We start from the raw sequence: 71,744 nt of genomic DNA, 5'->3' as shown, positions 1-71,744 counted from the left end.
AAGTGGCGCTGGAGACCGGAGATGTCATGTGAATGATGCTCTCTTTATGCCCGAGGGGCCGGAGCCTCCTACTGGAAACGCTCTCAGGAGTCCAGGTTCGAGGACGTCTCTGGGGAGCCTCTTCTTAGGAACAAAACCAGGGTGGCACGATGATGGAGGCTGGGAGCCAGGGACAGGGGAAGCTCCCAGCCAGGCTGTGCATCGAGGATCCCATTTCTCCCCCAAGAGACCCACATGCCCCAAGGAGTAAGTGGCTCTTACCTCCATGAGAGAGCAGGGTCTCCCATCTAAGCCTCTCTGACCCCCAGCATTGCTTGCTTGGATGGGACGAGGTGACCGGTCCCCACTGCTCCCTGACGGGGCTCAGCTGCAGGCTGTGCCCGTCTGGGAGGCTGGGCCAGATCCCAGGGCCTGGCAGACAGCTGGGAATGAGGCTCCGATTCATTTCACACCCAGAGACCTCATAGAAGGGCCAAGGGGAGAATAAAGGGCAGGAGGTGAAGCTAGCCCTGAGCCTCTGTCCCACCCCCACCTCCTCAAAAGTGGAGCTTTCCGAGCTAGGTGTGGGGCCCTGACACAACGGCCTTTCTGCACCATATGGGGCAGGCAGAGCTCTGCCTGGGCGCAGGGGGAATGGGATGGGGGTAGATCAAGGAAGCGGGGAGGGGAATGGGTGTGAGGGAAAGAGCTCCTGTCCCAGATGAAGGAATTTGGGGGCAGAGGAAAGGACCCTGCTCCACAGAGAGGGAAGAGGGTTTCTGTGAGTGCCAGGGGGCTCCACTTCCCCTTCCACTAGCTCCCCATTTACAGAGAGCCAGAGCAGTACCTGCAGCAGGGAGCAGGAGTTGCTGGTGGCCTCAGAGGCACAGGCCCTGCAGCGCCTCGGGCACCTGGCGCAAGTGCCGCATGATACGGAGCTGGCGCATCACATTGGCCGTGACGTCCTCCTGCTGCAAGGGAACGAGAACCTGTCTGAGACTCAGACGTCTCCGAGGAATCAGGGGGGATTAACGGCCCCTGGAACCAGCAGCATTTCCACCCAGCCCCTGCCCACCTCTGAGGGATGGATTTCCCCTCCTGACCCCCAGGATGGAGTCTTGTTGTCCTTCCTAGTGACCTCCAGTGGCAACCCCCCTCCTTGTACGGGGAGCTCCTGCCACTTCCCCCTCAGTGCCCCTGACAGCTGTTCCACCTCCAATCCACAGCTCAAGTTCTCAGACCCCTCTCCTCCAGCCCCACCCAGGTTGGGTAGGGAGGGGACTGTAGCGGGGGGGCAGGAGGGATTCTGGCAGCAGTGAAGTGGGATGTGGGGAGGTTGAGACCTTTCCCCAAGTCACCCCAGCCACTAATGCTGAAGCCGCAGGATGGCAGCCCTGGTGAATGGGACGGATCGGCAGCCCCTGCTGACTGAATCCTCCTGTTCTCTCCAGCAGGGCCGGCTTTAGGAAGGGCGGGGCCCAATTCGAACATTTTGGGCGGGGCCCCGGCAGGGATGACTAACCAAAAAAAAAAAAAATGTAAAAAAAAGCCTTTCATTTCTTCCATGTATTATTTACTTTCTATAACTATATAAATAATAAAATTCTATATTCTGTACATTGCATCATATATGCTGTTGATCGGTTATTAATGAGCTCCGTTTCACGTGTGTGGGTCCCCGCCACTCCCTGGGGGTGTGCTAGGGTGACCAGATGTCCTGATTTTATAGGGACAGTCCCGATTTTGGGGTCTTTTTCTTATAGGATCCTATTATCCCCCACCCCCTGTCCCGATTTTTCACACTTGCTGTCTGGTCACCCTAGGCGGGCTCCAGAAGTGAAAGAGGCATCAGGCCGTCTTCGACAGGGGGCTGTCAGCCGGGGCCAGCTGGAGGGTAGAGGGAGGGCGTGATGTGCACCTGCAGCTGGAGCTCCTCTGGACCCTCGTGCTTTCAGCACGGATCAGGCCTGAGTGAAATGTGCTCTGGGCTAGAAGCCCCAAGGCAAGTGCATCTCACTCCAGGGAGCGGCTTGTGCTAATAACCTGAAAAGCCCTTTGTCTCTGGGACAAAACGACTCCAGGGGGAAAAAGGGAGAGAAACTCCCTCCCCTCCCCCCTCTCCCACTGTGGGCTGACGCATGAGGGATTGCTGGCTGCAGGGTGTACCACACTACTGCATCCTGTAATTGCGCGTGCTTGCTCGGCATTTTCCTGGCTGCCTGAGACAGAGGATAAAAGGGGACCCGGTGGCTGCTGGAGCTGGGCAGGTATTTCACTGCAGCGCTGAGCGAGATGGGGGAAGGTCACTGGTGTCACGAATTGGGCTAGGCTCAGCTCAGTGCCTGCCTGTTGCTAGGTAGGGACCCACCACCTCTCAGGCTTGTCTGATTGTTTCCTTGTGCTGTCCCCTTTGTCTCTTAGATTGTCAGCTCTTCGGGGCAAGGACTGACTCTTGGTTCTGTGTTTGGACAGCTCCTAGTGCCAGGGGGCCCTGGGCCAGGACTGGAGCTGCCAGGCTCTGCTGCCATACAACTAAATAACAATAATAATTAATGCCACTTACTCTTGGGTCCTAGTCAACCTATTCCACGGGGCTCAGAGCATTCAGCCTGGGAAACCCGCATTGCACTAGTTATACCCCAGGGAAACCTTCCTGAGACAGAGCCCCGTGTCCATAAGCCACAGGCCTTGGGGGTCGCACACCACCCTACGCCTTAGCTCCCGCCACATCCTGCTAGATGGCGTGGGAGTGCAGAATTGTCTATGGCTTGCGCAGCTCCACTGGGCTCTTATTGCTAAACTCAGTTGTTATTTTTCTGTAAAGTCACTTCGGGAATCCTGGCTGCTTTTCCCTCGAAACACGCCCACCTCCGAATATCCACTTGCTGTCAGAGAGGTTAGAGCTGAAGGCAGCTCTGCAGAGGAAGGGTGGTTCAGAGGCCTAGCGCTGTATTCAATTCTCAACCCAGCCCTGGACTCCTTGTGTCACCACCCCTCTCTGGGCCTGAGCTCCCCACCTGCAAAATGGGGATAATCCGTCCCCGCTTCTTAGGTATGCAGTGAGGATTAAATCCACAGATCATGCACCACATACTATGCTGCTGCAGAGGGCTGTATAATCAGAGAGAGAAGGTTTAATTAGATCACTTACATGGTAAATAAGCATCCAGCTGTGTTTTTAACCAGGATTGCCAAGTGCCAGCTCTCACAATTTCACCATGTGGCTTGCGATACTTGGTTAGTTTCCTGAGCCCCAGCTCCTGGAGTCCTGTGATTATGTGGGAATCTCAGCTTTCATTCAAAAAAGCTCTCCTGGTTGCAGAGAAAGGCTTGTGAATGTGAAGTCTAAAGGCAGGAAAAACACAGAAGGCCAATAAAAGAACCCCATAGTTGTTATTTTTTTTACAATCTCATGATTCTTAAGTAGATCTCCTGATTTGCGAGGCCTGAGCCATGATTTCTGAACACCCGGGCTTGGCCGCAGTTCATCAACACTGGTTATTGATTCAGATCCTTGGGGCTTGCTAGTGAGTTGCATTAGGAGCTCGTCGTTGTTCACCTAAGCAACCGCTAGCGCAAATTAGCAACTCTAGCAAATGCTCCAGGCAGCCAGGAACCCTCCCCGCTCGCCCCATCAGCCTGTGTTAACACCCAAGGAAGATGACAAGGCTTGCTATTGTTATAATTACTGAAAATTGCCACTGTGGGAGTTTCTTATTCAGCCATAAATCCCATTGAAATATTTAGACAGCTTAACTACAAACAGATCCCCAGCGGGTGTAAATCCATCGCAGTCAATGGAAAGACGTGGGTTTTATGCCAGCTGAGGATCCGGCCCAGTTTTTCGGTTGGGTTTGGTTGGTTTTTTGTTGTACACCTTCTGAAGGGATGGTGGCAACTTCCATTGGACAATGCAGCTGCCCAGGTGGCAGTAAGGGCAGAATTTGACCCAGGAATATCAAATCAAGCAGAGCTGGGATTAGGACTCAGGCGCTCCTAATCCCCTGGCCCATGCTCAGTCCACTGTGCGATAACACCTACCTCTTAGGTGGCACTTTCCATCAGTAGATCTCAAAGCACTTTCCAAAGGAGAGGTCAGTCTCATTATTCCTATTGTATGGATGGGGAAACTGAGGCACAGAGACGGTGAAATGATTTTCCCAAGGTCACCCAACAGGTCAGTGGCAGAGCTGGGAATAGAATCTAGGTCTTCTGAATCCCAGTCCACTGCTCTACCCACCGGGACACACTTCCTCCTGTGTGGATTAATATGCTGGCCATCAGGTAACCATATCACACTCTTAAAGGTGTTGGGCATGATAGCCTCCTTCCATTCAAGCTAAAAGAGAGAACAAATAAATGCCCCCTTTGTTTAGCGAAAGCTGCAATCATGGGGGAAAAACCACTGCCCAAGGACTGGCCCACATGCAAGCCTGGGCAGTTGCTGGGTCATGTGGTCCAAGGTATTTCCCGGGGGATCTAATAACAAACACGGGCAAGGGGTAGATTTGATTGCAGCTGTGTGAGAGAGACAGAGAAGCAACCGAAACACCGCAGTGGCAGAGAAAGCAGCAAGGAAGCCCCAGAGGCAGCACAGAAACGCTGAAAAAAAAGTCTAGAGAGCGAGCTTTTGGGCAGAGTGCTGGCTGAAAGAGGCTTGGAACCATGAGCAACAAAACTGCCTCCTGCTTGATTCCTCCTGTGTTCAGAGAAACGGGACTTTGGCCATTCTTTGTAAACAAACAGGACTGCACCAAAGACACCCGATTCTATCACCAATTTTTCCTCTCGATGGCAGCAACCCACGAGACCCTGAAAACTGGCTAACTGCTTGGGCCAAAAAGGGAGAGAGCGTGTATAAAACCCGCCGGGAGCTTTTCTGTGGCAACAACCGAGTGTCCCAGCTGGAAGCAGCACAGATGAGCCAAACCAAACCCACCAGGAACTAGTGAGACGTTCCAACCTCTCTGTGTCTGTATTTCGAAGATGATCTCCTCCTACTACCTACCACAAGGATGCAGAAGGCACCACTTGTTATCCTATTAGGGCCTGATCCGAAATCCACTGGAGACAAGTCAGTGGAAAGACCTGCCTTTAGCACGATGGCCTTTGACTCAGCCCCATAACAGCCGCAGACCCTGCTTGAGGTGGGCCTGAATCAACCCCCTTCCCCACCCGAACCCCATGGAACTGTGCGTCTGTTTGGCTCTGGGCCTGGATCGACGCCTTGCAGCTTGTTCCAGGAGTGTTCGGTCGCTGTATATATGTAAGTAAGGCACCCGGAGATGGTATTCAAGAATAGGCTGCATAGTTCTGGGGTTTTGTCAGATCCATAAGGCTAGTGAGTTGCCAGAGTAAATCGACACAGCAAACCCCGCACCCCAGCCCCCCATGGCAGCCAATCTCCGTGCCCGGGCATGCAGTCTTGGGCTCGTGCTGCCGTGCTAAACGTAGCCATGCGGATGGTCCGGCACAGGGTCTAAAACACACCCGCCCACCCTGGATGTCAGAGGCCAGCCTCCAGCCTGAGCTCGAGCGGCTACACGGCTGTTTTTAGCACCGTCGTGCAAACCCGAGTCTGCAGGCTGTTCCAGAACTTCACTCCTCTGATGGCTAGACACCTTCTCCTAATTTCAAGCCAAAACTTGTGGATGGCCGGTTCATCTCCATTTGTTCTTGGGTCCATATTGGCGTTAACTTAAATAACTCCCTTGCCTTGGGCATCAATCTGTGGGCGACCCTTGGTTGCAGGGTATGGGGTCCGGCCCTCCAGCTGTGCCTGTCAGCGAGTCCGACCCCTTCTGGGGTAACCTGAGTCCAAAGAAAACTACTTCCACAGCTCGGCAGAGGCTGAGTCCCCTGCAGCCACTGGCCGGGGAGGGGACAGTCTCCACCCCCCCGAATTGACTCGAGTCTCAGCTCCTTCCGAGGGCCTGCCCCAGACCTGGCAAGCCCCACAGGTGCAGAGGGTCGGGTAGATTGTGACCAGAGTTCTTTGATCGGTGGGGATGGGGGACATCAGCCCAGTAGTTGCTTACGTTCCTGCCGGTGGGAAGTCCTGATGCCACCCCCCAGCTAACGAGTTGCTTGGAGCCCTGGTGGGAAGCTCCAATGGGGTGTTCCCCTGCCCGGCTTGCCCTGTTCAATGGCCTGCCTCCCGGGGGGATAAATACACTCGAGGTGCTGAGACGCCCCGATACCCCAGGAATGGAGGCCGGATAAAGTGGGCCACAGAGATGGCCAAAGGGCCGAGGCCCATCACCAGTCCCTGCCCTGGACTCTTTGCCTTCACGCTGCCCTTAACTCAACATTCAGTCCATGGTGTGAGGGCCCCCCGCCCCTACACACCCTCCTGCCCCCTGAATGCAAGGCAGCCTGTTGCCTAGCAGCGTAGCACCTGCTTCCCTGCAACCTGGAGCAGCCAGGGCCCCAGGCAGGAAGGTGATTAATGAGTTCCAGGCCCGCTGACAGCCCCTTGTTCTGGGAGAGCCCAGGGGAAACGTGCCTCTCGCCAGCCTTTCTCTGGCTCCTGCCTCAAGCCTGTTTGCTTTATGGCTCTTTTAGCTCCCTGGATTCTCCCTTGTTCCTTCTCTAGGCTCTCTGGGCTCATTAACCCAGCTCTTAGCAAGTCCTCGGCTGCTTCCACCCGCAGTCAGGGATGCAAAAGTCCGGTCCCAGATTGCGAAAGGCAGCTTGCAAGGACTGAGCCCCCGTTCCTCCAGGCTGGCTGCACCAATTGCTTTATTCTCTCTTCTTGGGCACTGGCGAAAGCTCCCCTCTCAAGCCAGGCCTCGGTCCCGCGCTGGGAGCTCCATGCACCAGTTCTGCTCGTTTGAGAGTGTTACCCCATCTGGGTGGGGTTCGTCCTGGCCCGGCCTGACAAGCCCTGCAGGTGCAGAAGTTTGGGGCTGATTGTGACACCGGAGGGCTCAAAGGCAGAAAATATCTCCTGCTCATCCCCTTGTAGGTCAGTGGACGCAGAGCTGATGAAATGGGTCCCATTTCATAGTATCCCAGCGTTGGAAAGGACCTCAGGAGGTATCTAATCCAACCCCCTGCTCAAAGCAGGGCCAATCCCCAGACGGACTGTTGCCCCAGATCCCTAAATGGCCCCCTCAAGGATTGAACTCACAACCCTGGGTTTAGCAGGCCAAGGCTCAAACCACCAGCCAAGAGCCCATTTCAGGCCTTTGCAACTTCCCAACAGTTGCACATGACAACAGGTCATGAGAACACCGTGAACTGATACAACAACCCAGGACAGCTGCAAAAAGCAGGCTGCCCTAGGACGCCGGTAGCTCTCCAGACCGCTGGTAGCTGGGCTGAAGACAATCGCCTACGCTCAGGAGGGGGAAACGCTTTTCCTGGACCCCTCCCCTTTCCTTAGCTGTAGGGTGACCAGACAGCAAGTGTGAAAAATCAGGACAGGGGGTGGTGGTGGGGGGGGGGGTAATAGGATCCTATATAAGAAAAAGACCCAAAAATTGGGACTGTCCCTATAAAATCGGGACATCTGGTCACCCTACTTCACTGCTGCGCATTGGCAAAGCTTTCGGGATTGTTCATCTCCAGCAGAACAATGAGCAATAGGCCGGGAGCAGCTCTGATTAGCAGCGGGAGAGATGGATAGTGGGAGCTAACGGGGCTTTTCGATTGCTACAATGCTGTGGTCTTGCTTCTCATTCCCTTTCCGTTGTCAAGAGAGCAATTAAATCTGAGCGGCGGCGCTGTAGGAAGGCGAGCGAGAGAGATGGTTAGATGCGGATAGTGAGCAAGATCAGGAGTCTGCAAAGGAGTGCACACATCTGAGTCCCCTTTGCTTTCCATTGCCAGCAGAACGCTTGGCGGAGCCGGAGCAGGGAGTGAAGCTGGGAATTAGCGTGGGTGGAAGCCGAGAGGGTGAATTATTGAGACGCGAGCAGGGAATGTGCTTAAAAACACCAGCAAACCTCCGTGTCAGTAACCGGCCAGGCGTCTATCTCCCCCTGCTCGCTTCGTTGGCAGCTCGAACCCCAGCCTTTGTCTGGCTTTGAATTCACGACAGAGCAGGGAGTGTGTCGGGAATCCCCTCGTGTCCCACCATCTAAATAATGACCAATAATACCAGTGAACAATAACTGCACTGAAACCGAGCGCTGGGTCCAGGCGGCCGGCTCAGAGAACCGGCACGCGAAGGCAAAGCTCTTTAGCTCCGCTTTCCCCAGCTTGAATTCCACCCAAGCACCTAACAGCTGCTGAGCGTGGGGGTATTACAAGCACCTAAGCGCCCCACTTCCCCGAGAGCTGGTTCCATCGGATGCCCCTTTGGTGGTCCGTGTCCAGGCCTAGCAGACAGCTCTTGGACACCTCCCCGGCTGGAGTTTTTGTTGAGCGTCTGAAGAGGACCAGGTGGGCCAGAGATACAGAGCACCGGTGTCCCTGGCGGACAGAGGTCTCCATTCCCACTTCTGCATCAGCCTCATCCGCCGGCACCCGACTCCATAATCACCATAAGGACGACAGCGGGTTTCTGGGTCCTGTCTGATGGGGTGCAGCCAACAGTGGATGATACCAAGGCGAGCTCTAGATGTGCTCTCTCCTCGTGAGACAGACTCTTCAAATGCCACGCCTGCTGTTGAGCGGGGCAAAGAACGGGGGTCGCTCATTCGCATGCGCACGGTTTGGGGCTGTTTTGGCTTTTTTCTGAATGTGGCCTTTCGTCGGCACTTCCTGCATTTTGGGCCAGCCCAAAACGGCGAAACCCACTGACAACAATGTTGTCCCCCAGGTCTCCTCTTCGTTCAGCCGAAATGCTGACAACCGTGTCATTGAATGTTTGGAATTAAAAACTGTTGATGGGTTCTAATCTCCGGCAGTGGGGCGGGGGATAACCCATTGGTATGAAATCAGGACCCACCCCTAGGGATCACAGTGATGGGCCGAGAGAGAATATGACAAAGGAAGAAAGAAAAAATGAACAAACGTTGGGAATCCCAGGCAGGCTGGCACCCCCTGCTTAGAGAGGATGGATGTCCTTGTAACCGCTACCCGGGAGGTCTTTGTCAAGCCCCCAGGCTTCCTAGGGACCCTGGGCAGGTCCCAGTCTCTCTGCACCAGAGTTTCTCATCTGTAAAGTGGGGCTAAGAACCATTCCTTTGTAAGCGCTTTGGGACAGGGACTGTCTCTAGGTGTGTGTGCAGCACCTCGCCCGGATCTCAGCTGTCACCCTAGCACCCGAGTGCCTCACATTCCCCAATGTCTGTATCCTGGGAGGCAGGGTGGGGTTGCTATGCCCATTTTACAGGTGCGGAACTGAGGCCCAGAGAGACTCAGTAGCTTGCCCCAGGTCACGCAGGAAGCCTGTGGCCAGAGCAGGGACTTGCCCCCGGGTCTCCCAAGCCCCAGAAGGATCGCTGTAGGGCTCTCAGTCCTCTCCCTACAATACCCCAGCTAATCAGAGCAGAGCGGCCCCTCTGTCTGGCTTTCCATGGAGATTTGCTTCCCCACAGGCCCTGGGCTCCAGGGCGTGTTCCCTCTGTCCCCAGTCTCCTTCGCTGCAGGTTGCTGCCGTTGTGCTGCCCGCCCACTTCCTGCGCCTGCATCCTGGCGCCGGGCGACTCTCCCCAGAGGAAAGCCTGGGGGGGAGCGGGGTCACGCAGGGCTGCTTTCAGCCTGCTTCCCTGCTGAGCAGCGACGCTCCCAGGGACCAGAAGGCAGGCGGCGGGGCAGGCGAGGCTGGCAAAAGTGTCAGCTCCTTTCTCTCTCTGCCCCTTCCTCCTGCCTCCGTTCCCTGGCGGTCACGCTGATCTGTGCACTACAACCGGGCCAACCCGCCCGCTCCCCTCCATCCCTTTCGCAGACTGCACTGCAGTGCCTCGCCTGGCCGCCCCGGCAGTAATTACAGCCGAAGGGAGGAGAAATGTACCCAGCCCCTTGGCAATGCAGTGACCTTGCTTTTCCCTTCCCTGTGCTAATCAGGGAGCTCCAGGCAAGCAGAGACCTAGGCCTGCACCCAGCCCTGGAGAAGCAGAGCTCATTGCAGGACTAGATTTCCCCTGCCATCAGTACACATTAAGGGGGAAGAGGGGAAGGGTCTTTGTTCCCCAGAATCCTCTAGGAAAGGGAGTCAGGGTAAATGAGACAGGGCCGTGCGAGGTCACAACTGCACAGTGAGTGCAAAGTGCTACCGGTCCAACAGCTGCTCAGGACAGTGGGGAATCGGAGCTTGGATCTGACCGGTCTGACCGTTAATATGAGCACCGAGTAGTCACCTGTCCATGAACTGCCAGGCCCCCCGCCCACGAAGCCCGCCTGACGGGGGACACAGGGAGGGTGGCCGGGGGAGCAGCGGACAAGGATCGCAAAGGCATGAGCGCGAGGCTCAGTCAGTGGCTCTGCGCACGTCGGGGGCATTTGGATCAGCTGGGCTAGGAAAGGAACGGAGGTCAGGCCGGAGCTCAGCACGGCCCTTGAAAATCTGGCCCTGCAGAAATCCCTACCGTGGAGAGAGACTAGCACGCGGATTAGGCACAGAGCTGGAGCCGAGAGCGAGGGACCTGTGAGACAGATGGGGTTTGATTACTGCTGCACCCCAGAGGACGGTCAGAGAGCCCCCTTTAAAGAGCGTTTTCTTTCGGGCTTGGAAATGCACCACACTGCACATGTGTTTTCAAACCTTCCCCTGGGTCCCCCCATCCCCAGTGACCCGCCCCCCACGGGGGCTCTTTCTCCCCCAGCCTGTAAAATACTCCATGCTGCTCCGGCTATTGGAGATTCACACACGCACCCCTCCCTCCCCGTCCCCGGCAGCCTGCCTGCCCCAGCTGGTCTCGTTGGCAGTGCCCCTATGGCTCCGGTGCTGTTTTGTTCCCATTCACGCTGGGCAGCCGGCTCCCATCACGCTGGTGGGAATTAACGCCAGGGCCTCGGGGTAGACTCAGATCCGCTCCTTCCACTGGCCGTGTCCATTTACTCCCCTCTCCTCTCCTCTCCGAGCCAGCCCTCAGGGACCCCTTTTCTTTCCAAGCACTGAACACGTCCTCCCTCCTCTCGCTGCCTCTGCACTGCAGTGCCCGTCTGGAGCACGCTGCGCTGAACGAAGACGCTCTCGAGTCCCTGCCTCGTTTCGGAAGATCGGGGCCGCGTCGGGCTGTTTGACAGCAGGGCACAGCCCTGCAGCTTCGCTGGGCAATAGGTATCAATAGGTATCCACCGCAGCTGCCAGATCCCCATGGAGCAACCCCTCTGCCCCCAGGGCCAGATCCCCGCTGACCGCACCCCCAGCGGCTGCAGGGTCCCCGCAGAACCTGCCCCTGCTGCTGCAGTGGGGTGCAGGAATGGGGTTTCATTGCTTAGCAGGGCTTCTTGGACCTCTCTCCCAGCGGGGGGAGGTCCCTGGATCCGAGATCACTGCTGGGGGTGGGGGTTATGCCCCAATGGGTGCAAACTGTGGGAAATGGGGCTCCAGAAGCACAAAGAGGGTGGTCGACCCATCTCACCCGGAGCAGCTCCTAGGCCCGCAGAGAGAGACTCGGAATTTCGGGGTGATCTAAGTAGGGGCTGTGAGATTTGCACTATCCCCCGTTCTTACGGGGGGCTGGGGAAGTGTGTGTGAATGGTCTCCGGCCACAGCTGGTATGAACAGGCGCAGCTCCGCTGCAGTCCACAGCTGCCCGCCCGTTCCCATTGACCCCAGCGGAGGCTGTGGGCCCGAGCGTGCGCAGTTCTAGGCGGGCGTCTCGGTGCGGGGATTCGCCTCCGTATGCTTTGCTCTTTCCCCAGGGCTCAGAGACATGATTGGATTCAGTTAATTGGCAGAGGGATTCTTCAGACAGCTGCAGCTAACCTCCCCGCGGGCACTGGCAGCATGTGCTGCAGACTTGCTGGCTAAGGTTGTCATCACACCAGTGGATAAGAACCTAGTACTGCTGCCAGTTCAGGGAGCTGTCCCTTTAGCTCAAGCGGTAGAGGCCAGAGCTTAAGGGTCAGGGTTATATCCTTGGTGATGACCTGGAGTGAAGGGGAGTTTTACAAAGCAGCCACCCAGATGGAGAGTGGGGTTGAACTCCGGTAGGCCTCAGACCCTCGCGATGAGCTTCCCCTGCCCGAGGGAGGGTGTACCACACTGCATTCCCCTTCCAGTGGTGGGCCAACATAGGATAAGAACCTACTACTGCTACTGGTGATTGTAGTCAAATGGTAGAGGTCAAGGTCCCGGGTTCTCTCCAACCTAGAGCAGGGGTCATTACATGGAGCCCTGGGAACACGGGGTACAATGTACTTGCCATGTTCTACCACATCAGATGCGTTGTGCCTCGAGGTGCCCTGAGCAACCCACGGCAGCCAGGTGGATCAGTCAGACACACAAGGGGCCTGGTTCTCAGGTTCTCCGTCCCTGTGCTTGGGGCAGGGCTGGAGAAGTTAAGGTGGCTTTATCCTCAGCCCCGGTGCAAGATAGAGCAGCCTCAAGGCTATTCCCGCGGTGGGTCCTGAGAAGCACAGCGCAGTGCCTCGCAATGCTGGCAATCTGCCTGCTGCTCCGGGGCGTGGGAGCAAGGCTGGTGCTGAGACCTCGTGCCAGGCAGGGGGGATGCTCAGGGCAGCCGTTTCCACCCACTTCATGCCACGAGAGCACACAGGGTAGATCTACACTGTACTGTGGGCCCTGGGCTTGCAGACTCGTTTCCAAGCCTGCACTGTGAACCTGGGTCTGCAAATCACCCAGGCTTGGAGCAACCCATAACCTCTGACCACCAGACGCAGGGAGTGGACTCAGGGGCGGATGATCAATCACTGCCCTGTTCTGGGCGCTCCCCGGGAAGTTCTGGAATGGCCCACTGCCGGACACAGGCCCCTGGGCTAGACGGGCCATGGGCTGACCCAGTACGGCCGCTCTTATGGCCCCGGGTCTCAGAGCCGGGCTGTACTGCACGACGCAGATGTTCTGACTCAGGTCGGTGGCTTGAGCTGGGAACACTGGGAACAGCACAGCTGCCGGCTGGGCAGGGCAGACCAGAGGGCAAACACCAGGAGGGGGAAGGGGCAGCTCCGTACTGCAGTGTGACTCACTTCCCACCCCGACCTGCCGGAAGGCACCTAGGGCCTGTTCCCGCTGAAGTCAATAGCAAAACTCCTCTGACGTTAATGGCAGCAGGATGAAGACTTTCAATCGCCTTGACTCATGCAAGCATGACACACGCTGCGACGTGCTGCAGATCAGGGCACAGGTCCTGGGTAGCCCCCAGCTGAGACTAGGTCCGAAACCCAGGCTCCGGCACTGCAGACATCCAGGCAGAGAGGACAGACGCACAGGGCGGTGCTGCAACACGCAGCGAGTCCCGCCCCGAGAGACGCGCCATGGGCCGGATTTCCAAAGCAGGTCAGGGGACCCGGATCCCATTTGAAAACCAAGCCCATAGTGCCTGGCACCGCAGTAGCTGGGCGCTGTCTGTCGGGGTGGAGCGGGACTGCCCCAAAGGCAAGGGAATACCCCCTGCCCTCCCCGATGGCCCCATTCACCGGTGGGAGCGCCCCCCCTTAGAGCTCTTAGCTGGACCCTTTGCTGCAGGCGTTGCTGGGGGATGCTGAAATGGCGGGGGGGGGAATCCTGGCCCCATCCAAGTCAAGGGGAGTTTGGCCATTGACTTCAAAGGAAGCAGGATTTCACCCCGCCGTCCTGGGCACAAGCCGCTGTGCCAAGCTGCAGCACACTGGCAGTGGCACCTGTCACCCAGGCATTCGCCCACCCCCAGCTGGGCCAGCTAGCCTGGTTTGTGTGTGGCCAGGATAGGGGCCAGGGAAGGGCAACACAAGCCCACACGTATTATTCCGTCCCCTCCCCAAAAGACAGTTGATAAAGGCGCCGGTATAATTCAGGGGCAGATTCCCCAAGGGAAAATGGCCCAGCAGCTCCCAGGGTAACACTCACGGGCATGTTTGCCAAAGCGCTCACCGCCCGACATGCTCTTTTGAACATCTGGCCCCTAACTATGGGCCTGCCTGGGCCAGCCCTGCTGGGAATTCTCCTGGCCACCTGTCTTAGCCCCCCCATCCCTGAGGTACCTGAGCAGTTCAGAATCTCCTGTTTTCCTGGCCCTGCCCCGGGAGGTAGAGAAATGCTGCTCTCCTCCCTTTGCAGATGAGGAACCGAAACCCAGAGCGGCTAAGTGACTGGCCTAAGGCCTCATAGACAGTCAGTGGCAGAGCATATATTTGCCCCTAAGCGTCACGAGTCTAGGCCACCCTTCCTAGCTGCTCTAGCTTATCTCAGACCAGCCCCCTCTGCAATATGCATCTCCCTGCTAGGAGGTAGCATCCGTAGCAGGCTGGCAAGATCCCCCGGCCTGGCTATTCGCCCAGTGAAATGGGATGCATTTGTTCCAGACCATCCGGCCCATTCGGCATCAAGCAAAGTCGCTACGGAAGCTAAGTAATTGCAGTGCCGAGCAGACCAAGTCACAAGGTTCAAAAAATTAATGGAGATATCCCATCTCCTAGAACTGGAAGGGACCTTGAAAGGTCATTGAGTCCAGCCCCCTGCCTTCACTAGCAGGACCAAGTACTGATTTTGCCCCAGATCCCCAAGTGGCCCCCTCAAGGGCTGAACTCACAACCCTGGGTTTAGCAGGCCAATGCTCAAACCACTGAGCTATCCCTCCCCCCGTTAAACATGAGGGCGCCTCCCATCAAAAGAGGCTGGGAGAACGGGGGCCATGTATGTCCCCAGCGCCTTGTTTCAGCCCCTTCTACCAGAGCGCAGCAGTTCGGGTGGCCCTGGCAAACTCAGCAACTGAAGTGTGTCCGCGATGAGGCATGTGGCATTCCCCAAGGACGGGCCAGCGAAGAGAAAACGCAGGCGGCATCTGTGCGTCGGCAACGCACGGAGAGTCAGTTCGGAAGCTGAGTCTGGGACAGGTTCAGCCGAGTTACGCACGAGAGGCTCAGCTGATGGAGCCGCCCTCTCAGGCTTAGCCCTAGTCATGTTCAGGGCAGGCCTGGCTTGATCCTCACCTTGGCAGTTGGAGCAGTATTGACATCCACTATTTCTCAGATGGGGAAACTGAGGCACAGCGCAGTTCTGTGACTTGGCCAAGGCCCCGGAAGGATTCAGTGCCAAAGATGGGTTTAGACCTCAGGAACGCCTGGCTCCCAGGGCGGTGCGCAGACTCCAATTAGCCTGCGCCTCTCCTGTTTGATCACGCCTCTCAGATACACCCTGCACAGAGCAGAGCGGGTAAAAGGCGCGAGTCAGAGAGGACACTGGGGCAAGAGAATGGCCACCGGGGGTGGTCCTGGTGTGGAGCAGGAAGGCGAAGCCATCGGCACAGGGCTGAGAGGGACAGGCGGAAGTGAAATGGACGTGGGAGCAATTGAAAGGAAATCCAGAGGTTAGATGCAGAGGGGGTTATGGCTTTAGTGTGGGTCACAGCCGTCTGCGACTGGGGATGGGACCCACACACGCAGGCGATGGGAAATGGTATAACAGCAGCAGGGTGCTCCTGGGATCTCTGGGGGGAAGTGTGCCTGTTTCACCCGCTCCCCCACCTCCTGGCCCCCTTTCTCTGCTAATGCCTCCCCGTGTTCCCACAGGTCACTAAGGAACAATGTTAGTTCAGGTCCCGCCCATCCCTTCCACTCGCTTTGCAATCATTATTAGTTAACTAACCCTTCTGACACCCATGCGACATGGGGAAACTGAGGCACGGAGGCTAACGTTTTCAAAAGCCCCTAAATTCCATTTTCAGAGAGGACTTTAGGCATCTCAATACCTTTACCAACCTGGCCATTAGGCACTTGTAAGCCAAGGTGATTTAGTCATGTAAGCTGCTTAGGCCCCAGGTCTTTTGGGGATTTAATTCAATGCAGGTTAGGGGCCTAAATATCTTTGATGCTCTGGACCATAGATGCTTATGAAAACATCTGGATTAGCTATGCCACCCAATTCTGCACATGCAGACAAAGCCTAAGGGACTGGCCCAGGGACGTACAGGAAGCCAGTGACTAGAACACCAGGGTGCCATGATGGATGGATGCCGTGGCTGCTGGAGTCACCATCCCATTTAATATAGGCCATCCAGCTGCCATCAGCTGGGCACAGACAGGTATGAGGCCAGGCCCTGAAGTCCTTACTCAGGCATGATTCCCACTGGAGGCCATGGGACCAAGTAGAAACTAAGTGAGGCGTTCAGGGTTTGGCCTAGCAGCCCTTCCCCACTCTGTGCCTCAGTGTTCCCATCTGTACAATGGGGACAGTGATACTGACCTCCTTTGTAAACCATGTAGAAATCTACTGTTGAAAGTATTGGGGTGACTTTGTACCCCACGGCTTTTGGGTGCCAGTGGCATCCCTGGTGTACTGCGTCTCGGAGGCAAGCAGTGTAGGTGCTTGTAGGAGCTAGCCCTGGTGGGCCCCAGTTCCCTGCCCGGCTGCTCCCCCATAAGTCCTACACAGACCTGGCCATCACAGCCTGCTTCGCACGCAGCTTTAGCCACAATTCCTGGGGGTTCTCGCCAGCTCCCTGAAGCCACGGGGCTCGGTCCCATTCCCAAACTGAGCCCAGACCTTTCTCCTTCCCTGGCTGATGGGAAACGCCGTCCCTGCTCAGCCAGGACGGAGGGAGGAAGGGGATATGCAATGGAGCGGCGAGTCTTTGCAGATCCATCACGTCATTATAGTTATATCCTAAGTCCCAGGTTCGAATCTCGGGCTCCCAAAGCACGCTCTGATTTCAAGACAACGGGCAAACGTCTAGGGGCAAAGCTTTGCACTGGCCAGGCAGCTGTAGGGGCCTCAGGGCTGGTAGGAGAGGCCACCTGGGGCGGGACGGAGGAATCCCCCCTCTCCATCCCCACGGAGCTCCTCCAAACAGGGGGAGGACCCGCGGGGCTTCGCCTGGGCGAGGTAGCCACTCCTCACCATGGCGACCGCACGGAGCCCCCAGCTCTGGATTTCTATAGCAACCTCAGCAGATCTCAGCAGCCCCGGTGCCGGGCCCATCCCCCTCATTCCGCGAGCGAAAAAACAGGAGCGCCCTGTTGTCCGAAGCCTTTCGTATTACGACATGCAGAGACGCCCCAGCGTTCCTCATTCTCTTTCTGAAGGGTTTCCCCCGCTCGGAGTCACTTCCTACCCCTGCTTTGTGACCTCAGAGGCGTGATCGGCATCTCTCTGCCAGGGATGAGACCTCCCCCACGCCCCGCAAATCAATTTTCTCCGCCGAGGCTTCTGACGCAGGGGCTGATTAATGTCAGCTCTGATGGGGGCGGGGGACTATGGCCTGCTCTCTGCTAGGACCCGGGCTCGTTCTGTGCTTGCATGCTATGGGGATGGACGGCTAAGTGCACATACTCATCCGAGACGATGCTTTGGGTCTGCACAGAGACACGATCTCGGAGTTCGGGGCGGCCCAGAAGACGCCGCTTTAGTTTCATGCGTCAGGATAATAAACGTAACGGGATGACTCGGGGATGGGACCAGACGCATCCGGGGCGGGGGGAAGCAGAGATCCAGAAACGGCTGAGCTGGGAGATTTGTAGAACGTAGGTATTGACTGGGAAGGGCCGGCTGCTCGTCAGTCGCCGAAGGCCCCAGTGCATTAGACACTACGCAGATGTCAGAGCCGGGCAGGGCAGAGGTGGGTTGTTCCCCAGATAACGTCTTGTCTCCTGGTTGCTAAAACCCAGCCAGGACCTGACCCAGGTGTAAAACGCTGGGAGCTGCTGTTCGCAATATCATGCCACGAGGCTGCCTGGTGAACAGAACGGAGGCAAAGAGACATATTGACGATCCAGCCTTCTCAGAAAGAGACTTGTCCATAGCGGAAGTGGGGAGGGTGGGGGGGTTATGCTGGAAGAGCAGGGCCCAGCACTGACCCTGCTGTTGCTGAGCGGTTCCAAGTGACCATAGTACGCAGCCTCCCGGCCATCAGGAAGTCCCATGGGGCCAAGCGGTGGGGCTCCGTGACTGGGGGAGGCTCTGGCCTGCGTTACCCTGGCAGGAATTCCCCACTGTGCAGGGAAGGAAGGGACCGTGCTAAATCCAAAGAGACCCATTGAAACCGTCTCTGGGGTGAATCGACACCAGAGAAAAGGGCATCGCACCTCCAAAGCAGTTAATACAGGGGCGAGTTCCCTGCAAAGGAGGGAATGTCTGGCCCAAAGCATTTGGGGATGGCAGATGCAGGAGAGGCAAAGAATGAACTAGGGCGAGGGCGTGTCCTAGCGGCTCCCTGGCTTGTTACAGGGCAGCAGGTTAGAGCGTAGGGGGGAATGAATTGGGGGCGGTTTATTTACCCACCACCCTGAGGATGGCAGCACAGAAACGTTGCGGAGCGTTCGCTGGCAGGCGCTCCGGAGATGGGAAGTTTTGGGGGCCCAGGACCATCTTTTTGTTCCGGGTACCGTACAGCACCTGGTGCAATGGGTCCTGGCCCCTGGCTGGGGCACCTACTGCACTACGGTCATTGCCAACGTGCAGGGCAATCCGTCACTGCTCAGGTCGAGTGGCCGGGGCGGGGAGGGGAATTTCACTATTTAGTCACAGATCTGCCACCTCAGCACCGGGCACAGAAGGTACATGTGGGCTCCCCATGCTAGGCAAGGGGAAGTGGAAGACCCCAATCCAGTGCAGGGCTGCTGAGGGCCAGAGCCACCTTGGGCAATCCCACAATGCTTTGCCAGGCCCTTTAGTTCCCGGGCAGCTCTAGCAATGGCACAGGGGCTCCGTGGTTTCGGTCTCTGCTGCAGGACACCTTTGTTAGGCTTGCAGGGGAATAAATGCTGAGCCCCGCGGCTCCTGGGCATCCCAGTTGAGTTGCGCTACTCCAGCTGCGTAACGCAGCCCTGAGCCCGGCTTAACGAGCGGCTGCAGGAATCCTGTTGCCTAGCAGCTCCAATGCCACCCCCGCTTCCCAGTGCTGGCACGGGGGCACTCCCAGGGACATGCCCAAGGCATCCTCACCCCCTGCCAATTCCCAGCTACTGTTCTAGACAGAACCCCTGCAGCGCTGTCTGCCCCAGCCCTGCCATGGGGATTGCGAGGGAGACCCCCAAGGCAGCGCCTGCTCCGGGGAATCAGCACCTGGGTGGATAGGTGGTTTTTAGGATCCCTGGCCCTTTAACCCAGCACCCAGGGGTCAAAGCGGGAGGGAGGCTGTCCCCCGCATTCCCCTTCTCAGGGCTCTCCCCGCTGACAGCACCCGCTGTCTAGTCAGTCACCTCCGTGCACCCAGCTGTGCAACCTGCTTCAATTGCTGCCAATTCAAATAAGTGCGCCGGGGAGATGGAACACGACTAAGAGCCTGACGGAGATTATGACGTCACATACCGGGTCCAGGTCTCGTGTCCCGTCAGCAGCGCCACCGGCTGTTTCGTTAGCTAACAGCACTAAGTGGGGGAAAGAAAGGAGACAGGTTGGGAAGGTAACAGGTTCTTATTGTCACTTCGTCTCTCTGGGCTTTCGTTCACCATCTGGGACAAGGGGACACGGATTCTTTCTTTCGCCTACTTGCTGTCTTGTCTGTTTAGACTCTTTGGACAAGGAACTGTCCATTACTAGATGTATGTACAGTACCTAGCGCAATGGGGGCCCGATCTCAGCCAGGGCTTCCATGTCCTACAATCAGCACCGGCAGCGTTAAACGGTACAAACGTCGTGTGCAGAACAGGCCTCTGGACGCACGAGGGGAGTGCTTAGAAGCGTCAAGGTGCCACCCCCCAAAAACAAAAAGCAAAGCCTCGTGCACCACGGGACCAACGCACGGCCCGAGGAACCAGCAAGTCCCACCCGGAGTCAATAACGCTGACGAGTAACATCATACCGCCCCCTTCTCTCAGGCCTGCTCCGCAGGCAGGTTTTGTACGGCTCTAACTTGCTCAGGGGGTGATGTTCGGTTGACTTACCAGTGCAGTCCCTAGCGTGGGTACATTTACACTGGGATAAAAGTGTCGCTTATTCCCCTTCCCATCCTCGGAACCACTATCCCGCTACATGTACCTGGGCACTGGGATAACTCTGCCCACACTACACGGCCCAGTTCCCGGTAGCGACAAGGCCTGAGACAGAGATTGGAACTGCCCCGGTGGCTACCGGTGATGGCAGGGATTTGCCAGGGGGCCGGGGAGGGTGGCTGTAGGGTTTGTTTTACAGGCTCCCCACTTAGGGCGACCCCCTCGGTTGGGAGGAAATAAGCCCAGGCCGGGTGACAGATAAGGGCCACCACTTTGTTTGAAGGGAGACACCAATTCCCTTCATGGACAGTGGATTTTTCTCCCACGGGTACACTGCCATTATCACAGGCATCCATTTCACATGTAAAATGGTACTTCTGGGTCTGAATACATCACCCGGTGCGGGACGGGTGCTCCCCCTACGGGACAGAGCGATGGAAGAAGGGGCTTGTGGGAGGCCCGTCCCCACACGAGACGGCTGGGGAGCGTGAGCCCCGGTTTAATTTCCAGCCCCTCTCCGGGACCATCGCCCTTCTGCAGTGTTGGATGCCGCTGCAGGGCGGCTATGGGAAATGGGGTCGTTTTATTGGCGCTGGGAATCCCGCCCGAGCGAGGCGAAGGTGGCCAAGCTGGCACGCCGCGTATGGAGGGGGTGCCAGGGGCGGAGGGACGCCAGGCCCCCTGCCCAGCGAACGCCCTGGAACGGAGCTCTCCAGGCTGCACCCACGCAGAGCCAAGCCATGGCACAGACCTGGGGAGATGTGCAGGAAACTCGCCGCCCAAAGGCTGCTAGCAACAGACAGGGCAGCTGATGGCCAGCCGGCAGGGTTCGGCCACCAATGGCTGGCGGGGATTGGCGGTGGGAATCCTAGACCAGCCCGAGCCCCCAGGGGGCCGGGGAGGGAGGGTGAGTCAGGCAGCAGTGCTGGGAGGGAGGCCAGCTGGTTCCCGCAGGGGGTCCGTGGATGGGCATGCTGAAGAAGGTGAAGGGACTTGAAGAAAATGACCCTAGGGGGAACTGGCCCCTTTGAGACGATAACCCCAAAGTGTGCTGGTTCTGAATCATAGAAATGTCGGGCTGCCAGGGCCCTGGAGAGGTCATCGTGTCCAGCCCCCTGCGCTGAGACAGGACCACATCCTTCATGTACCGAGCAAAGCAGCAACATTGGCAGGAACTGAACCCAGCTCTCCGTGGAGTGCCCTATCCGCTAGGCTACACTGCCTCTGCTCTCCCCATTACACTTGTGGCGTTCACTCTCTGAGAGCTTCAATAGGGTTAAGTCAGTTGAGCTTTGAGTCTTTAGAGCTCCCAGGAGGGTTCCAGCACATGAATAGGGCCCTACCAAATTCACAGCCATAAAAAACACATCATGGACCGTGAAATCTGATCTCCCCCTGTGAAATCTGGTCGTTTGTGGGCTTTTCCCCTGTACTATACCAATTTCATGGGGGAGACCAGAGTTTCTCAAATTGGGGGTGCTGACCCAAAAGGAAGTTGCAGGGGGGTCACCAGGTATTTTAGGGGGGATCATGCCATGCCACCCTTACTTCTATGCTGCTGCCTGCAGAGCGGGGCGGCCGCACAGCGGCGGCTGCTGTCTGAGGGCCCCGCTCGGCAGGCAGCGGTGCAGAAGTAAGGGTGGCAATGCCGTACCACGCCATCCTTCTGCGCTGCTGCTGACGGCGGCGGCTCTGCCGTCAGAGCCGGGATCCCGGCCAGCCGCCGCTTCTCTCCAGGCACCCAGCTCTGAAGCCAGCGTTGCGGCCAGCAGCGGCGCAGAAGTAAGGGGAGCCGTACTGCAACCCCCCCACAATAACCTTGTGACCCCCACCACCTCTTTTTGGGTCAGGACCCCTACAATTGCAACACCGTGAAATTTCAGATTTCAATGGCTGAAATCATGACATTTACGACTTTTAAAATCCATCGACTGTGAAATTGACCAAAATGGACTGTGAATTCGGTAGGGCCCTATACATGAGCTTTGACCTGTCGTTTTTGGGAAGGGTCGGCTCAGGTGGGCCTTGAACGCGAGGAAGGGTCACAGCTGGTGAGCTTTGATCTCAAGATTTCACGGCTACCAGCTTCTGCAGATCAGCCACATGCCCCTGCCTTTACTCTTCCAGACTTTTTCTGGCATCCTCGCTCCTACCGCATAACACCTTACTCTGCAATCGCTGCACTGCCTTAGCCCCCGGGGACTTTCCTTTCCTGCTGGCGGGTATTTTGTATGGTGCTTTACTCTCACAGGTGCCCAGGGGCCCAACGCGCTGAGAAGGAACTGAACAGAATATTCAGCACAGGTAAGAGTGGCAAACTCAGCCCCTTCGCAGAGAGGTGAAGGAGAACACTGCAGGCACTTCCAGCACCTGGGTTTGTTTCTGACCCAAGCAACGTATCGAGCAGTTTGGAAACACGTTTTGACCGCCGTAGTTGAGGTGTCTTTTGTTTGAAGGGATCTGATAAACAGGCTGCTCCTTCGGCCATTGGCCCCTTGGTTTTGGCAGTGCCTAGAGTCTCCAGCCCCACGGTGCTGGGTGCGCGGCTCAGTCTACAATTCCCGCAGGGGTCGGTCCGTGCTCTAGCTTTGAATGAGTCAGCGCGCTAAAAACAGCAGGGTGGCCAGCACACGGGCGGCTTGCCCTGGTCACTGCAGCTACGCTATTTTTAGCCCGCTGGGTTGATCGCACGTAGCTCGGGTATATCGACCGGAGCTGGAAATTACACTGCCGGCTGCAGCATAGACACAGCCGTTAGGAGAGAGTCCCTGCCCCAAAGAGCTTACGGCCTAAATAGGCAAGACAGAGGGTGGGCGGGGAAATAGGGAATTGCCCTAGGTCGTAGGGAGAGCCAGGACTCGAACCCAGGACTCCTGGATCCCAGCACTTGGGCCCTAGCCGGTGGAGCATGCTAGGACATCTCCGCTTTGAATGGTGTCCCTATGGGGAACCAGCCCTGGGACTCACTCCAGAGCCAATGCAAGGTTCATGGTTAAAGCGCCCCCAGTCACGCTCCCCAGTGACATGTCCAGGGGGCTCAGAACCCCCACCATCCATCGTCCCATGCCAATGCTGCACCGAGGGCTCCAGCCCAGCGCCACGTGGCGTTCATTGGGGACAGGCCCAGTTATTTGCACCCGGGTAAAATGGGGATCCTGACACAGACGTCCTCTGTAAAGTGCTTTGAGATCTACTGCTGAACGAGCCTAGGCGCTTTTGTTGTTATTGTGATTTGGAGAGAACGGGCGCTGTGCAAAGCCCCAGATGTGATTAGCACATGCAGGATCGGGGGGGCAAGAACAGTTATTGCTCCAGCGTGCCCCCCCTCCAACCCACTCCACTGTGAAACAGATCAAAGAAAAGAGAGGGGATGAGAAAGAGATCATGAGAACCAAGCAGAGAGACACAGATTCACAGCACGAGAGAGAGAGACACGCAGAGAGAGACTCGGGAAGACAGATCCAGAGAGCAAGACGAGAAGAGAACAGCAGAGACAGACACAGGTGGGAGAAGAGAGAGAGACCAGAGATCAGAGCTGTTGCAGTGGATTCAATGTGCGGCAGGCAGATGCATGCAGGATCCCTTTCGATCCAGGTGTCTGTACACTGCCCCCACCCAAGGTGAAGTGATCGGGGGTCCGGCGCAGGATGACCAGGAAGTGCAAAGTGATGGCCTCTCCCCATCCCCAAGGGCTGAGGTAGATTTTTGCAGGGGACTGTGGGCAGAGAGAACCCACGCTGACTGCAGCAGGCCTGGCACAGATCTGGAGCCCTGCAGCCAACTTGCTGCCCTTGGTTCGCTGCTGGTCTGCCCCTGGCACGCTCATTTCCAGCTGGGCCCAGCGGGCGTGCGACGCAAGCAGATCAGGCCGGGAGCCTTTCGCACACACTCCGCAGAGACCTACACGATGCCAGCAGAGAACCAGCCCTCTCGGCCAGCTCTGCCTTCTCACTTCCCCCCCCACCGTCTGCTCCCCTGCCTGGCTGGAGAGGGCCGGGCTGCAGGGTTGGGAGCCCGCTGCACTGCGGGGGATTGCTCTGAAGATGGCAGCATTGCTGAGCAGACACTGGGCTGCCAGAGGCACATGGGCAGCAGCTCCAAAGGGGTGGGGCGGCTGCTGGATGCTTCCAGGACTCGAGCGTCACTGCTAGTCCCTCGCTGCCAGCTTGAATTGTGGCAGGGAGCCGGTGACCGCAGCTAGGGCTAGTCCCGAGAGAGCTGTGTTACAGCCACTTGCCTGAGGTTTCTCGCTGTCTGGTCAGGCTGTAACCTGCCCCCATCTTGCAGGCAAGTTCTTACCCCCAGGAGAGCGTCTGCAAGTGAGGGAGGATCACCCATTACCCTGCCACAGCACCAGAAACCTGAGGCTTGCCAAGGTGGAGTCGTGCCATTGTCCCCCTTTTATAGAAGGGGAAACCGAGGCACAGATTCACTCCGAGATTCTGAAGCTAGAAAGGACCCCTGCGATCATCTAGTCTGCCCCCAGCCCAGCGAACTGCCCCGAGATCATTCCTAGAGCAGAGCTGTTACCAAACCAGCCCCTCTCGCTCTAAAAACCGTCAGCGATGGAGAATCCACCTCAACCCTTGGTAAGTTGTTCCACTGGTTAATCACGTTCATCGTTAACAGCACTTTATTTCCAGTCTGATGTGTCTAGCTTCCACTTCCAGCCAGTGGCTGGTGTTAGACTTTTCTCTGCTAGACTGACGAGCCCATTATTCAGTATTTGTTCCCCACGGTGATAGCTACAGACTAAACAAGTCAGCCCGTGACTGGCTCTTGGGGGAGCTAAACAGACGAATTAAAAGGTTCGAAAACCTGCCTTGCAGTGAGAGACCCCAGGAGCTCATTCGTGGGCCTCTTCTCCAACTCCTCAGCAATTCATCAACCTCCCTCATGAATTGTGGGCACCAGATCTAGACACCGGATTCCAGCAGCATGGCCCCAGTGCCAAATCCCGGGTGAACTACCCTCTGCTCCTTCTCCACAGTCCCGGGGACGCAGCCCAGAATCACATTAGCCCTTTCGGCCACAGCGTCACCCTGGGAGCTGCTTTCAGCTGATTATCCACCACGACCCCCGCCCCTTTTTCAGGATTCCCAGGGTAGCACCCCCCGTCCTGTGGCCCACACCCTGCATGGCCAACACCCTTTGTTCCTACAGGTCGACATTTAGCCGTATTAAAAACACATCGCGTTTGCTTGCGTCCGGCTCAGCAAAATGAGCCAGTATCGGTGACCTGCCCTCTTCAATATTTACCAAAACGAGGATCTGAGTTAGCCAACCTCACGCCGGGAGTCAGTGGCAAGGCTAGGAACGCCGGCTACTGGATGCCACAGCGCCGCCCCCCCGGCTCTAACCACTAGCCCACATTGCCTTCCAGAGCGCTACAGCTGGCCTCACTCCTCTCCTGCTCTCCCCACTTGTCCACGCTGACTCCACTGAAGCCAGGGACGACGGAGGTTTGCTCCTCTTGTATTTGCATGGGGCTGGGCCATGACAGAGTGATCGGCCCTCCTGAGAGACACGGGCAAAGGCAGAAGCAACGGAGCCGGTGGTATCTCACGGACCTAACCTGACTCTTTTCCCCCTCTCCTCTTACTCCCCAACTTTGCACCACCCACGTTCTCAGCAGCTGGGGGGACTGACAGGGCAGCCACAGGCCCCCCCCGGTGTTGGTCACGAGAGGCCTAGCCCTGATCCCCTTCCCCCTTGTGGTCTGCCAGAGGTGCGGGCAGCCTGCAGCTGTGTACAATGGCCCTACACTGCTCTTCCACTGTAGGAATCCTCCCCCTGGCTTTCACGGCTCCATCCGCTGCCCGGGCAGCATGGGGGGACCAACATGGGCTCCGCAGCACGCCACAGGCTCTCCCTTGTGTGCGCTGATTGTCCAGGGCTCTCTCCAGCAGACGGCCATGGTGCCAGGCCAGCCCTGCTGGAACAAACGGCATTACTACCAGAGGCTGGGCCTGGGCCGGGGTGAGCGGTCAGTCTGGGGCAGGGGAGGGCTCCCTGGACCTGGCTTTTTGACCCACCACCTGGGAGATCCCTCGGAGAAAGCGCTGCTCCATGAAAGGCAAGAGGGTGCCCACTTCGGCAGCCATGGGCACCAGAGTGCCCAGGATGGGGAAGCACCTGTCAAAGCACAAGGGCTGCCCACCGAGCAGGAACATCGCCTGATCTCAGCTTCCCTCCCTCCGCCTGAATTCTTAGTGCAAACCGGCCTGATCACCAATGCCTGGCTCAACACCAAGTGCTTGATAAGTGCGCGTTCCCCACCGCCGTCAAGCCCGTCCCTCCCAGGGCAGGAGAGATCACACTTCTCGGAGCTCCACGCCTTCCCCCTTTGAACTGTTTCCAGCTGACAAGCTGACTCCCCCAGCCAATTCGTTAATCACTTAGGACTAAAGCCAGTACCGCCTCACTGCTTCCAAAGTGCCCAGAGTGGTGAATGGGCTCTCTCCCACCCCCCTCAGTCCATACAGACAGAGCGTGACCTGCCCAGAGGGCCCACGGCCTACCGGGGTAAGGGCAAAGCGCGGAGAGATCCTGCGAAGACGGGAGACAGGCTGAAAACAAGGCAAGGCAAGAGCTGCGCTAGGATGGACAGGGGGGCCAGGCTGCCACGCAGTGGCTAGCACACACTTCGAAGTGGCTTTGAGTGGACAACCGGAGGGGGCCTGGGTGGTCACCCCTGCCCCTGGCAAAGAAAGCTGCGGGCAGGTTATGCAGTGCAACATGAAAGTGGCATGGGGCGGGGAGGGCAGGCTTAGCAGGGACTGGTCACGAAAGCTGAGAGGCAAAATCTAATCTAGATTGTCCAGCCCCGTATGCGGCTGTCTAGGGTCTGCTCCAAAGCCCATGGGAGCTGACGGGGCTTTGGCCCAGGCCTACAGCTAGCCAGTTAGCCCGCCCAGTAGCCATCTCCCTCCTTTGGCCTCTCTCCAGCTGGACCTGGCTGTTCCACGGTCAGTAAGCGACTGCCCTCAGCCCTGTGTTCATTTAGCTCCAGCCGGCTGCAGTCCATGGTGCAGCCCCGCGGCTGGGATCACTGCCGAGCCTGGCGCCAGGCCGACGAGTCACAGCGCAGGCCCAACGGGCCGAGCTTCCCCGGCTGGGCGAAGGCTCTCGGCACAGCTCTGTTAACAGGAGCTAGCCGGAGTGCAGCAAATGCCTGGGAGGGCTGGGTGCAGGAGGGGAGGAAGGCAAATAGCACGGAGGTGACTCACCCCTTCCGCAGCTTGCCTGCGGCCAGCAAGGCCTGCTCTGTGCGCCTCGAGGAGCACTGGGAGGGGGGGAATTCCCAGCACTTCCTTTGCCTACCAGCAGCTGCAGCTCCCTTAACCAGCAGTCCAGGAACGTGGCCTGAGCCCTACGGAGCGCTCAGAGCTAATGGTCACATCTGGATTGCCTGACCGCAGTCACTTATCCGGTGCCTCAGTGGTCCAACGCTGGGGTGACCATCAGTAAAAACGGAGTGACCGTTTCCGTGGAAGTCGGGATTTTTCGGTAAAAAGCAGTCAAAGCTGAAACCGAAGGACGTAAGCCAGCCCCTGCTCCGTGCTCTTCCTCCCTTCCCCCGCCCGCAGAGGCCCTGCTTTACGGGTCCTTGTGCTCCAGGACAGGGCCCAGGGTGCATTTTTATCCTCACTTGGGCCGAGCCGTTCCTGTGGCAGCTTTTACAGCTGCAGGGATCAACAGCCCTACGGCCATGGCTTTCAGAAGGGCTCAGCCGAACTTCTTGGGTGCTGAGCTCGGTTTAACGCTAGTGGTGGCCCCACGGGATCATGGGTGGGTTCCTTGGGGCTCCCAAGCCCCCTGCAGCCCCTATTCAGCTGGAAGAGGAAGTTAGGCGAACCTTCTTTCCTATGAGCGGTTTTTCATGCCTGCAGAGGGGTGTTGAAAGCGCTGCTGGGCACACACAGTTCTGGGTTGTTTAAAGAAATTCTGGGAAGGAGGCGAGAAGCAGAGAATGCGGGGGCCGGAAGAGGAGTCAGACTCAGCATTTCAGCAAGATGGGAGGAATTCCTGCTTGCCGAGCTCTGTCACGGATTGCACAGTCAAGGGAAACCTTGAAACAGTCCATTCAGCTCTTGGTGCGGTTGGAATGGGGACTTCTTCAGACGACTGCCATCGTAAAAGCAAGCTGGGATCCTGCTAGGACAGCTGCTTTCAAAGAGTGTCCAGACTTAAGGCCATGCCACAGAGCAATTAAAAGCAAAGAAAGTCAGAGTTAAACCGACCTCTTCCCTTCTGTCTTGGACTAGAGGTTGAAGGAATCTCATACAGGAGCCTGTACTTCGCTGGGGCCCCAGCTTCTCCGTATTTGTTTGATGAAGATTGGGGCTTTTTATGGAACTGATAAGGGCCAGCGTTATCTTGAGTTGAGTAAAGAAGCTGCATGATTGATTAACTAGTAGATGAGACAAAGACTCTCCAGCCTTCGACACTGGCTTTGGAAGTCAAGATCGCAATTTCGTTATTTCTATCCCCTAAACGCTGGAGAAACATCAGTTCCAACTCTTTAACCGAACACCACGACAGGCAGATTTGACAGGATGCTATTCCTCTTGGATTCTTACCTGCCTCACGCTAATTTTCAAGTCTTCATCCTCATAATCAAAAGAATGAGCATCAAATAGCAACCATGGTCAGGAACAGAGACCAGTTTAGAGATGCTTAAGCTAATCAAAGTCTGCTTATAGGAATAATATAGTCTCTTATTTAGTGGGTCATTTAAAAATCGGTGTCTACATGAATGATTGATACAGCTGTGCTAAGAATGACCATTTTAATTATGATGATGATGTATTATTTGTGTCACAGCAGCACCTAGGAGCCCCCAGTGCCATGGACCAGGACCGAGTTGTGCTAGGTGCGGTACAAACCGAGAACAAGATGACATCCCCTGGCCGCTGGAATTACATTGGGGAAGTTCTGTGGTCTATGGTATACAGGAAGTCAGCCTAGATCACAACGGTTCCTTTGGGCCAGGAAATCAATGAATCATTTAAAGTTCTGCCAAAGCATGTTGATAACCAGGAAGACTTGAAAGGAAAGCCCAGTGTTATTTAACAAGTACTGAGATCCCCTGCTTGTCCTCAGTCAAAGAGCAAATGTGACTATTTGTCATGTCCCCGTGTGAAACGGGCCCTCAGAGCTGACCAGTGTTGATGTCACACAGAGCGGCACCTGGCTTGGCTTTTCTCGCTTCTTCCCGTTCTGGTGGCTGGTGAACGTGCAGCTCGGGGTGGGCGAGTGGGTGGGGGGAGGAGTACTCAGCAGTTCTCGGGATCTAGCACTTTCACAGAGGAAGTACCCAAGAATGTTGACACCACAAACATGTGGCATTCCGGGGCTGCTGGTCATTTATTTCGCAAGCCCCCGGTCTCGGAGGCTGGCGTGGGTGGCGTTTTGTCGGTTGCAGCCAAGCACCAGCCACCCAGCTTGTACCACACCGCCTGTGCTGCAATGGTCCAGTACAACACACAGAGGGGTAGGGGTACAGGAGCGGTCTAAGGTCTAAGGGTTGTGGCTGGGGGGTGGCTCTCGTTGGGTTACAACTGGTTCATGGTCAAGGCCCCGATTCAGCAAAGCACACGCTTCGGTCCCATTAACTCCAGTGGAAGGGAAGCGTGCATGTCAATGGTTTGCTAAGTCAGTGCAGGATGGAGCCCTAGAGCACCCAGACTGTGTCTCCAGGGATTGACTAGCCTACCTTGCAGACTGGTTACATCACCTCCTGATCCTGACCCCGGCAGAGATGGCCTGTTAACCAGAGAACCCATGAACAGATGCACAAGGTGGCACCAACTCCTTGTATAGCGATCGAGAGACCTCAGTTCATGGGCTAGGCTGTTATCCAGAAACTGTTAAAGGTGCCAGCAGCTTGGGAAAGATTTAGACACTTTGAGAGACGTTCATGCAGGTTCAACCAAACAGAGCTCTACAAACAGGGAGCCCCGACTGCATCTCCCGGCCACATCACACTTAACTATTTGTTGGAGGTCAGGTGGTTCTGCAGAGACCTTATTTGTTTTTGCTCTCCCAAAGCTGGAAAGACAGTTGTACAGACTGTACCCTCTACGGCATGGAGCTCATTTGTAGGGCGAATGAGTCAACCCAGGCACATTGTAGGTGTACAGTTTCAAGGGAAGGAGGGTTTTTTATATATTATATACACACTCACTGCAAGCCACTTAAAAAGCTGGGGCTGGGAGCCAACTCCTTGCTGTTTAATGCACGTCGCTATTTATTCAACAACTTCTGTTTTAGCACTAGAACTGTTCTTTCTCCACCCCCACTCCTCTGGGACCAGTATATTCCTGGAAGTCATGGTGAGTAAACCTGGAAAGGAAGATGCAGCTGTTTTCCCCTCACCCCCAAGAGCCTGTATAACAAGGCTTTTAACGTGAAAAAAACCCCACTGCGGCGCAGGATCATTAATGCTACAAGGTTCTTTCTTTCCCTTCTGAGCTCAAGCCCAAGAGCAAAGGCCATCTGACTTTTGACCTAAGCCAGGAGTTGAAAGGAGAATTTTAAGGGGAAAAACAACTATTAACCCACAGAACAGCCCCACAAATGAGCATGGTTACTTGGAGGAACAGTTACTTGAAATAAGACAAAGGCAGGGTATGTGTTTCACGTACAAGGTGGGTAGTTATTAAAACAGATCAAGTCAAAGAGCAGGAAATCTACACAGCAGGGTTAAGGATTCCCGCACCTCCCTTTTAGAGAAGGGTGAGCCAGCCGTCTTCTTTCTGAACTTAGATCAGGACACGCGCCTCCTTTTCTTAGAAGCGGGAGGGGCTTCCCAGCTGCTTGTGCTGTGACAAGCAAGTGGGAGGCAGCGTTTGCCTGAAGATAAAGCAGGCTGGCGCTGTCTGGAGGAAGCAGCAGCTGCTACCTGGGAAGCAGGCTGTGCGTGGGGGAAGTTAGGGTAGAAAGAACAGCTGTGCACTCATGACACTGTGGGGGGAGTGAACAGAAAACTAGCTAATCCCGATCAGCTGGCCTTACTGAGTGCTAGGTAGGGCCCCTCCTCCACACCTACTTCCTCATTCCTTTTGAGGAAGCAGGAAGGCTCTGTCCTTATTACTGAGGTGGGGCAGACCCCAGACCCGCGTCAGGAGAGCATCCTGAGACAAGCGCCAAAACACATTCCAGGCACCCACAAGTCCGTTGCTTTCTGCTACCAACCCCGTATCTGAGTGAGGATTGGAGGGACGGCTGCCAGATGTGCTTGGTAGTGTTGGTGCTTCTCCTACTGCCCATCCCTCCTCCCCTCCCCCCCCCCCCCCACTGCAGATTAGGAGCTGCTGATGGAGCAGTTTAGAGCCTCCCAGTTACTTCCTGGAAAAAAGGAGTCTAGAGTGAGTCTTACTAGCTACACTACATCACCCCCTCCCACCAGTGAGACCAAGATTGGAACTGCTCACGCACACGCATGCACCCTTTCACAGAGAGCGATTTCAATAGCAGCCACAATCGTAAAAGCCGTCTGCACGGAGAGACTTTAAGCAAAGCATTGTTCCATCAGAGGGCAGAATCCACCTTATGAGAGCAACTCTCCAGGCATTAAATTAATATTAATAGATTGAAAGGTGAACTGGTCAAGGTGCCTACACAGCACAAAGGATGCAGTAAAAGGCACAAAGCTGGTGGTTGGCTTTGGACAGTCATTGACAAAGAGGGAGAGTAACCAATCTACAGAAGACTCAAAGACTCAAGGCCTCTCCCCCCACACCCCCTTCCATTTTGGAAGGATCACTAGCTACGGTGGGACTTCACGGTGGCCACAGTGGCTAACAAACCTATGTCAGCATAGCCTTCTGGTGTAGATGCAGCCTATGCTGACAGAAGGAGATTTTCTGCTACCATAGTATCACCACCTCCCCGAATGAGGTTAACTAGGCCAGATGCTCTCTGCTGGTGGCTTAGTTGCATCTACACTGGAGGCTTTGCCAGTATAGCTATGGCACCTGGGTTGTGTGACTTTTTCCATACTCCTAGCCCACACAGCTGTCCCGGCAAAACGTGGACCAGACCTGGACACCTGAAACACCCACAACTTTCCCCAATCTCCCTACCCCTGCCAATTCTTGGATTGGGACCAGCACGCACAGATTGCCAGTGGGGCTAGACTCCTCGCACACTAGTAGTAGCTTTCAAACCCAATTCTTGAAACAATTCCTTCCCCCATGAATAACCCTACACCTTCAATCCTGGTCTTGTGTATGGTCAAACTCTGTGAAGCAGGGGGTTGGTGCTTACGTCACCATGGAAACAGATGGCTCTACACAAAAGCGTTCAAACAGTTGACCAGTACTTCGGCAGTCAGCTAAGACTCTGAAAACAGGCTAGCTCCTGGCACTTCGGCTCTAGCCTACATCTAAGTGACATGGCACGTCTCTACACTGAAGTTGTCAAATGAAGTGAACGTTCATAGGACGGGAAAGCCTGTTTAGAAACTCAAATTCCAAGGTGCGTACTCTTCCAAATGTATTCTGCCAAGCTCAGCTAGTACATTGAGTTGTATATTCTACAGCTGCCTTTTAAAAAAAATTATTCCCTTGCTTGCTGTTCGAGGCTACTCTTTACTTACAGACCTGGGCCTTACTATTTTAACGTTCATTTTACTGAGGACTAATTTGTGACATTCAGATGAAATAGGCTAAAAGTACAAATTGTTAGTCCACAAAGGTGTCCTGAGAAACTACTGTTTTGATAGAAACAAGTCATTACAACAGCAAATGTTTTACGATTTGTGGACATCTACATTTTAACATCCTGCTCTTCCCACACAGCACAGTGGTCACTATTAAAGTATTAGTTACCACAGCTGTAGCCAAGACACTTTAATCTTAAGTCTACAGATGTGTTTTGGTCTCATAGTAGTTTGAATTGTCTTATTCCTGCTGAACAGGTCTTTACCATCCATAGAAAAGCAAAAATCAAACTAAACACTCAACGTGATCTCTGGCCATCAGATCTTGTACCAAAACTGTCAGTTTTCAGAGACCCGATATCTTTCTGAAACCAGGGTTTCATGGGGACTGGTGTACCTGGCTCTGAATTTCAGTGAACAAAAAGATTTGCAAAAAGAACAGGAGTACTGGTGGCACCTTAGAGACTAACAAATTTATTAGAGCATAAGCTTTCGTGGACTGTGCCTCAGGTCTCAGAAGTCTTCAGTCATGTTGCGATATTCTCAAGGTGACCTAGTTAGATATCTTCTAAACAAAGACGCTGCTGGTCCCTAGGTGATGTTTGATAGAAAGTATAGTTTTGCCAGATTGCTTTCTTTGTGACGTTTCAGCTCACCTTCACACCAAGATTCAGATTATGTTCCCTGTTCTATTTATATGAACTGCTCATACTTGCCCAGAAATTGCAAGATGGCTATAGGCATTTTCTGTACTTGAAAGTCTGGGTAAGGCTCTCAGACTGTCAGATGCAACGTTTAGCTTTATTTAAGAGCCCATCACTGCACAGCAGCTTGTAAACCATTTGCTTTGCTGCTACTAAAGGTCAGAGTATCTCAGGCTACTCCACATCTCTGGTGATCGGCTGTAAGTGAAGTGTCCGAATTACTCAACTAACACCTTGCTACCCAATGTACCTAGACTTTCTTCCACCCACTTTTTCCTCTAATGTTCTGGGACCAAGACAGCTACAACACTGCAAACAAATTCCCCAGTACACAGTTTAAAAAGATCAACTGGGCAGTGAAGTTCCCATCCCAGCGGAGCCAAAGAACAAAATAAATTCAAACACATAATGCAATACAATTAAGTAGCACTGACATCAGATCTGTAAGTTTATTTGCTCAATGTACGACGGCTACATAATGACTCACATTCATGATATTCCATCACTGAGGAAAACTGCTAAGAATGGTCCGTGAGTGAAATTATTCCTTACAGAAACACGGAGTTGGAAAAATAATCACTGATTAGACCTTAAAAATAGTTCACTGCATAACATGACAAAAAGCACAAACAGAGGCTCATTCAAAGAACATAGTAATTCTTCTCCTACACTGTAATAGTTATAATTTCACCATGACATACACCAGACATTAAGATTAAGCTAACACTGGTGTTTCTTTTGCGTTTCCTTTTTTTAAAACAAAATCATATATCATTGCATGTCACTATAGCAACATCCATAACAGATCAGTTTGTTACGATAACTATTTGGTAGAGCAAACTTTACCCCCAAAAGAAAAAAAAATAAATTAAAAAACTTTAAAAAATTTTTGAAGACTAGTTTGTCATAGGAATACATAACATCTACAGTATAAGTTAATAAATTTCAAGCTACTGTATAGAAATACGACACTAGCATGCACAATATTGTATCAATAGAGTAATGGAGCAGTATTCATTTCACTGGAGAGACAGTATCATAGGCAAGTGCATTTCTTAAAAAAAATGAAAGAAACCATTCAAGCTGCTTAAAAATCAAGTCCCCGTCCCTATCCCCACTCCATTTTTTTAGCCCTCTTGTGCGATCTTTCCTGCATAATTTTCTAAAGCAGCAAGAGCAAAAGCGGAAATAAAAAATAGGTTTTGTAATTCCAGTAAATCACTTCCAAATTATACAGGTAGGGACAACACTGCTCACTGGACATGAAGTTAAATTAAGTTAAGAAGCCTAAATCAATCTTCCAGTCCATGGCATTTACTGTAGGTTTCTGTCAGTTACCTAAGCTGCAAGCCTCTTCCTAGTGACCTTTCCAGTAGGGATCATTAATCAGGCTATTTGAAGTTTACAGAGTTGGGCTTCATTTGAAGTCACTGTGTAAACTTTGTGATGTTGCATATAGTACATTCATTTAAAATATATGTGCACATGGTCATTTCTAGTGAGCATATCTTTGCATGATTTCCATTGTAAAGTCCATTAAAAAGCTTTGACAATGTAATTGCAAGGTCACTCTTGGTTATGAATTTTAGCTACATTTCGGTCATTCCTCTTAACGAGTCATCTTTAAGAAAGTGAGTTATCTTTGCTGTCACATCAAGGAAAAAAAGCTCTTTAAGTCCAATAGAGCCAGACTCTGTATCCAACCGTACAATAAAACTGATTGTACTGTATATGCAACACCAAGATGCTCTGTTTACAGACTGACTACTGAATGGGACAATGAAAGCCTGTTTTAATAGGACATTAATGAGTGCAGTTTCCTTCTACTGCGTAGTTTTAGTTAAAAATCTACGAAGTTCAGCAATCTGCAAAATCAGAAGGAAATGGCAGTGAACTTCCAACAATCGTGTAAAAAAAATCTTTACTCAGATGGGGGTAAATATTACCTGGTAAGCTTTATTTTCTCCCAGCCAAATCAAACAGACCTGGAAAACGGGTATTTTAGAAGAGAACTAATTTCCAGGGCTCCCAAGAGTTGATAGAAATGTTTATGATTGTAGCTCTTCCTTTGTGGATTTCTCTACCAAATGAGCTTCTAAACTCCTGAGGTTTCACTCATTATACCACAGGCTTCCCCAGGAGAATGAACACCGAGCTGCCATGAAGACAAAACAAGGAGTCTGGGTGCTACAGAGATCTGCTGACAAACCTCATGGTACAGTGGGAGAAAGTCAGAGGACAGTGAAATGGCAGCGTCATCCCTGAGGAAGGAGCTGTGGTACCTTAAATCAGGATGGTCTTTGAAATACCAAACAGTACATGACATACAGACCTGAATTCTTTTTATCTAGTGGTGTTTTCGTTTAACGTTTCCCCCGTTTCTAATTAAGTTCTTAATCCTTTTGCTGTGGACTCAGTTTAAACAGCCGCTTGCCAAGCATCTGTTAATTTGCTGATCAAAAACTAGAGCAGCTTTGATGTTCCTCAGGCAGTCTTCTGGCCTTGGGAGACAAAGGCCAGCCAAGCCAGTCCACAGGGGACTGGATAAGGATGGCGAGCCAAGAGAGTTAGCAAAAGAAAATGTACAGTCAATGGCTTGATGTCACATATGGCTGTAATGTAGAAATACTGTAAACTGTAATTTAGTGTTAATACTGTAAGCTACCCTAATAAACATCTTAACAAAAAGTTAAATGGCCTAAATCCTGGGGCTTTAGAAGCCCTGAAATGTAAGTCTGTTCAGTTTGGGACTGTAAGCTATGCCATGACAGGCACAGAGCACCCTGGGGATGCACTGCTACATGGTAAACATACGGCACTTGAACTGAGGAGACACATGCACAGAAACCTTACTGGAACCACAGAACTTCATTTTTTAAAGTGAGGGCCATTTCATTCAAGTTATTTCATCGTTAAACCCTTTTATTTCTAGCAATAAAGTTAAATTAAAGACAGCTCCACTTGTATTATTAATCTACAGAACAGTCCATATGCCAGTGTGAGGCTGCCATTCCATACCCAGCACAGCCAGCCTGACTTTCCACTAGTGGTGTTTTGGCAAAAATGTCAAAAGAGGCAATCAAGACAGGTCGTGGGGGCCTCCCTGGGAAGGTTACCCTTCCCTTCCCCTCCCCCACCCCTGACCCCCCCCCCACTTGTGGGAAAAAAATAAAGACTGCAGTAGTAGCATCAGCGTGCGGCTGCCAGTCCATCGGGGGGTCTAATTGTTGCCTTCTCCACCGTCGTCATCTTGCTGATCGCTTGTCCAGAGCGTTAGGTTGTCACGAAGGAGCTGCATGATGAGCGTGGAGTCTTTGTAGGAGTCCTCGTTGAGGGTGTCCAGCTCAGCAATGGCGTCGTCGAAAGCCGTCTTGGCCAGGTGGCAGGCCTGCTCCGGCGCATTCTGGATCTCGTAGTAGAAAACTGAGTAGTTAAGCGCCAGACCCAGCCTAATGGGATGCGTCGGTTGCATGTGCTCCTTGCTGATCTCATGGGCTTCGCTATAGGCTTTCTCCGAAGACTCCACCACAGTTGCCCTCTTCTCTCCTGTGGCCACCTCAGCCAGGTAACGATAATAGTCCCCTTTCATCTTCAGGTAAAAGACCTTACTCTCATACTGCGTCTCGCTGCAGTTCTTGATGAGATAGTTGTCTAGCAGGCTCAGCACATCTTGGCATACAGCTTCCAACTCCTTCTCTATTTTCTCACGGTAGGCCCGGACCATTTCTATCTTCTTCTCATTACCATCAGCAGATGTCTTCTGCTCAATGCTACTAATTACTCGCCAGGAAGAGCGCCGTGCCCCCACTACATTCTTATAGGCTACAGACAACAGGTTCCTTTCTTCATTGGACAGTGGCTCGTTCAGCTCTGTGACCTGCATTGAGAAGGGAGAGAGAGGAAAGAGGGTTGGATTAAATTATACTATCATTTCCCATTTCCCAACTCTACCTCATACATTCGGCTGTTCTCACCTGCTACCTCTAGAACAGTGACCTGAACAAGATGCTAGTTGATAAAATTCCAGTTCATTTTACTTCTGATATCAGAAGTTAAAGCCCTGCTCCGTCTGTGGGATGTAAGGGGAAAGGCATTGCAAATTGTGCCAGCTTTCAAAAAGAGCTGGGAAGCAATTTGTTATGTACCATCAACCTGGATGCTAGAGGCTGTGCTGCTTTACCCAAAACTTGTCAAAATTTAATCACTTTTCTAGCATCATTTTTCCAGTTATGAAAAGATGGCACCTAAGTTATGCCTTGATAGACACCAACTGGGTGGAGGTCAGGCCTCAATAAGAAGCAGAAGAGGTGAAAGTAAGAGCTATAGCAAAATGTGAAGAGATGCTTGTACTCCTAGGACAGTGAGTAAACTAGCTTAATGAATGTTTAGTTTTTCAGTTTTCTGAGAGGCTGGTTGTCTTCTTCTGAGATGTCCAGAGACTTCGGCAAACCGAGTTTAGACACATTTCGTCAAGACATCCATTACATCTTTGATCTCTGACCAATTAAAAGCTCACATGGTAGCAGTAGGCTCTTTTTTCCTACACAGGAGATATTCTCCACTGGTTGTAAGGAGAGTTTACGTGTACAACCCTCTCAACATCAGGATACATACACCACTAAGAGATTAATTGCCTTAGCAATGGGATGGCTATGGGGAATAGTAAAGAAATGTGGAACTATTTTGCTATAAGACTATATACAGCCAAGATTATACTCTTCAAATCATTAGCAAATCAATCTTATGGCTGGTAAGAGTCACATCTGAGCCTGACACCTCATTCCAGTGCCCACATCATCAAATCGATTGCACCATCACTAGTTACCACCCTTGAGAGTTTCAGCAGTGAGGAAAGTGCTTGAATGGTTACAGAAACTACCTCTTACTTACAGGCAACACATCCAGGTAAACACAAGGATGTTCATGTTGCAGTTGCCTGCGCTGTCTGTTCTGCTGGACAGTCTCCATGGCTGTAGGTATGGCACCTTTCACAAGTACGAACATTTACTAAGCTGCTTGGGTCGTCGTGGCCGTTAGGCTGATGCCGGTAGCAGTTCTCAGCACAGCTAGGCAATAAGCACCCATATTTCAATCTCTGTAGCTACTTGAAGCAGTTGCTGGCAGACGCGGAGAATGAACGTGATTTTACACCACTAAGTCAAGGTTACGTGTGCCCTGTCAACCCCACTTGGTCAAGGGAGATAGGATCTATTTCAGCAAACAAAATATGATGTTCATGCTTCCTGAATCAATACGCAGGGGAAAGCGATGTAAAAATGCCGGAAATATCAAAAATCCTATTAGTAAACCCAAACCACCTTCCTCCTGCTGCCCCCCCAAACCAAACATTTCATATAGAAATTCAAAGCATCCAAATAATGTCTGCCTTCAACAACACTCCAGAAAGTCAGACTGAGGCCACCTTAACACCCGAAGTTTCATTTCAGAGACCATAAACACCGCAAGTTATATAGCGATTGTACTAACTCCGGCCTTTCTAGCCACGAATGCCACAAAAATAACTTACAAATTATTACTGTAGCACTAGCAGCCCCAACCACAGACTAGGACCTCATTGTGCTAGGCACTGTACAAACACAAGAGACAATCCTTGCCCCAAACGTCTTTCAATCTAAGTGATTCCCAATTAGCCAAAATTAGTACATTAAGGGCAATCATTTCTATTCTGCATTAAGACTCACTTCTACTATAAGCTCAGAGCTCTGCAGTTGTATATGTCCCCATCTTCAAGCCTTTTACAATCCGGTAGTGTAGTTATAGCACTTAATATCCCCACACTAACGTTTGCCTTTTGCTTGTACCGGACACATACATTACAGTAGAGTATGTAACTGGCCTTCATGCATCTCTGATCACATATACTAACTTCTCCAAATGCAAGACAGCTGCAGACTTTCTAAAGCCCAGTCCTTGACCCAAATAAAATGCCATAGAGTAGGTTAGAAAGGAACAAGAATGGCATCTTTGTAGAGCAGAGTTAAGGTTGTTTGGATGCATTTCCCTACTCGCAGGTGCTTGTTTCTTCATTAGTTTGTAACTTCTCTGATTTTCTAGTTTGTATTTTATAACCAACGCGCTGTTAGATGGTTTATACACCTTTAAATGACAGATGTACTCTCAACCTTACCACTGCCTATTGCTTTAAGGGTCACATTGCTAGTGTGTTACAATAACTCATCAGAACGGAAAGTACTCCCAGGACTTCAAAAAAAAATTCTAGTAGGAAGTATTACCTGCCTGCACCATTAATGTTCACTTACAATCATGAAATACTGTATTTTTCTTTATTACAGAATTCTATGTGGTGTCAAGTGATGTGATCTTATAGGACATTTCATCTGTCACAGAACATTTAAACCCTGAAGAGTGAATACTAGAATTTTAAAATAAACTGCACCATTGCACTGCGAGCAGAGTGCTCAGAGAAATTCCCACATGAACTCTATATACAAGTTGCGACAGACATTTTAAAGGAAGGTTTTTAACTTCCCAGGTGGAATTAAGTTGTTAATATAGGTTGTCAGCATGTATTTACTATAACTAAATCTATAATGCCTGAACTCTGTTGCATTCACTTGTCACCCACCCTTTCATACTAAATAAACTTGTAATACTGATAACTGATTTTTTTTGATGAGAGAAGAGAAACTGGCAATTCTCAGGCTACCAGGACATTTCCATCTTTTATGGCTTGAAGCAGACAATTAATGATTTATTTTGTAGGCAGATGTAGCAAATTTATTATAATACTGGTTTTCCTTGGACCTGTGCTAATAAGATATCAGTCAAGATGAACTTCAATAGAACTCAAGGTCTGAACAATCAATTTTGCAAAGCACACAAAAACTGGGGGAATAGTAAATAATGAAGAGGACAGGTCACTGATTCAGAGCGATCTGGATCATTTGGTAAACTGGAGGCCAGCAAAGAGTGTGTTTTAATATGGCTAAATGTAAACATCTAGAAACAAAAGAATGTAGATCACACTTACAAAATGGGGGACGCTATCCTGGGAAGCAGTGACTCTGAAAAAGATATGGTGGCCCTAGTGGATAATCAGCTGAACATGAGCTCCCAAAATGACACTCTGGCCAAAAGAGCTAATGTGATCTTGGGAAGCGTGAACACTGGAATCTCAAGGAGGAGTAGGGGGGTTATTTTACTTCTGTATTTGGCACTAGTGTGACTGCTGCTGAAATTCTGCGTCCAGTTCTGGTGCCCACAATTCAAGGAGTATGTTCAAGAAGGGTTCAGCGAAGAGCCACACGAATGATTGAAGGATTAGAAAATATATCCTATAGGGACAGGCTCAAAGCATTCAACATATTTAGTTTAACAAAAAAAGGTTAAGGATTTACTTGATTACAGTATCTTAATGGAGAACAAATATTTAATAAAGGGCTCTTCAATCTAGCAGAGAAAGGTAGAACATGATCCAATGGCTGGAAATTGAAGCTAGATAAAGTCACACTGGAAATAAGAGCTTTTTTTTTTTTAAAACAGTGAGGGTAATTAACGAGTGGAACAATTTACCAAGGGTGGGGGTGGCCTGGATTCTCCATCACCGACAATTTTTAAATCAAGATTGATTTTTTTCCCCCCATAAGATCTGCTCTAGGAATTATTTTAGGGAAGTTCTTGGCCTGTGTTATAGAGGAAGTCAGACTAGCTCATCACCATGGTCTCTTCTGGCCTTGGAATCGATGAATAAGATTCAAGACACTTAATTTAGGGCTGGACAGAAAAGACATGTCTGGTGTTGCACTCCTTGTAATTTAATATGTCTCACTAGAGCAGGGTGAGGGCTGGCTAATCAATCACACAGATCATGTTCCAAATCCTTTTCCAAGAGATTGTCTTTTTTTTTTCCATGAATCAGAGTTCAGACAGTCTTAACACCCTCACCTAAACAACTGAAATCATGAAATCCCTGAGGGTACATCTACATGACAGTGAGGCATAGTTGGGGCTACGCCACTATAGTGTAGATGTTTCCTACACCGATGGAAGGGGATTTTCCATCAATGTAGGTAATCCACTTTCCAAGAGGCAGTGACTAACTCAATAGAAGAATCCTTCTGTTGACCTGGCCACGTCTACACCAGAGGTTACGTTGACCAAACTATGGTGCTCAGGGTGTAAAATTTTTCACGGTCTTGAGCAACGTAGCTTGGTCAATCTATGTTTTAGGAGTAGACCAGGTCTGAGAAGGAGGTGGCAATGACTAATCTGGGGAAGTTTATAAACAGCAGGATAATATTTATACATCAGATATGAAAACAATCTCTCCCCCATTTTCTAATGAAAGGGCCTTCAGCTGAAAGTTTATGCTATAGCCGTATGATCCAAAGGACGTGAATTTGAGTTGGCCCATTTTAAAAATACAGTGTTAACCAGGACTGTATTAGCACTGGCTTATAGGCATTTGGTCAGTATTCACATCTCACTGTCAAGGTTCATGACAAATCAATGCTTTCATGGTATGTGGAGATCTAATAAACGCGTGTCCAAGTTTTGCACAGTTAAAAATTATTTTGGACTCCAACAGAAGTTAATCACTATAAGCTTACCTGAGCTTCCACTGAAGTTAAAGAACCTTGTTACAATTTTAGCTTCCCTGATGGTTTTAGAAAGAGGTTTCAAGCACAGGACTAATTTTTCTTGGTCTCCTGCATTTTTGCTGTTACGCAACAAGACTGGCCCCCTTTGCTGCTCCTGTATATGGCATTTTCAGATCAAGTAAGGAATGAAACCGGGGATCAGGGCCTTGGGGTCAGGTAACAGAAATGCTACTGGTACCTAAGCTTATTCACAACATCCCCTCAATGGAAGATACAGAGCTAGAAATCAAACGAAGCAAAGTATTATATGTACTTGATGTGTGTATAAACCTGCAGTAAACAACAAATATCAAACCCTACACATGGCAAGTCAGACAGCAGAGATGCCAACTTCTGATCTGGAAGGGAAAAATGTACCCCTTTGCTCAAAGGGAGTTATTGAGATCAGTCATTCTATATAGAAAAAGGATTTTTCTCCTTACTCTTTCCTAGAAATTGAAAGCCTTTCATATGGGGCAAGAGGTCATCTGCAAGAAAAAAAGTGGGATTGTGCCCTTTTGCCTCTTCATTAGATCTGATGAGAATATGGAGATTGTGAAAATGTTTCTATTTATCAAGTTTTCCCACAATCCGCTGCATTCTTTGATACATAAAAGGCTGGATTTAGACGACGACTACACTAGAGACCTTACAGCAGCACAGCTATACTGAGGCAGCTGCGCCGCTCTAAGATCTCTCGTGTAGCCGCGCTATACTGACGGGAGAGAGCTCTCCCACAAACATACCGCTGTGCATGCTACCACTTCTATTGCTCAGGCAGGTGTTTTTTCACACCTCTGAGCAACGCAAGTTTTGCTGACATAAGTGGTCGTGTAGATACGGCTTTAGTTTCTGCTTTATGAAGTCATTCTACCCTGAAAACCAAGTCCTAAATTTCTACAGGCGTGTCTACAGATTTTCACCGCAGTAACTAGTTGAATTGTAATACCATAACAAAAGGGTTGTGTAAGTATAGGTGTAGACACCAATTTTAGTTTAAGAACGTCTTATATCAGTTAAACCTGAGTCTTTACCAGCTTCAGCTACATCAAAATAAGATATTCTTAAACTACAATTAGAATGTCCACACAGATCTACACCAGTTCTCCAAAAGATTAAGTCCTCCAAGAAGCCATCATATAAAGTATCAAGTAAACTACTTCTAAACCTTGTCCCATTTTGACACGGGGCCAGTCTGAGACTGGAAGTCATATGTAATTTTATTAGACTTTTTTGGCTCTGATCTCCCTTAACATTCACTGAATATCCTTCTCCTGGTCAGAGGGCTGCTGATATAAACCTTCTGAAGTGTTTGTTGTCTTGGGACTTGAGATTGGTCTCCTTACAAACTTCACTGTGTGGTCCTCCACTCAGTTTTACTTGCCTGTTCTATGGAATTCTAGGTTTAATGCTATTCCCACTCCTCTGCAACCTAAAATGCTCTTCCTGTAGTTCATAGCCAAGAATTACAGTCCCCCACTGATTTGTCGTTCCACCATGTTTCAGTAATGCTTATGTCAATGTTAGCTTCCATTAGAAGCAAAAAAGAACTGGAATGCTACGTAAACGTCTTGTCAATGAACAAGAAGTTAAGCTATTTCCAGTGTAAAGTGTTTTGGGTGAAAAAGCTGGAGCCAGCTTTCCACATGGACCAATAAGTGGCTTTGCAGTATACTTAAAAACTCATTTCCTCTGAGCAATAAGGTATCAGGAATACAGGCAAGATGCTAACGGGAGCCAGTGATCTGGAAAACCTAAATGGACCTTATAGGGGTTTTTTTCATGCTTATGAAGCAGCTTAATACATTCTTCCCTATGGTCATTGGTAATTAAAACCAATTTTTAACATCCCTGGGTCAAGCATCAAGTTCACAGTATTCTACTGGCCTTTTCTTCTAGGTCTCCCAGTAATTAAGGAAGATATATACAGTTGCCAGACAAAGCACTCTCACAAATTATGCTGATAAAAACTTGGGTTTCTTATTAACCCAGTTGTTCTCAACCAGGAGTACACATACCCCCCGGGACACGCAAAGGTCATCCAGGAGGTACTCAACTCATCTAAATCAGTGTTTCTCAACCTGGAGATGGCAACCCCCAGGAGGGCCATAGGACAGGTTTAGGGGGTCACAAATGAGGACTGGCATTAGGAGGTAGCAAGCATGGCAGTTGCTAGGGGGCCCATGCCAGAGGGCCCCGCAAAGTTACATGCTTCAGCCCAAGGCCCCACCGCTCAGGCTTCAGACAAGGCTCACAAGTGAAACAGATTCAAGTATCTCACTGAAATGCAAGTCCAATATTTATATTCCAATCTATTTATTTTATAATTCTATGGTAAAAACGAGAAAGGAGGCAATTTCTCCGTAACAGTGTGCTGTGACACTTTTGTCCTTATGTCTGATTTTATAAGCAAGTCGTTTTTAAGTGAGATGAAACTTGGGGTATGCAAGACAAAGTAGATTTCAGAAAGAGGTACAGTAGTCCAGAAAGGTTGAGAACCACTGTATTAACCCCTTAATGCCAAGTTCAGAATTCCCATCTTTAGCACTTGATGTGAAGTTAGATCAATTCTTATAACCTGGCATTTTACCTCTTAGTTTCAGAACTCTGGTCTGATGGAGTTTTTAAAGACATACACCAATTTGAAGTTTAGCCAGTTTCAAGGGACTTGTTAAAAGCATTTTCAGGTGCTGCATCTGCTCAAGCCCCATGCCAAGTTCTCTTTAAAAATGTTTCTTCCCTGTTGCTGTATGGGACCTCTACATAAACAAGGGAAACTGACCATAGAGAGCACTAGCAAATGGCCCAAAATAAACTTAAAACGCTGAAAGAACAGAATCTATTCTCCGTATGTTTATACTTTATGCATTTTTTTAGCCCTCTTGCTCCAGGTAACTATCCTGTTACCAAAAAACTTTTGTTATCTCATGCAATCAGATGTGGAGAGCTATTTGACTTGAAACATGACAAGCTGGACATCACAATACCAACAAACTGGAGGAATAGATGGTCTTTGCACATATACACCTCTACCTGGATAGAACGTGACCCAATATAACACGAATTCGGATATAATGCAGTAAAGCAGTGCTCGGGGGTGGGTGGGGGGGGGTGGGAGGGGGGAGAGAGAGAAAGAGCTGCTGCGCACTCCGGTGGATCAAAGCCAAGTTCGATATAATGCGGTTTCACCTATAATGCAGTAAGTTTTTTTGGCTCCTGAGGACAACGTTATATCGAGGTAGAGGTGTATATTTTAAATACATATACTGGGCAGATTTGTATTTTACCCTCCATCCCTTTCACAATCTTGTACCATGGAGTCTAAAAACCTTCCTTCAATAAGAACTTGCCAAGGTATTTAAACCTGCTGAATTTTTCACATGATCTAGATTTTTTGGTTCATAGATTCATAGAAGATTAGGGTTGGAAGAGACCTCAGGAGGTCATCTAGTCCAACCCACTGCTCAAAGCAGGACCAACCCCAACTAAATCATCCCTAACCAGGGCTTTGTCAAGCCAGGCCTGAAAAATCTCCAAGGATGGAGATTCCACCACCTCCCTAGGTAACCCATTCCAGTGCTTCACCACCCTCCTAGTGAAATAGTTTTTCCTAATATCCAACCTAGACCTCCCCCACTGCAACTTGAGACCATTGCTCCTTGTTCTGTCATCTGCCACCACTGGGAACAGCCTAGCTCCAACCTCTTTGGAACCGCCCCTCAGGTAGTTGAAGGCTGCTATCAAATCCCCCCTTGCTCTTCTCTTCTGCAGACTAAATAAGCCCAGTTCCCTCAGCCTCTCCTCTTAAGTCATGTGCCTCACCCCCCTAATCATTTTTGTTGCCCTCTGTTGGACTCTCTCCAATTTGTCCACATCCTTTCTGTAATGGGAGGCCCAAAACCGGATGCAATACTCCAGATGTAGCCTCACCAGTGCTGAATAAAGGGGAATAATCACTTCCCCTCAATCTGCTGGCAATGCTCCTACTAATGCAGTGCAATATGCCATTAGTCTTCTTAGCAACAAGGGCAAACTGTTGACTTATATGCAGCTTCTTGTCCACTGTAATCCCCAGGTCCTTTTCTGCAGTACTGCCACTTAGCCAGTCAGTCCCCAGCCTGTAGCAGTGCATGGGATTCTTCTGTCCTAAGTGCAAGACTCTGTACTTGTCCTTGCTGAACCTCAGATTTCTTTTGGCCCAATCCTCCAGTTTGTCTAGGTCACTCTGGACCCTATCCCGACCCTCCAGCATATTTACCTCTCCCCCCATCTTAGTGTCATCCACGAACTTGCTGAGGGTGCAATCCATCCCATCATCCAGATCATTAAATGAAGATGTTGAACAAAACTGGCCCCAGGACTGACCCTTGGGGCACTCCGCTTGATACCAGCTGCCAACTAGACATCGAACTGTTGATCACTACCCATTGAGCCCGATGATCATTCTAGCCAGTTTTCTATCCACCTTACAGTCTAGTCATCCAATCCATACTTTAACTTGCTGGCAAGAATACCGTGGAAGACTAACAAAAGCTTTGCTAAAGTCAAGATATATCATGTTCACTGCTTTCCTGATATCCACAGAGCCAGTTATCTCATCATAGAAGGCAATCAGGTTAGTCAGGCAATCAGGTTAGTCAGGTCTAGCGTCTTCCTGCCAGCTGATGGAGACAGAACTAAATCTAATCATATCATTCCCAGTATAGGAGTGACAAGCCCCAGTATATGAAAGGGGCTTGTCACTCAAGTCTCCACTAGCTGTCTACAGAAGGTGGATTATCTGCACACTTGTCCGCTAGCTGGAAAGGAAGAGAAGGGCTCACTTATTCATTCCCAGATATGGCTATCATGAAGCACACGCCTGCCTTGCATGTCTACACTCTACGCAACAGCAGCTCTAGAGCACGTCTTCACTGGCAATGTTAAATCACTGCCGCTGCAGCGCTTTAACATGGGTTGTGTAGTCGCGGCATAGATTGGAAGAGAGCTCTCCAAGCACTCTAAAAAACCCCACCTTCATGAGGGGCACGGCTCCCAGCACTGGTGCACTGTCTACATCGGCACTGCAACTTTCTCGCTCAGAGGTATGAAAAAACACCCCTGAGCACTGCAAGTTTCAGCGCTGTAAAGTGCCAGTGTAGACAAGCCCTTAGTCTCATTACAAGCTAGTCAGTGCTTATTTTGTGCCACCTCTAGGCTTGCTGCATCAGTTATGCATGTCAAAAAGTTGCTTGAACCCCAGCACATAATTGCTTGAGCACTTGCACCTCCTTCATTACAAATTAAGCACTGAAGCCAACCCATCCTTGCACCTGAGCCTAGGTACAGGAGGGAACTATCCCGCACTGGCAGGAAACAGACCAGATCTACAGCTTTTTTTTAAATCATTAGTTTCTATGAACACGTAGAAGTCTAATGCTGATGGGAAAGAGAATACCACATTATGATTTCACTGCAGTATCACCAAGAAGCCGAGCTTAAAAGGAAAGTGTTCTCATTTAAAAGGAAACCAGTATTCTTCTCAATTCTGATGAAGTGGGTTTTAGAGAGGGTTCTCTTCCTTTTTTGTCCTAGTATAAAGGATTCCCTTTAATTGGGCTCAAATCCAAGTCCAGAGACAGACTTTAATGTCCTAAAGTTTGTGGCAGCTCACAGCACAGGGATCTATTGAGTTGCGAGCAGCAGCATTGGGATTTGATTAGAACTATTTCTTCCTCATCATAAAAGTAGGTGGGAACTGACTAACGTCCTGAAACACAACAAAGTAGGATACAAAGCAAGATCCTAATTACTGTATTTTTTGGAGTAATTGGTGTAAAATGTGCTGTTAAATGTAATACCAAAAAGAAATCTGGCCTCTTGACCACTTAAAAATGACAGAATTAGGACAACCCAGATACAAGCAGGACACAGCAGATGTAAGAACATGGAAGTTTGGCTATTTAAATCTATTGCACTATTCTGACGTTAATTTTAAGAGTTAAGAAAAAACTTACCTCAATTTTGAAAGTCTTGCTCCAGGGTAGAATGATTTAAATCAACAATTCTAATCATGATTTAAATCATCAAGCAGGAAACCTTGGTTTAAAACAGGGGTTCTCAAACTGGGGCTCGGGACCCCTCAGGGGGTCACAAGGTTATTACATGGGGGGGGTCACAAGCTGTCAGTCTCCCCCCCCAAACCCTGCTTTGCCTACAGCATATATAACGGTGTTAAGTATATTAAAAGGGGGGTTTAATTTATAAAGTGGGTCGCACTCAGAGGCTTGCTATGTGAAGAGTCACCAGAAGAAAAGTTTGAGAATCACGGATTTAAATAATCAATTTTAATCAAGTTTTGCATTTGCACTTGTTATTTTCCCAAAAGAAGTGGATTCTCATTGGTTGATAGACACTAAAACCACAAGTGGCAGCTAAATATAGCTTCTATCCTAAATTCAGTGCTTTTTGCTACCCAGTATACACTACAACACATTTATTTAAGCAATTCTAGAGTTTGACATCCATTTTCTAACATAATAAAATGTTTAATGCATTTCTTAATTAATAGATATACTTGTGATGTGGATGAAATTTGAAGAGTATTAATAGAAGCTGTAAATTGTTTTTATGCATTTTTAGTTAAAGACAAATGTGCTGGATATATACAGAAGATTATCAGCATGTTTGGCGTTTAACACTAACTGATTTATTAAACAAAGGAAGTATCTGTAGTTACTTTAACTGATGTTTGTAGTCATCATGTCTTTCCAATTTTAAAACAAGTATCTCTATTCTCACATTTGTTTTTTTATCCATAGATTGGAAGATGAAAACAAGCTTTCCTGCGTTTTCAACCACCGATTTCTTACCTTTGAATTCAATTATTGACTTGAATTAGTTAAATAAACTGAAATAAAGAAAATATTCTCTACATCTGCAGAAGCTACTGCTGTCAAAAGCTGGTTAGCACTTCAACAAACTCCGGTTCCAGGTGCTTAGCCAATGACTTCCATCAGTCAGTGGCCTGACTCTCTTTTAAAAAAAAGTTTGGCAAACATGTATTGCTTGATTTTTTTGAATTTAAGTTACATGCTTTTAATATATTGTGATAGCCTATGTTAAAGCCTGAAGTTACTACTGTATATCTTTAAAAAAAAAAAGTTTTTATCCACCTTGTCTAGCATTAAGATATTAGCACTTTCCCAGTCTACCCTCATGCCCAATTCTAACATCTGTAAAATGGTATCTTCCATCAGACCATTAACAGTCCTTAAAAGATTAATGAACAGTAGCACTCTCCCCTAGAGCTTGAAAAGTTTAGGCATCTACTACGGCCTCGTCTACACAACATGGACTATAGCAACAGAGTTGCAGCACAACTACACTGGCATAATCCTGTGGAAACAGCCTACAGCGACAGAAGGGGTTTTCTGTTGCTGTAGAAACACTGCCTCCCCAGGCAACAATAGCTAGGTCAATGGAAGCATGGAGGATAGCAAAGATGGTCAAGGACACAATCCCATTCTCTGGGTGTCCCTAAACCTGGGACTGTCTGACAAGTGATGAATCACTCTATCAACTGCCCTTCCTATTCACTCCCTCCGGAGCACCTGGCACCAGCCACAGTCTGAAGACAGGATGCTGATCTAGATGGACCATTGATCTGGCCCATATGGTTGTTCTCTCATTGACCTAGCTAAGTTTGCATCGGGGTTTAGGTCAGCATAGTTATGGTACTCAAATGTGGATTTTACACACTACAACTATGTTGACCTAAGTTTTCAGTGTAGACCAGGCCTAAACTGGAGGCAAGTGTGACCGTTTACCCCAGTAGAGTGCAAGGACAGCAACCTGGTGATAAGCCCAACACATGAATCCTGATCATCCACCTGCCTCTTTCTGTTTCAGAACTTTACTTCCGGCTCATAGGTGCCAGGTAAATTTGAAGCTGCTTTGGTTTACTGGGGCTATTTCCATCTCCCATTTCCCTCCTGCCCACTCTGCTCATCTTCTTTCTCCATTCCCGGCATTTGACACTTTTTCTGCTTTGTTACTGGGGTATCTACAACATCCCCCACTTTGCCACAGTGGGATGGAACACAGGCAACTCCTGTAAGTTTGCCTCGGTTGTGCTTGCTTGGGAAAACCAGTGCTGTTCCTGCAATTGACATGGGACTGCTGCAGCATGAAATGGGAGAAATCTCCCCCAGGCACATAGCAGCTCCCTGCAGCGACATATTACTCTCAACTATGCTTCATTCTTACACCCAGGCCTTGTCCGGCAGCTTCCCCACAGGCAGATCAAGCCAGGGCTTTGAAGGGTAGTTTAAAATGTAAGTTAAACTATTAATTGTTTCCATAAAAACTGAGGTGTTTGTTCAACATATGAACTATGAGTAGCTTTACAAACGTGAACAAAAGTGAAAATATTTTACTAGGTTAACTAATAGGTTCTTTAAGAAGCTAATTTCTGGGAGGGGGGGGGGGGGGGGAGGGGGAGAGAAGAGCAGGTTCCCAGCTCCTATGAAACAGGAGTTTGTCTCTACGGTTCCGAGTACTAGATGTACTTTATTCTATTACAACTACTACAGCGAAATGTGCAAAACACATGCTGAAAAGGAAGATTTACTGCAGCCCTTGGGGAGAGGGATAGCTCAGTGGTTTGAGCATTGGCCTGCTAAACCCAGGGTTGTGAGTTCAATCCTTGAGGGGGCCATTTAGAGATCTGGGGCAAAATCAGTACTTGGTCCTACTAGTGAAGGCAGGGGGCTGGACTCGATGACCTTTCAAGGTCCCTTCCAGTTCTAGGAGATAGGTATATCTCCATATATTTCTGTACTGCAACCACCAGACATTATCAAGACAAAACAGACGACAATTTCAAGTTTGAAACATGTTCGGGATCGTCTGACTTAAATACAGGTATGATTGGAAGTTTATTAAGTTTAAACTAGATCCTGAAGATCCAGAAGAGATAGTCTTGTGTTGCCATTGTTTTAATGCTTGAGACCAAGTATTAAATCGAATTCTTAACACTTCAGGACAGTAGTACAGAGGAAATCAAGGTGAAATAACCCTGCTTAAGTGCAGTTGTGCTCTATAGATGTGTAAAGAAAATCTGATAAATTTTAGTAGACTGAATATGGCACTAGAGCAGTGGTTTTCAGTTTTTTTCTACTGCGTACCCCCATGTGAGGTCATAATATACCTATGATTAGATTGCCAAGTCTTACTAAATAAAATGCGTTGTCCGCTACTACAGGATTTTTCTTGCATACTCCCTGCCGAGAGCTCGGGTACCTGTTTGAAAACCACTGTACGAGAGCAATTCTTGCTCCCATACAGACCTGTTACTGATTTACTGCCGGACTTGGGCAAGTCACTTGGCTTTTTAATCTTAGCTGAACACCTATGAGGTGTTCTCCTTCACAGGAGAACACAAGTATTCATTCAGCACTTTAAACACAGCAGAATATACATACGGCACTTAACACATTTGACAATCCCTATTCATTAGCAACTAGATTCTTGTCCTCTGGTCTATTGAGCACGACAAGTCCATGCACTGTCATCACGACTTGCAAGGATGCCAGACAGCGGAGACCAGCAACATTTAAGGCACCAATTGTATCCGGTATTAGCTGAAAGTGAGTGCTAGTCTGGTTCCTCCCACCTTCCAAGGAAGGGGATTTACGGTTTAAGGCATTCAGATTAAAAGTTTTAGAGGTGGGTTAGTTTTTGGCTCAGATTAGGACAGGCCCCCTTTTAAACCCAGCCTTTACTGATCTGTTTCATTATCGCGATTCTTGCTCTTACACACACATACACCCACCCACCCAGACTCGTCTGGCACAAAATAGTTGCAAAAATCCACTCCATACGCCAGTAGGCACAAATTGTAACTAGGAGCTGTTTTGTAATTTGCACTTTGAGCACCTTAGAAACAATGTATGCTTCACCTACCACCTACTTCATATTGTGCTCCTGCACAGTGGTGTTTTTGTGGTTGTGGCTGCAGCCGCATGCAATCCGATAGGACTGAATGAGGATTTTACTCAAACCCTGCTGCTGTAGTCCTCAGAACCCCCACTCCCAATTCTTCACTGCCTTACACCTAGTGTATTCATTTAGGTCTGTGTAGAGTGGTTGTAAAATGTTATTGTGACGCATGAGTAGAAAGGGTTAAGTGTTCTGCAGGATGAATGACTCAAATTCAACCCTTAAAAATATATGGGAAGATTATGTTAAAAACACATTTATATTGGTAAAGCTCAATGATGTAGTCAAACAGTCCCTGTATGCTGTATCCTGTTAATTCAGAGATCAAAAAAAAAAAAAAAAATCTTAGCATTTAAATGAACTGTAAACATAGGAAATCACTGCATTCATCTCTCTGAAGTGTATAGCAAATCACCTGCAAATGGTGGAAAAACAGGCAATTGCCTTATGTTAATATAATGTGTGAGAAGAATTACCAGGTGATGCTTAGGAAGTGAGGGCTTATTGTTCACTGAGGGACTCCAACCCGTCAAAGAAGGCCTGAATTGTATAAAAGATGTTTAGGTCCCAACCCTTTTTATCTCTGATCTGCTTAAGCTTCATCAGGGGAAGTTTGAGTTGCAAGATTGAGATCCCAGTTAAATTGGAACACCTTGAATAAGATATTGGTCATTGGACTATAACATATGGCCTAAATTCTAAAAACTCTTTGCAACTACAAAGCTCATCATCTGGGCTATGAACCTGAACTTCAAGAATTGAATCACTCTTATGTCTGTATGTATATTGATCTTTTAAACATCCTCTCTTCTTTTTTAATAAATGTTAGTTTAGTTAATAATAATTGGCTGTAAGCATGTATTTGGGCAAGATCTGGAATATTCATTAACCTGGGAAGTAATGTGTCTGATACTTTGGGATTGGTAGAACCTTTTCTTTTATATGATGAAAAGGATTTTCAGTAATCTTCATTGTTCTTGACTTGGGTATCTGGGTGAAGGCCTGTGGCTGGGTTACTTTAAGGAAATTGTGTTGTTGGCTTCTGGGCAACCAGTGAGGTAATAAAGAAGCTGTTTTGTGGTGGCTTGGTAAATCTAAGTATTGGAATATCTACCAGCTTTGGGGCTTGTCTGCCCCATTCTTTGCAGTTCACCCTAATTGAGTGACCTCAGCTGGCTCCCCTGGGACCCCAGTCACAGCTATCAAATCAGAATGGCACAAACCTGCTTAGCACAGGTCCAAACAGATTACACATTATGCTCAATGTCTTAGAAATGCTTAAGTGGAATTCATTTACTCTTGAAGTCAATCCTCTGATCTATGCCCACTACTTGGCACAGGATTGTACACTCTCCCAGTGGTCATTTTATCAGCACCTACATGTGGAGAGTCTTGCATAACCATTCTTCTAGATATCATACCTGTATTCATTTACATCTGCATTTTTTCCCTGCAAGTTAGCCTTATTTTACACAAAGAGGAATAGATGAACTTTTGCTTCCAAGTAAGATCTTTCTCGTGTTTCTGTACTGCTTAAAAGAATGGGCCTGGACAACAGAGTCCTTGGGTCCCTTGTTCAAATCAAGTTACTTCTGACCAAGTTCATCAATTCAGCACCAAGGACACTAAGGTCTCAGTATACAATGCCACAGTCCTCCTTAAGTTACATACATGCAGAGCTCTGTGCAGCTGAAAAGCTTGTCTTTCACCAACAGAAGTTGGTCCAATATAAGATATTACTTCACCCACCTTGTGTGTCTGTAATACAGTACATCTAAGGCAACAGACTTCGGTTAAACACTGAGCTAGCATGCGGTTCAGAATCTATATCCACATCACCAGGGCCATGCTTGTCACATATTTTGTCACCATTGGTATCCTGGGTTGCTTGTGTGCATTGGGGGGGGGGGGGGGGGCAATGAAAGATGTAGTGTGAAACTGAGACCTTTCATCCTGTGCACTTAGTTTAGTGAGGTAGTTAACTTAACCTGCATAACATCCAACATTTCTGGTGTCTACACTAAGTTTGCCTGTTTAAATTGGGCACAAAAAGGAACTTCATTTAGAAATAACCAAAAAGAGCATTCCAGTAATTTAGATTGACATTTTATTGTAGTAGGCAAATAAGAATTGAGTTTTAACTTGTAGACTTGTGCTGCAGATGCATAGATGCTTTCAAACTCTAATAGAGCAATGGCATAAATGCTGTGAACAGATGTTGCCAGAAGTTTACTTTGTCTGCATTTTTAGTTCTAACTATTAGTTCTTGAGTTGATCCTTCTGGCTTAAACAAAAAGCCAAGTTAGCTAAACCTTCATTGATGTAGCCACTTAATTGTATCCTAAAGATTTTTTTTACTCCAAAGAGATCATTCCTCAAAGATCTGATACTCTCTGCTCATCACCAACATGACAGACCCTTTAAACCTGGCTCCACTAAAGTCAGGGAGTTTTGCAATTGACTTCCACAGGGTGAAATCCTGGCTCCACCGAAATCTATAGAAGTTTTGCCACTGACTTCAATGGAGCCAGGGTTTCACATTATGGATCAGATTCCAGCTGACAAATGGACAATTACTTCAGCAGCTTATGCTACTTTACTCCAGTTGAGAATCTGGCCCTGAATTTTCAGCCACTACTGAGAGCTAAGTGTTAGCCCAGTCTAGTGGTGTGGTCTACTTAAAAAAGTTTCCATGCCCATGTTCAAACATACAGCACTATTGTAGCTGTTCCAAAATTACCCATCAACTACTGATAGTTCATAAAAGCACTTCCAGGTACTCCAGAACCACTATTCTCCAAATGGTGAAGCATCTACCAGTGAGATTAACCACTGACAACTAACCAAGTAGTTTGGATTTCTAGAGACTTGCTGTGGCCTACTAACAGCCAAATCAAAGAAATACTTCCATGCAAAATGGCTGTGTGTCAGGTGCTTTGGTGAAGTTCAGTCATGATACACAACCATGAAGGCAAAAGAAATTAGTGTGGGGTTACAGGCAAGTAGAGGATTTTTGTACTACTAAAGTTCTGCATTCAAAATACATAGCAGATAAACACCTGAGGGAGGAGAGAACGTAACACAAGCTTCTGTTTTTTGGGGTTTCTTAACTGGTTTATTTTTTTAGTAATTGAGTTTTATGTAGAGGTCCAAAAAAACCCCAAAAACAAAAAACAAAAAAAAAAGGGTTTGAGACTCTCGGTTCAAACAGCACTGCATTAAAGCATACAAGGGAACCATTAGTGTGCAGGAGCAGGTCTACACAGGCCAATTAATACATGTGTTAGCGTGCTTTAGATATCACATCCCAGTCCACATTACTGCTCCATGTAGACAAGCCCCTTAAATACAAGCAAACATTACTGGGGTTTATTGGATAAATACCAATTTCATTTTTTTTTTTAATATCATGGCGTTCTATTGGTTAAAACTAAAATCAGAAGTCCTAAACATAACCCACGAGGCACTCACATTAAAGCAACTGTATTTACTTCATGTCTCCTTAACACGAGTTTCTCTTATAGCCAGGCACTGTAGCTGCCATTCTTAAGTGACTTACAATGAGAAATTGTACAACCACTACACTATTAATAAATACTTTGGTTTAATACTTTCCCAGGTCTCACTACATAGAGAGAATATTTAAAACACTCTTGTTTTTGGCAAACAACTGGCTGCGCACATTTACGGATCCAGAAGTAAGTGTGGCATAACACCTGGAAGTTTAACCACATCCCTGCTTGCTGTCTCTGCCTCCTCACTCTGGCAATTTTCTTCTGTATCACTGCAGCTGCCCCTGCAGTCAGCTGTTCAACAGAGTAGTTTCTCTTTAGCCATGTTGTCAATACCACCATGCCTTCAGCTGCATAATGTCATTGTCATATTTCCAGCCTTGAAGCAGTCTTGCACCACTTGTGACAGCAGGTTGTAGCTTACCCAGTAGCGAGTTTAGAGAGCCAGTATATGCTAATTGGACATACAAGCTGCATGTTCTCACTGTTCAGAAGTCAAGAGTTGGGTTCTCTGGTTAATGAGACATTGTGAGTTGCAATTCATATGAGATAGTTTTAATATGTAGTGAACTGTAAGCCTCAGAAGGATTAACAGCTGAATAGCTAAAAGTTGGCAGGGATTTTTTTTTTTTTTTAAACAGTCTGAAGGATTCAGAAAAAGTGAATAAAATATAAGATTAGTCTCAGGATTGGATGCTTTGCTATTCACATGAAACATCCTTGTATGTACTGGCAACTGAATCAAAAATATCTAGTGATCCTCTCACGCAAAGAGCACAAGGAATCTTAGAAGTGGTACCCCGTTAAGCTTCCATACTTGTAGCCATCGGGGCATAGGCCCGAATACTACAGCTACTAAAAGGCAACGCTTCCACATACATTAAGGCAACTCCACCATACCATCCAGTAAAAGACAGTGGTACTTAAGTGTTCTGGGAGGTTGCAAAGACAAGTGAAACATCATGAAAAGAACGGCACAGTCTACATTTTTAAAAGCCTCAAAGAGCCACAGAACATTGACAAACCAACTTACTTTCTGCCTCAACTCCACCCCAACACAGACTTCCCATTCAAGCACTTCAGTGAAGACATCGGCTCAGTCCAAGTACATGCAATGACTCAGTATGCAGTTGTGGGGTAGTAGTAACCCTGGAGACATTCAGTGAAATCCCTACTTGTGGATAGTTCTCCAGTTTCTCCCCCCCCCAAAAAAAACCTTTTTACCTTTAAGACTTTTTACCAACGTCAAGCAGCAGTTGAGACTGCCACGTTAAGACCACTCTTGTTGCTTCTACACATTTACACTGAGTTATTGTTTAAGAAGTCATTTGATACAATTAACAATTCTGCATACCATTGAGTACACTTACCATCCAGGAAGGGAATACAGAAACCGTGAGGGAGGTGAATGCTAATTAGTGTAATAAAGTTCGTTTTGGACTGGAAAGAAGTTGAGACTGAATTTCTTCAGCAAGAATAAGCCAGTACGTTGTGGGGAAGGCACTCCCTGATAAGTGAATATGCAATTAACTGTTTTTCAGCTGGCTTGTGTCCCAAACGCAGATTTGTGAAATTCATCCATCCCACACTCTGGGCATTCATTCACTGTTCAGAGCACGGAGAGGAGGTCATACACATGCTCTTCCCCAGGCTTTAACATAGCAGTCAATATGAACAGCAGCAAAGTGGAAGCTGAAAAGGTGGCAGAGGCATGTGTGTGCAGACAGGAAGGGGAATGGGGTGGACCAGAGATTCTGTAGTAGTGTTCTTCAGGCCACCCAACTCTCCCTTGAAAAAGGACCAAAAATTTTATTTAAGCAAAACGTAAAAATCTTATTTAAAGAGTCTCCTCAGAACCCTGGCTTATCCAAACAAGCCAAAGTAAATGGATAGTGTTTTTTGGATATGTGAGTAGCCACTGAGGACAGTTCTTGGAGACAAAGGTGACCAGCTTCCGTCTCTTTCAAGACAAGAGAGAAAGGGTGTCCATTAAAAAAAATTTTTTTTTTTTTTTTACAAAACTGAATGCTAAGATTCTGGCAAAGAGACGGGCCAAAGCCTGGTGACCACAGAACAGATGACCTAAAGGTCCACACCTATGTTAAGATTGACTCTGGAAAGATGTGACCATTAGGTTCAAAACACCCTGAAACCATAACAAAAAGCAGAGGTAAAGCAGAAATGCCATTCTTAATTTCAATGGTCTTTAAGCATCACATCAAGTTATGCATTACACACAGGAGTTTGTCCCCTCTAATGTTAACAAGTCTTACAATGGGTTACTTCCCTTTTTGGCAAGATGGCCATCAGCTAAAAGCAATGTAGCTCAGTTAGGGACCCTGGCTGCCACAAGAGATGTAAAACTTGTGCTCACCAGAATCAAGCAAGAAATTAAACACTTAGTCAACAACCTCACATTGGTTTAAAGGTGTTTTGTTTGGAATCTCTAAAACAAAATATTTTACGTTAGGTTTCCAATACACTGTCTGGTACGAAAGCTTTCACAACCTTCTCGGGAGGGGGAGGGGGAAAGAGACGAGAGAAGAGGGAGTCAGGGAGAGAACCTAAGTGTCAAAGGAAATAACATTTCATATTGACTGGAATGAAATACTTGGAACAACATTAAGATCCAAAGAACAGGCCATCTCAAGTTCGTGTGAGCCACAAAGTATGGTATAATTGCTGAACCCTTGAAACTTTCTGAAAGCACCAAGGGTACACTAACTACCCAAAATGTCAAACCAAGAAACTCAAGCACGCTCACGCTAACACCACAATACTTTTTTTAAATAGTGTTTGAGACAGAATAACTAAGGAAATTTAGTATGTCAGCTGCTCTTCAATGACCCATTCAGAGGTGAATGAGATCTAAGACTTGTTATTACGGCACATGGGAAAAAGTCTGACTAGTATTATCATACTAATCAGTTTTAGCGACAGAGGAAGAATCATGGCACATTTTAATTAGTACGATGCTGCTTGTAAAAGGAACTGAACATGCTTAAAGTAGTATAAATTAAAAACCCTTGTAACTCCACTGCCTACAGCAAGCCTAATTCGTCAATATTCGCAGAGGCTTGCTCAGCTGGCCTTCTTCTGAAGAGATCTGCATGTAGAAAAAGGTAGCTTTCTTTGTTCTGAACTCTTGACCACAACCAATAGCCTTACTTCGGATGAAGTGACAGCCCAGGGAGCCTCATTCCACCTGCTGAAGCCCAGTTGTACACATGCCTTTAAATGTTAATCCCTGACACTTATTAAAGCTAAAGACTAGAAATTAAGAGCACAACCATATGATGAGATGACCAAAACAGGAAGCTAACAGTAACTAACAGATACAAAGATTAAGAGGAAGTAGGTCCTCAGTGTGAAAATCTGAGTACTTTACACTTGAGAATACTACCTGTTCTATCCAAACCCCAAGTAAACTCAACAAGGAATGCTGCCTGATTTAGGTAAGCAGAGAATCATTAAGATACCAAGTTTAAAAACCAAACTGATAGTTTTAGGCATTTCCCCATAATCTTTACAGAAGTATATTCCTTGTTTGGAGCCAACATCAGCACTTATTGAAAGGTGAGACAGCAGTGATGAGGTGTCTCACTATATCAGACCTTGATTTAAGAACCACAAATGAAAATCAGAATGCTAGCTTCTGGCTACCAGTAGCCGACTGGGTTTATGACCAAGCTGGAGAAAGTTCTCGTTTGTTTGAAATTTTGCACTGCATTTTCTCAGATATTGGTTTACATTGATTGCCGCCAACTCCTTCCTGTGCCTGTTCACTCTCTGAAGTGGTTGTATTGCCTTGAGAGAATTTGTTTGTGCTTTATGAAGCACATCAAGTCCTTGGATAAAGTGGCACAATAAAATATCAGATCTTGAAAACCTTTTGTCCATAGCAAGTAACAGACCTCCGGCGCATGAGTTGGAGAGCAGCAGCAGCTTGAAACAAGCATGACCTTGGTCAGTTTCACGGCTTCCCAACAAAACAGCCCTAAAGTTGAGCCATCTAATTCATTTCACTCTACTGCTCCTAGATTTTTTTCTTGAAGTGACAGAGTAAGGAGTCTCTCCACTCTTCTATCCAGTGCACCAAACAGCAGCAGAATGCGTTTTTTTTTTACGTATTCTGAGGGGATAAATTGTGAGAATTACAAATGACTAAACAGAAGACCCCCGCAATATTGCTTTTTTTTTTTTTTTTTCCAAAAATGCTGTTAGTCTGCATTAACAGCAGTGGTGACACTGACCAGAATTGAACCATTTTCACTCTTCTGCATCTAGGAAAGTTCTGAGTGGCAGTAGAGAGTAGGGATCTGAAGACCTCCAAAAAAATGCATGGGTAGGGAGGAAGAGACGTGAAAATCCAGGTAAAGGAGTATTCTGAAGAGAAGCAAAGCAGAAAGACAGGGAAAGCTGAGAGATTCCCCCTAGTGTGACCTAGTATGAAAAATGCAAATGTTTGTGTATTATTGTCATTGTATACAACATCTCTAGGGGGAGACATGATTAAATGTTAAATTCTGGGACCCAATGTGCCAGATAAGAATGAACATTTGAGTGGGTTTCCTAGGACATACTTGGAGGAGGTAAATGCAAATTCCCACCTCCAGAGCCAACCTTTTGAAGCTATGCTTGAGGAGAAATCCATTGTGTGCTGATTACATGTTCCCAGGGACCCAAGGTTGAAGGCCCAAACTGTATAAAGGAGGGGCTGATTCACAATGGGTTTCTGTTCTGAGCGAAAGGTGTTATGAACTTGTAACAAGAGGAAAATCCCCTATGTGGGGTTGAAGGACTGACTCCTACCAGAGCCCTTGTGGGACTTAGGGCATGATTTCCGATAAGCTCATTAGCACACATGTAAGTTCTTTATTGTTTTACTAGGTTCTCTCTGTAATGCTTTCACCTGAAGAATAAATATGCTTGCTTAGAAAGAGCTGTGTGGTACCTTATAGCTATGGGAATTTATGCTGTTTATCGCCTCTGAGGTGAAAGCAAAGCACATCTGCTTACAGTCTGACTTGCTAGGGTACTCACAGTGCAGGAGGGCAACTTTGCAGCATGGAAAACCCCCAGCCAGCAGCAGGAGAGACACGTGTCTTCGCCAAAGAGAGGCAACAACTGGGGAGCCAGAAGCCTAAGAGAAAAAATCCTAGTCCCAGCAGCTGAGCCCAAGATAAACTGGATGCTTTCCCTTATCCCGCCGGACACCACCTAAGCCCTACCACAAGCAGGGTCCACAGACAATAACATGCTAGCAACCTTCCTGCACTGAGAGTGGTGTACATTAGGTCTCTCAGCAGGATACTGGACTTTAACCTCAATGCCTCCCCCCTCAACTTTGATGATGCCTACAAGAGAAATTATTCACAGTGCCTGTTTGTGGATAGTGAAACCAGTTTGGCCAAAAGCCATGGGGCAAAATGGAGTCCTCGGTTTAAGCCAGATAGGACAAACCAACAGCAGCAAAGGTGTCAAATAATGCATGTTTCAAGATAGCATGAAGACTCAAAAGGATGTGTGTTAGTGGTCCATTTGCAGGGAGTTTTCGGTTTACTGGTCTGTGTGGAAGTAGGGTGTTATGGTTGCATAAGGAATTCTGGGATCAATTTAGATTGCTGTTTCTATAGCTGTCTGTGGGACTGAGTGTTTGACAGAACGTTTTTCTTTGAATTGCATTTAGCAGCCTCTGCTGTAACTTCGCTGTTTGGGAGGAATGACCGACGTGTCACCAGTATGCCAGTCAAGACTACGGCAAAGACAAAAAGGGGTCTGATGGGTAGGGAGGGAGGGCAGCGCAGCATTCAGCTGACCTGTGACAGGCTCTAAGGAGAATGAGCCAGCTCAGATCCACCTATGGATAGTTAATTGCCTAACCAGTCGGGCAGCAGTTTATTAGGTCTAGGTGCTCCTTACCTAATGAAGGCTTATGAGAACTCAGTCTAGACCCAGAGCAGAAAGGTTCTTCCTCAGGGCAGCTGGTTAAGAAGCTGCTCCCCATGGTGTCTCCCTGGAGAACAGAGCAACAGGTCCAGAGAGAAGGTGCTCCCAAGGCAAGGGACCAAAGCAGTCCAGGAGAATGAAGTGGGTGTGGGACCCCCTGAGGAGCTACTAGGGAGTTGCTCAGCAAAAAACACACCGGGGGGGGGGGGGGCAAGAAGGGGAAGACTGGCATGTGGCTGAATGCCTAGCAGAAACCCAAGCTCCAGGAAGGGAATCCAGCAGGGGTACTCAAGGGTGGTGTGTTGTCATTGGAGCAACTGAGTAAAGCTTTTGGTTGTTGTGTTGTCATTTTCCATTAATGGAGGCACAACCTTCTAAAGAAGGCACTTTAATACTGGAAAGCCTGCTTGGGCTGTTTTCTTTCACCTGGGTATCAACAAGAGGCAGGGATCACCTGCGGCCTGCACCTGACTGCAGGGGGTACATTGGGTGACCTCCACACCTTTACAGGGTCCGTACACCAAGTACGGATTTTATATGCAGGTCATGGTGAAGCTTTTTGCAGTGATCTGCAAGAGTCTCCAGCTCTTGTAAACCAACGATCCTTAACTGGCAGGGTGATTTGCTCCAGCAAGTCCCAAGAGTAATGCTACACTCACCTTGACAGAGCCTCCTCACTCTTGCACCCAGTCACCACCAACAGTGCCTGACTACCTGCGGAGTCTCCTTTATCTAAGGAGACATTGTCTACATCTAGCCCTGTCTTGCTAGGTCACAGTGTTATTCAGATTCAAAAAAGTCTATGCACCTTATCATAACCACTCATTGTTTTATATTACTGTTAGCTGAGCTACTTGTCCTGAATTGCTGCTGAGTATGGCAGCCAGGTATATACTTCAAAAGCAAATCCAGTGCGTTTCTTCTGTCTTACAAATAAATCTGTAGGTTTTCCCAAGATGTACATGTTAAAGAACTAAAGTCAGGGGAGTTCTGCTGGGAGGAAGCAAGTAGAGAAGACTCCAGGCTTTGGCTGCTGAAGATGATGGCCAGTTTTAGATCTTGTATTTTTATGTAGAGATTTCCTGCTCCCATTTGATTTACACAGTGGTGTGTGGTTACCTATTCTGTGAAAGGAGCTGTGGGTGTGGCATCACCAACCTTTAGTACACCTGGAAAAGGATTTGAACATGGGCAAAACCAAAGTGTCAACTAGCCACTCAGTACACAGCTTTGAACAAAGTACTTAAGGCAGATATGCAATAGAGTAGCCATGTTTGCTAAGGCAAACATCTTGGTAGACCCAAGGACTCCAAAGCTAACAGTCTGTCTCTACCTGAGCTATGAGCCAGGCTTTCAAGCAGAGACTTGTAACACAACTGCATTATCTGTGGACTGGGCACAGAAAAGATCACCACTAACCCCTGGGTTGTATTTACCTATTTTAATGTTATAAAAATATAGACTAACCCTCAATGACAGGAGGATGGTCTGTGGCTCTACTGGGTTACCTTGTTTCTTTCTGTAAGTCTTAGTCTACATTAAAGCAAACAAATATTTCCTTAGTTGGGTTAGAGAGTTTGAATGTTGCGCCACCTGTTTTTTCCAGATTACAACTTATTCCAACTGTCTGAGCAATACCAAGAAGTACCTACACGAGTGTTATTGCCTACAGCTTGAGGGAATTACATGATAAATTAGCAGATCCCTTCTAGATACAGAATTTTTTTTTATGACAGTCTACCATTAGTATTACAAATGTAAGTGTACAAAAATCAGGAAGTGAAAGAGGCTACAATTACGGCATAGCTTTCCACACGCAGATTCCACCGCTGTCTCTCTCAATTCCTGCAGCTGCATAAAATAGGTAGCCAAACATTCAGAAACTGATTTTTCTTCATTTTTAGCTAGTTCAGCCAGTAAAATTATGCCCCCCACAGTTCGGGCTGCTGCCCAATTTGCCACAGCATCCAATACTGGTGTTCCATAAAGAATTTGGTAGCTTTGCCATAGCATTTGAGGTCAGTGTACCATGACCCCTTTCGTGGCTGCACTGAAATCATGCAAGGCAACAGCAGGAAACGATGGGACCAGAAATTCAAAGGGGTTCAGATTAAAAAAAGACAGCTGCATAAAAGTTAAACCTTAAGAGAAGCTTACAATTTACAGGGAGTGGAGTGCTGGCATATCAGGCTCAGAAGCTCAGTATCTTGTCAGAAGCCTAACTACTTGGAAGCCCCTTCTTAGGGCTCATAGCAACCTCGCTCAGTTACGATGCATGCCCGCTGAAAGACCCCTTCTTGTGGCAGACGGGAACCAAGATGGCCAACACCTGTATCGCCTCAGCAAAAAGAGCCACAAGAGGATTTTTGCAGCTGCAGAATTCAGAGAACTTCAACGAGGGTCCTTAGTAACATTAGTTCACTCACCGGTGAGCTAGCCACAATGAATGCTGTGCATACCACGTGTATAAAAAAGATGAATGGTAGTCACAAAATCCTAACAGACTAGCACATGTTAACAGGCGCTAAGGTTACAGGGAAGAGTTGTAACACATAGAACTTTAACTATGCCCCTTGTGCCTAGGCAAACAGTTTTGGCTCTTTCACATTTAAGACTTTAGCTACACAACCATAATGGTCTAGATTTCCCTAGAAGTCATACTAAGACTACTTGCTGTCTGCTATACGCTAACCTTGATTCTGCCCTTAGTGCCTATGCATTACAATCTTACCACTTCAGTATACATCAGTAGATGGTACTCTGTCCTGATACCAAGAACATTTCCAATTTGACCTCCTGTTTGATCCTCTGCAGCCACTTCCCCTGCGAATATCCTACTTCTCATTGTGCTCCCCTCCACGATGTGGTTAAAATCACCTCCCACACTCTCACTTCCCTTGAGTTTGGGGAAGCCAAAAAGATTTAAAAATTAGTCATCTTCATAGTCCAGGTTCTGCACAGCTCCATTCCGGATCACATATTTGCTCTAGTTTTCTCCTTCCCTATGCCTACCAAGTCACTCCTGCCTAGTCATTCCGCACTTAGTATGTTTTTTTCCATGTTGACAGTTAAGACTGGAACAGCCTCTATAATATTAGTCAACCACTCTTCCATATCCCTTTCTAGTATTTTTGCTCTTCCCTGAGGCCTTCCAATAAGCCAAACATTTGTTACATAATTAAAATTTGAGCTTTTCAGGACCAATGAGAAACTTGCAAATTATTCACTCAAACTGAGTACAGCCGAAATAGGTACAAACCCCTCCCCCAAGAACATTTTGTACTTCGTGTTTACTGATGTCCTCCCCACTCACTGTGGCCTACTAGTGTTATGTTCTTGATCCAGTAGAGATTGTAAACTCCAAGCAGCAGTAATCTGATATTTATCTACTTGTATAACACTATGTACAGTTATACCACTATAGATTACTCCTAGTCTATCACACTAGAGCCTAATACTATTATGTAATACAGACATTTAGATGCCCGGAATCAAGTAACCAGGGAGACAGCCAACAAGAGACATTTGTTGAAAACTTTTAAAGCCACACCTAAATCCATTCTGTCAACACGTGTGTGTGGGTTTAGACACAGCTTAATATTTCCTGTAACAATAATATTTTGGACACCTGCTTTGAGAGAAACAATCATATAGGATTTATTACAAGGAGTCTGGTGGCACCTTAAAGACTAACAGATTTATTTGGGCATAAGCTTTCGTGAGTAAAAACCTCACTTCTTCGGATGCAATAGGATTTATTAGTTTCCCTGAACTTTCCATCCCCGAAAAGTCTACTGCTGGATTTGTTAATTTAGTTAAGTGAAGACTGGTAAATTTCTCTCAAATGTAGCAAATATGAAGGTAATTCAGTATTAAAATGGCATAACTGAATTTCCTTGGAGATTACAAATTTTTATAGGAGACAAGATGTGACTGAAGCTAGACACAACCAGGGAGATAGTTTGGACTGCTCTTGTTACATGCTGCATAAATGCAGTCCCTATAAAAATACTGCTCACAGAACACTGAAGAATACAAAGACCTGAAGCCTTAAAATGCTTCCAAAAACTGCCCTTCAAAAGTGAGTTTCTTACAGATAGTCAGTGTTCACTGAAAGTCACTCCCGTCTGGCAGGACAGGTGGAATGATAAGGCTGAAAACTATAGAATAGAAGTGCCCCCCCAAAGGCAGAAACAATTCCCCAAGCATCACATGACTTGGATGGTTGGAAGGACTCCACCTCTGAAAAGCCTGCAAAGGCATCACCATTCCATTACAGCTAATGGGTATTGATTTCTCTCTCGTGGCATAAGCAGCTTTAAGCTAAGTTAGGTTAGCCTCCTAGAGACCCAATTCAGAGCAAAAAACAGCTCACTTCCACTTAAGACACTAACAGGGTTCCTAAGTGCCCGTACTGATGTTCTGTTCAGAGTCTTAGGCTAGGTCTACACTACCCGCCTGAATCGGCGGGTAGAAATCGATCTCTCAGGGATCGAATTATCGCGTCTTGTCGGGACACGACAATCGATCCCCGAATCGATGTTCTTACTCCAGCAGCGGAGGTGAGAGTAAGCGCTGTCGACGGGGAGCCGCAGAGGTCGATTTTGCCGCCGTCCTCACAGCAGGATAAGTCAGCTCCGATAGGTCCAATTCAGCTACGCTATTCGCGTAGCTGAATTTGCGTATCTTAAATCGACCCCCCCCGTAGTGAAGACCTGCCCTTAGTAGCCCACTCAGGGAGAACCTCCAACCTTCTCTAGCTGGCTTTTTAGAAATCAAGCTACGAGTTGACATTATGACTGACTGAATAGTTAGAAGAATACAGAGACTATACAGAGAGAGACCAATCAAGAGCCTTATAAGAATATAATTGTATCCTGATCCTCCATGGCAAATGCAACACAGTATACTCCACTTTAGTGGGACATCTCAATAAGCCTTACTGTTTAGTCTTTGAGCTCATTAGGCTAGGTCTACATGGGGGGGAGGGGAGGGGGAAAATCGATTTAAGATACGCAAATTCAGCTACGGGAATAGCGTAGCTGAATTCAATGTATCCTATTCGACTTACCCCGCTGGGAGGATGGCGGCAAATCGACCGCCGCGGCTCCCCCGTCAACAGCGCTTACTCCTCCTGAAGAGGTGGGAGTACGCGCGTCAATTCGGGGATCGATTTATCCCACTAGATGAGATGCGCTAAATCGATCCCCAAGAGATCGATTTCTACCCGCCGATCCGGGCGGGTAGTGTAGACTAGTCCTAATACTAACCTGCTTAAACAGAATCACTAACAAGTTCTGTTTGCATATGCCCTGTCTAAGTGCATCAATGGGTTAAGTGGTTTTAGCAAGTTAAAAATCCTGCTTTTAATAAAGATGGTTCCTACTAGAAAGTCAAGTGTTAAAACACTGAATAATAAGATGACTGCATTTTCATTCAGTACATTTTTCTTTTTAAGCTTTTTCAGAAGGCTTCAAGAGTACATTCTCCTTGCAATGATGGGTTACCCAGTGAGTGATTTAATCAGAAGGATTCTACTGTACCAAACTGATTCTGAACCCCTTAATAGAAAGGCTGCATTTAAGATCTCCCAAAAGGATGTGTTGGGCTCATTTAATTAGGTAACTGGAAGCTGCATCACATACAATCTGTCATTAAGTTACTGATAAAATTAAATTTTGGAATTGTCATTTAAAAAGGCAATTATACTTCAAGTATCTATTGTTCACTTTTAGCTATTGCTCTCTACTTAAGAGTTTCTATTAACAGAACAGCCACCACAAATATTTAACGTTTTATCATAAAAACTGCTTTGTACAACAGGAAGCAAATATGAAATTTTGATGTAATAAGGCTCGTTATGTGCCTGTCAGGAAGTGGTAGGCACCAATTGTGGAAGGACAACTGAGAAAGACCTAATAGTAGTTTTCTGAGGGGACTATCAATCCAGTTGGATCACTGTACTATTACATTTCAGCATTACCTTGAATATATGCAATTGGCATCCTCTTTGCTACCACCTGGGTGCATCGCAGCTTCTTTCATTGAGAGACACATCAATGTGTGTTGCTACCGAAATGAGTGTGAGGTCACAAGCCTCCTGCACAATTGGAGTTGGGGGATAGGATGGGACAAATATCAGCCATAACTAAATGTGACAAGTCCACTGACGGAATGGAGCTCAAATTTAAGCGATATTTTACAAGTATCGTAAGAACAAAGCTCTTCTTTTTGTTTGCTGAAGGTAAGAGGCTTTAGCCCAAACAGTCTCAGTGTGAATCAGCTTCTAATGGCTGAACTGCATCAACTGGAGATGCAGCATTATCCCAGATTGCTGTTTCAGTGATGGCCAATAAAAGATTAACCCTCTCCTTGATTACATGAGAATTTCTCTTTTAAATCTAGAACTGGTGTAAGAGTGCAAGTCAAGTTTTTGCAGGAATGGAAATACTGCAATAAGGCTTATGTCCTCAGCCACATTATATTCTGCTTTGCCATAGTAATAGATACATTACCCATATAAAATAAGGTGTAATACTTGCACTCCTAGCAAGCCGCTGCCTTAAACTGATAACTGAAGCGATCAGTATAGACACACACCTGTATAAAATTCATACTGCAGTAGAGAGGAACATCAGATATTAGAATCACTGAGTACTGTTAAGCTAATATCTTCTGATTTTTCCATATTTCATTTGATATACCTCTTCCTTCCTCATTCTCAGTCAGGTTTTGACAGTTCTGTCTGTTCGAAAAATGCAAGATTATTGACAAAATGGTGCAATACAGGCACAGAGAGCTGCATCCTAGACAGACTGCGACATTCCAAGATCAGCATTCACTTTTCTTCAGCAAGGGAGGACACCCCAGCTTCTCTTAAAGGCTCAGACCTGACTAACAAGGCAAATATAAAGAACAGTTTTCCCCTTTAAAGCAACCCCTCCCTCCCTCCACCCAGTCTAGCCTCTCTGCAATATGACAAATGCAGAATCTTCTGGAATGACTTGATACTGCCTCCCACGATTGCTTTGTTTGCAAGATCAGATCAGAGTGATTTCTTACTTATTGATTTCCAAATGATGTCTGCATTTATTAATAAGGGACATTAAGTATCACAAATCAGATCAGTCTGATAAATGCAGTGTCTTTATTTTAAGAGTGTAAAATGAAAATAAGGCTAAATCCATAAATCTTGAAACAAACAATAAAAAATAAACAAACTTAGATCATTGAAAAGACATGTCTATGCTCTTCCCAAATACAGGACAATACAGGACAGAAGACATGAAAAAGGGATGCATTAGAGAAACTGGGAGGTGTTTAATAGCTATAGTGAAAGACCTGCATAAAAATCCCTCAGTGTGATTTTATAGAAATGACACACACAATTATGAATTCCCCTGAGCAGCACGGTGACCTCTAAGAAAGCAATTTAAATGATACAGTGAGATCAGGTGCTAGGGACAACATGCATGTAAATCTCTAAGATGAGGTTTTATAGGTACAATCCAAAGATCTCAGGTTCCAGAAGAAGGCTCCCTGAGACCTGTCAGGAGAAGCAGTTTACGGGAGGCGGCAGAGGATGATGGAGGATGTGTGTAAGGGGGGGCACAGACGAGCTGAGTTAATGGGAAAAGCTGGCAGGGAGCGGCACCGCCCAGATACAAGGGAGGGCGAGGAAGGGAAAAAAGTAACTGCATCTCTACAGCGCCAGTGCTCTTTAGACCCCTTTGGGGAAGCCGGTACTAACTCACCCCCCCCTCAAGCCCCCGTCCAAACACATGGCATGGAATAGCTCAGCCACAAGTCACCCACAGAGAAGCAATACCTGGAGGTTTCCCCTCTCCTGCGCGTGTCCCCATGACACCCCCACCCCAGAGGGGGGCAATGCCCCCCAGGCCCAATGAATCGAACCCCAAAAACAGACAGGGAGGGAAAGCGACCCCAGAGACCCCCCCCCCGGGAAGGGGTAAAGGGACAATAGCCGGGGAGCCCCGCCCAGGAAGGGGGGTGCTCGCAGGGAAGAGCAAAAAGGGGGCACACGCCATGTGACAGGGGTAACCCCGTTAGCTATGGGGGACCCCCCACAACCACGCCCCACGCCCAGCTCTAGGGGGAGCCTGAGGCTCGCTCAGCGCCAGCTCGGGGGCCCTTGTCCGGGGGGAGACCGGGAGGAGACCGGCGGCAGCCCCCCCCGAGGAAAGGCGGGGGCTGAGGTCCCCCCCGCCCTGGGGCGAGCGCCCAGTGGGGGAGGGGAGGCAGGACTCACGTTCTTCATGGCGGCCGCCATGTCATCGTAGCGCTCGGCTTGCTCGGCCAGCCGGGCTTTCTGCACCAGCTGCTCGCGGTCCACCATCTTCCCGGCCGGGGCGGGTCGGGTCGGGGCTGGGCTCGGCTCGCGGGCGAAGCGGAGCGGAGGGAGAGGCGGCGGCGGGCGGCTCCCTGAGCGCGCGGCGGCGGCGGCGGCGGGGCAGCTCCGGCTGAGGCGGGTCCTGCGGCTCCGGCGGCGGCGGCGGCTGCTGCACACCCGGCTGCTGTGCGCGCGCCGCCCGCGACGAGGACAACCCCCCGGCGGCCCCGCCCCCTGCCCGCGCGCCTCGCTCCGGCACCGCCCCTCCCGCGCGGGGCACTGTGGGAGTGGTAGTTCTCCACCCGAGCGGGCCGCAGCCTGGGCCTGCAGAGGAAGACTCCATTTCCCAGCGCGCCCCGCTCAGGGGCTCAGTGGAGGAGTGCCCCTCCCCCCCCCAAATACTCACAGCCTCTCTCCTCTCAGTGTCACCCCCAGGCTGTGGGGCCCAGAGAGGCTGGTTCACCCCCCCCGCCCAGCAGGTCTCTGGGCACAGCAGCTGGGCCCAAGTGCTGACTCACCAGCACAGCCTCCTGGCAGAGCTGCAGCTGCTCCCCCCACCGCCCAGGGCTCAGGGACCCCCCCCCCCCCCCACACACACACACACAACGCCCCCATGCCGTGTAACCCGGGGCCAGCCACCCCCTCCATGGACATAGGCCCAGCTTAGGGTTGCCACCTTTCCGACCGAACAAAACCGAACACCCTTGCCCCGCCCCTTCTCTGAGGCTCCGCCCACCTCCCGCCATTGCTCGCTCACCCCCACCCTCACCGACTTGCAGGCAATGGGAGTTGGGTGCCTGAATAGCTTGGCTGATCTGGGACCTCTCCCCGTCCTAGCATATGGGTGATTCCTGCTGCAGTGAAGGGGAGTCGCCGCGGGAGAATATCCCGTAATCACGCTTACATCTGACATTGCGGGATTGTCACAGAAGCCTATGGGAGTCAGCGGCTAAACCCCACTGGTTGTTAAGCCCCTAAGTCCTTTCGGCACTTTTGCAAAAATCCCCAGTTGTCTGTAGGTCTCAAAAAGCACCATTGCCCCTCACTGTAGAGCAAGGAAAGATGAGGTGCAAAGAGCTGAGTGCGCTGCAGTTTTTGGGTGCCCATCTTGAAATGCGTAGGGCCTCGTTTTCAGAGGCGTGAAGCACACACGGCTCCTGTTAACTTCATTGCTCAGCACCTCTGAAAATCAGGCCTGGGGCATTTCAAGTTGGGCAGCCAAAAACAGAGGCCTCTCATATGAGTGGACACTTTAAAAGTTCAGGCCTATGTGACGTGTCCACTGTCACTCAGTTGACAAAGGCAAGTATGAAACCCAAGTCTCCTCACTTCCATGCCATACCATACTGGCATATTATAACTATGGCTAAGGCCCATCCAACGTTGCCATTATGGGGAAGAAATGCTGACTAGTGATTCTGCCAGGAGGGTTGGATGCTATACCTGTCTCTACCACTGTTTTCCTGGGTGACCTTGAGCAAGTCACTTAACATTGCGGTGCCTCCCAGAGCTGCCATCTCTCATGATTTTGTCATGAGTCTTGCAATATGTGGTCTTCTTCTTTATGCCCCAAATCCTACAGAAAAGTGGGAATTTCAGCCGGCGTTAAAAAAAAAAAGAGTTTCTAGCTCTCCTGGTTGCAGAGAAAAGCTTGAAAAAATGATCAAAGTATCCCCTAAAGGCCCCAAAACAGAATGCAAATAAAGAAACCCCAATCTCTCAATTTTTAAGGTGATCTCATGATTCTGGGGGCCTGACTCATGATTTTTGAACCGTTGGGCGTGGCAATACTTAATTTGCTATATTAAAGGAGGCGTGTAAAGTGCTTTGAGATCCTTGGATGAAAAGTACACTGTTACAGTCGTGCACAGTATCATTGTAATTTGGCAATTTGTCCCACAGCGCAAAAAAGACACATCATGATGTTTGTATTACCCTATGATGACATTTCTGGCATCATATTGCTGATGCAACCGAAGAAGTGGGCTGTAGTCCATGAAAGCGCATGCTCTAATAAATTTGTTAGTCTCTAAGGTGCCACAAGTACTCCTGTTC

General features: G+C 48.9%; 1 protein-coding gene across 1 annotated transcript; it reads right to left on the bottom strand.

The window, feature by feature from the left end:
• Positions 1-33,711: 33,711 nt before the first annotated feature.
• On the bottom strand, positions 33,712-69,876 carry YWHAG (tyrosine 3-monooxygenase/tryptophan 5-monooxygenase activation protein gamma). The gene is made up of 2 exons (XM_005284433.4): positions 69,609-69,876; positions 33,712-37,153 (listed from the first exon to the last, which is right to left on the bottom strand). Exons 1-2 carry the CDS (start codon positions 69,693-69,695, stop codon positions 36,497-36,499), a joined length of 744 nt encoding a protein of 247 aa, XP_005284490.1. The 5' UTR covers positions 69,696-69,876; the 3' UTR covers positions 33,712-36,496.
• Between the last annotated feature and the right edge of the window lie 1,868 nt (positions 69,877-71,744).

Source organism: Chrysemys picta, chromosome 19 (genome assembly GCF_011386835.1).
Source record: "Chrysemys picta bellii isolate R12L10 chromosome 19, ASM1138683v2, whole genome shotgun sequence".
Lineage (NCBI taxonomy): Eukaryota > Metazoa > Chordata > Testudines > Emydidae > Chrysemys > Chrysemys picta.
Note: the sequence above shows the minus strand (reverse complement) of the source record. Positions and strands in the feature narration are given on the sequence as shown.

Bases quoted from the DNA above. Each gene is read 5' to 3' on its own strand.
- YWHAG (XM_005284433.4), bottom strand. From the start codon at position 69,695: ATGGTGGACCGCGAGCAGCTGGTGCAGAAAGCCCGGCTGGCCGAGCAA. The intron at 37,154-69,608 runs GTGAGTCCTGCC...TTCTCAATGCAG, and splicing joins TGGCGGCCGCCATGAAGAAC to GTCACAGAGCTGAACGAGCC.